The sequence below is a fragment of the Equus asinus genome, chromosome 17 (genome assembly GCF_041296235.1).
Source record: "Equus asinus isolate D_3611 breed Donkey chromosome 17, EquAss-T2T_v2, whole genome shotgun sequence".
Classification (NCBI taxonomy): Eukaryota; Metazoa; Chordata; class Mammalia; order Perissodactyla; family Equidae; genus Equus; species Equus asinus.
The window spans coordinates 37291877-37363965 of NC_091806.1; the positions used below are offsets into that span (position 1 = coordinate 37291877).

Genomic DNA, 72089 nt, shown 5'->3' on the forward strand with positions numbered 1-72089 from the left:
TGTAAAGACATCTGTTTGATACTAGTTAGTTTGGTCTGAGTAATCTCACAAATCAATAGTCAGTGTTGCTATACATTTTGTTCTTTTTTTTAACCAGCACACAAGGACTGCACTTTATGTCTTACTTCAGACAAGAAAAACTGGCCAGACTTGAGAACCCTGCCTCTTCCACTATCTATTTCCTTTCCTGGCCCTTGAGGTTTCCTGGAAAATATGAGCATTAAAGTAATTTAAACCATTCTATTCCATCTATTATATCACCCCAAACAACCATAAATCTCTAAGACATAAAATGTGTTCAACATGAACAATAAGAAATAATGTATACCAGCTTTTCATATTTGTTCTTTGTTCCTGCAGTATTGAATATTCAATAACTCTATTATTACAATGAACTCTCACAGAAGACTTCTCACAGAAAAGATGTTCAGATGCTTGAAATACCAGAAATGATTGGGCAGTGCCATCCCATTGGCTATGTGAACCAAGGGTAAAGTTTTCCAGATTTGATGGGGGAGAGAAAGAGATGTTTGAGTCCCACAATATCAGAAGCTGCTATTGGCTGTGACATGGATTTTGAATATCATCTCCAATCAGAAATCCCCACTGGACAATAGATGCAGGAAATTAACTCATCAGACTCATAAATAAATGGCAGTGAAGGGAGCCAATACTTCATTCCATTCTTTATATGATTCAAATCACCTCTTCCCTCCTTAGGCTACAACTATGGAGACTAGGATGTGACTAAAAATTTATTAGATGATTAGCATTGAAGAGACCTTAGATAGACATTAGCTGTCTCAGACTGGTCTCCCCAGGAGACACAATCAGGCCAATAGTATAGCTTTGTTTCTGTCCAAAGGCACATTGCCACTCTGTGTTCATTCCCATTCTGGTCAGAAACACAGAACAAGCATTTGCCACCATGATGTCTGGATAATGCTACATCAAAATATTTGGCAGACAAGGTTTGTACACTCCTGGGGACCTCTGTCAATTATCTCTCCTTTAAGGTCAGAAGCTTGCAATTGGACAGAGCTTAATCTCAGAAGCAAGAAGAAGCAAAACGTTTCTAAACCCTGATGCTTCACAAATACTTGCAGATAGATTAATAAATGATAAGGCCACTCCTCATGTAGAGTGAAAGTAATGAACCTCCAGGACTTAAAGATATTGTGTCTGTGTGGCATTGAGTAAGCTATTGGCTTATTTTGGCATATTATCTGGGTCAAACAAGCCTTCTTTGTCCAAAGATAGTATGAATTTTGTTATAGTGTATTAGTGTGCATATTGCTGTGGGTGAAAGTGATTCTGACAAGACAAATTGGTCAGAAATCTCATAATCTGTGACCTCAGCAATACTCTAACTTATTTTGCAACATCTTCAAGGCACCTTTGATTTCCTTGTTCCTCAGACTGTAAATCAAGGGATTCAACATGGGAATCACCACAGTGTAGAAGACTGATGTGAAACTGTCAAAGCTGGAGGAACTGCCACAACTGGAACTCAAGTAGACAAATATACCTGAGGTACACAAGAGGGTCACTGCTGTCAAGTGAGAAGCACAGGGGTTGAAACCTTTGAACTTGCCTTTAGCTAAAGTGATAATATAGCCATAGGATATCATAATAACTAAGACATTATCCCAAAGATCATTGCAAATATAGCAATCATGAGTTCTACAGCGAAAGTGTCAGAGCAGAACAGGACTAACAGTTGGGGCATGTCACAGAAGAAGTGGTTGATGACGTCAGGCCCACAGAAGTAGGATTGAAGCATGACACATAATTTGGATATAGAACCAGAGAGTCCAACCATATAGGACTATCTGAACACAGAGGGTTGGTGATATGATGGATGACTAGAGAAGTAGGTTACAAATGGCAGCATATCAGTCATAAAACATGGCTGTCATGAGACAAGACTCACTCAGTCCCATGGTTGAGACAAAGTCCTAAATAATACAACCCACAAAGGTGATACCTTTCTGCTCCTGGAAGAAATTGGAGAGCATCTTGGGGACTGTGGAGGTCACATAGCAGATATAAATGAGAGAAAGATAACTGAGGAAGAAGTTCATGGATGTGTGGATGCGGGTAATCTATCCTTGTTAAGATGAGGAGGCACGGGTTCCAAGTCAGAGTCATAATGTAGATCAACAGGAATACAACAAAGAGCACTCCTATGATTCTGGAGAAATACGAGAATCTCAAGAGGATGAAATGGGTGATATCTGTAATATTTCCTCCCCAAACCATTGGCTTCGTGCTCCTAAAATCAGAAAAGAGACAAAAGAATGGATTGCAGACGCAGGCGAAACAATAGCATTACAATGCTCATAGATGCCATTTCTTTTCGTTCATTGAGCACTGAAAAAGGGAAAACACTTTATTGTCCTGGTGGAAAGACCCCAGTTTTCTTCTCCAATTGTCAAGAAATACCTTCTCAGTGTTTCAGGTTCTCAATTACTTCATGAGGTCTCAAGAAAATTAGAAGAGATCTGGGGCTGGCCTAGTGGCATAGTGGTTAAGCTTTCACTCTCCACTTCACCGGCTCGGAGTTTCCTAGGTCAGATCTCAGGCAAGGACCTGTGCACTGCTTATTAAGCAATGCTGTGGCAGGTGTTCCACAGATAAAGTAGAGGAAGATGGCCACGGATGTTAGCACAAGGCCAATCTTTCTCAAAAATAAATAAATAAATAAATAATATTTAAAAAGTTGATAAAGAACTTTTTAAAAAGCAATAGAAATTCAGTGAATTATCTATGATAGATATCATTGACTAAAATCAATTTTTAAAAGACTTTTAATAATTAAAAATATAATTGTGGCTTTATAATAGTAAAGCATAAGTGGCATCATTCCAGAATAAACTTGTAATAGCTTTTCTTTCCCAGACAGTCATCTAGATAGATTTTTAAAAATTTCTTCTTTCACCTATAAGAAAAATTATCCTGTTTATAATAACTTTTCAAACCTTTTTACAAATATATTTAATATAGTATCTTCAAAATGGCCTGGATAATTGTATCATAATTTATAATCCTGATATTTTCTTGGTGTACAGCATGTATGCTAATAAAGTTATGAAATGTCTTCTTAGGGAAGTCTTCATAGGAGCCAGTCTTAAAAGGAGGCTAGTAAAACTCACAATTACAATCAAATATTGTCTCAAATGTAGGATATTTTTCAACTTAGGAAATAGCATAGTACTGTGGTTAGGGTTCAGACTTTAGAGTTTCTGTTCTGAGTGGCATCATCAAGATGGCAAAATAGGTCATTCCTGACTTTGGTAACCCTCATAAGAACAATTACCAACTATTCACAGACAGGACATCATTGCAAAAATCCTAAAACATGAGGATGAGGCTGAAGCACCTCCACTAGCCACAGAGAACAAGAAGAACCACATTAAAAAGGTAAAGGAGAAGCTGTACTCTGACTCCATTGCCCCTCACCCTGCTGGCACAGTGCCAAACCAAGAATACTCTCTTGTCCTATGGTTTCTTCAGCAAGCTAAACAACCTAGAAGACATAGATAAATTACAAGAAACATACAACCTAGAAAAACTGAATCAGGAAGAAACAGAAAATCTGAACAGACAAATAACAATTAAGGAGATTGAATCATTAATCAACAGCCTCCCAACAAAGAAAAACCCAGGACCAGATGGTTTTATGGTGAGTCTGTCAAATATTTAAAGAAGAATTAAGACCAGTCTTTCTCAAACTCTTCCAAAAAACTGAAGATGAAGAACCACTTCTAAATTCACTTATAAGACCAGCACTGACACCAAAGCCAGATAAGGACACTGCAAGAAAAGAAAACTACAGGCCAATATTCCTGATGAATACAGATTTCAAAATTCTCAAAAAATACTAAATGATAAAAACTCTCAATAAATTAGGTATACAAGGAACTAAATGCAACATAATTAAGGCCCTATCAACAAGCCAACATCTAACATCATACTAAATAGTGGATGATCAAAAGCATTTTTCTAAGATCAGGAAGAAGACAAAGTTGGCCATTCTCAAGATTCCTATTCAAGATAGTACTTGGTCAGAGCCAGTGCAACTGGGTCAAAAAATAATAATAAAAGTCATCAGAATTGGAAATAAAGAATTGAAATTGTGTCTATAAGCAGATGACATGATTTTACCTACAGAAAATCATAAAAACTTCACCGAAAACCTGTTAGATCTAATCCATCAATTTAGTAAAGTTGCAGGATACAAACTAAGCATTCTAGATATTAACACAAATTGTCTGAAAAAGAAATAAATAAGATAATCTCATTCACAACAGCATCAAAAAACAAAATACTTAGCAATAAATTTAACCAAGAAGGTTAAAGTTCTCTTCACTGAACACTATAAGACATTGACAAAAGAAATTGAAAAAGACACAAGTAAATGGAAAGGTATCCCATGTTCATGGATTTGAAGAATTAATATTATTAAAATATCCATACTACCCAAAGCCATCGATATATTCAATGCAGTCTCTACCAAGATTCCAGTGACATTTTTCACAGAAATAGAACATACAATCCTAAAATTTTTGTGGAAATACAAAAGGCCCTGAACAGACAAAGCAATCCTGAGAAAGAAGAATAAAGCTGTCAAAGAGGCATTACGCGTCCTGATTTCAAACTATATTACAAAGCCATAGTAATCAAAGCAGTATGGTACTAGCATAGAAACAGACACTTAGACCAATGGAACAGAATCAAGAGCCTGGAAATAAAACTGTGGGTATATGATCAACTAACATTTGAAAAGAGAGCGTGAAATACTCAATGGAAAAAATACAGTCTCTTCAATAAACGGGTTTGGGAAAATTGGATATTCACATGCACACAATGAAACTAGACACCAATCTTACACCACTCACAAAAATAAACTCAAAAAAAATTAAAGACTTAAATGTCAGACCAGTAACCATAAAACTCCTAGAAGAAAACATAGAGAAAATTCTTCTGATCATGTATTGGAAAAGACTTTTTTCAATATTACACCTAAAGCACAAGCAAAAAAATTAAAAATAATCAAGAAGGATTATATGAAAATAAAAAAACATCTGCACAGCAAAAGAAACGATAAGCTAATGAAAAGGTAATCTACAGAATGGGAGAAAATATTTGTAATCACGTATCTCATAAGGGGTTAATATCCACAATGCATAAGGAACTCATACAATTCAACAGCAAATAAATAATCCAATTAAAATTTTGGTATAGGACCTGAATAGATATTTTTATGAAGAAGACATCCAAACTAACAACAGATATGTGAAAATGTGTTCAGCATCACTAATCATCAAGGAATTGAAATCAAAACCACAATAAGATATCAACTCACATCTGTTAGAGTGGCTATCATCAAAAAAGACAAGAGATAAAACTACAGGTAAGAATGTGGAGAAAAAGGAACCATATGAACTGCTGTGAGAATGTAAACTAGTATAGTTCCTGTGGAAAATAATGTGGATTTTCCTCAAAAAATTAAAAATAAACCTATCATATGATCCGGCAATTCCATCCTGGGTATATATCCAACGGAAATGAAATCACTGTCCCAAAAAGATACCTGAACTCCCATGTTCAATGCAGTATTATCTATAATAGCCAGGACGTGGATACACTCTAAGTGTCCATCAACAGATGAATGGACAAAGAAATCATATAATAAATGTAAAAATAATATAAACAACATGTGTATGTATAATTATGTATAAGTAACATAAATAATATGTATAATAAGAGAATATTATTCAGGCATAAAAAAGAAGGAAATCCTGGCATTTGCAACAATCTGGATAGACATTGAAGGAATTGTGCTGAGATTAATCAGACAGAGAAAGACAAGTACCATATGATCTATTTGAATGTGGAGTATAAAAAAAAATAACCTCATAGAAGCAAAGATAAGATTTGTGGTTGCCAGATGCAGAGGGTAGAAAGTGGGGGAATTGAGTGAATGTGGCCTAAAGGTACATATCTCCAGTTATAAGACAAATAATTTCTGGCAATATAACATACAGCAAGATGACTTGGTTAACAATATTGTATTGTATATTTGAAAGTGCTAAGAGAATAGATGACAAAAGTTCTCATCACAGGGAAGAATACTGTGACTATGTGGGGTGATGGGTGTTTAATCTTATTGTGGTAATCATTTTACGATATTTACATATATCAAATCATTGTGTTGTACACCTTAAACTTATGCAACGTTATATATCAATTACATCTCACTAAAACTGGAAAAAAAATTTAGTTCTGATACTCTCTCACTCTATGAACTGGTCCTAGTCACTTAAACACACTAGGTATGATTTACTTTTAACAAAGTGAGGACGACAAGAGCCTCTAAACTATAAGGTTAATGGGAGGCTTTTATTAGGAAATTCGTGCCAATGTTCAGCACATAATCTGGTACACATTAATTTTTCAATAGATGTTGGCTGTTATTATCATTGACTGCTTACAGATAACCATGAATGATGGCTATATCCGTGAATAGGAATGCCAGGTGCGATAGAGTTGTACGGGTTAATTTGGGGAAATTTCTGAGACATCATCAGCTCTGTAGACAATCGGACATCATTACCTCTGGTCAGGTATAGATTCAGACCTAGTGCGCAGGCAAGCTAAACCACCTAGAGCCATGCAGACACAAACCACATAAATGATTTCTATTTAGTTTGCTTTGATTCATGTACACTTGGGTCAGTTGACAACTACCATCAAGCTATGATGAGCTTTGATGTCGAGAAAGATTTTTGTTTCATTTGCGCTATGGTTTTATGAGTGTCAAAATTTTTCTGTTTACTCTTAAATAGACTGTTGCTAATATAATTTATCAGCTATTTATCCCAGATGCATTACATTCAATGAAAACATTTTGAAAGTATAAACTCTCATGCACAACATCCCTGAAACAACAACATAATTGATCAATTTGGTGAAAATAAGTCAAACTTTTGATCAAATAATTGTACTAAAATTCTTCACTTTCTTACTAACATTCTGGTAACAAAGGCAGCCATGACTAAATGTATTCTATGTAGCTCATCATTCACAGAAAACTGTGAGGAGTTGTGGATTGTTTCACTTGTTCATGAGAAAATTGATCCTAAAAGTGTATGATTTTATAATTTGGTAAGCTAGAGGAAAAGAAAAAAAACATTCTGAATATACTCACTCTCTCTGGTTAATTTTTTGCGTGTGTTCACCATCTGCCAAGGCAGTTTGTAGAAGAAAAAATGATTGATGTAAATTTTGGTTGGAGATATTACTGTGGGGATACAGCTAACCAAAACTCCTTCTAAATATGATCTACTAAGGACATGACAATTTGCAATTTTGTGCAGGATATAAAATCAGGTTAAGAAAGCCAGGAATGTTGCTGAATGACGAACAACATAGTAAAGAAGGATAAAAGAAACAGTCCCACCAACACTACCTGTTCATCTGGTGGGTCATCTCTAATACCTGGGTCACCAGTGCTAGTGTCTCCAGACCCATAGGGTCTTCAAAGATGACAATGGATGGTTATTTGGAGTATTTCAAAAGACGAATAGAATTGTACGTGAAAACTTTGTCATATCATCATGAAATGACCAGCTTGGCTTTTGCTGCTACTCAGAAATTATGAATCAAAGTTATATACTGAAATAGAAACCAAATTAATAATTATGCAAAAGCACAATCCCCAAGGGAAAATTAAATTAAAAAGATTCATGGAATAGATAAAGTTGGGAAACAGACAAATATGTTTTACCTTAGTTAAGTCCCCTGTAATTCACAATTTAATATTTTGATTGAGTGCTCAATTATTAACTTCTGTAGTGTGTAGGCTTTATAGACATTATCTCATTGGATTCTAGATGATTCTATTGTCCCCAATTTATAAGTAACAAACAGAAATTAACAGATTTCAAGATCATATACTTAAGAATTTGAGAACTAGAACTGAACATCCACTCCTCACCAGAGTAATACCTAATATTTTTGTTTTGAAGTTATTATTTTGATTGAGGGTCAGGGAAATTGGGTAAGGAAAAAGAGAACCTGAGAAAGGGCCCGAAGTGGAGGGTGCATAAATGAAGGAGAGGGAAGAATTGGAGAATGAAAGAGACTGAGGACCATAACCCTTGCTCCACAAATGTCCTACTGGAATTATTACACGGCTATTGAAATAGCACAGAATTCACCGTTTTCTGTAAATCTTGTCCTCTCATCTTGACATAGATCCCCCAGGAAGACAGAGTTCTTGCCAAAGGGTAAAGTCACTTATTTATTATCCATAGGAATTTTCCAGGCGGACCAGATTGCATTCAAAGATGAGTGATTTGGGCCATGAAATTGGCTGTCCACTCAGAGCCAAAGAGATGCCCACCACTGGGGTTCCTCTTAATGTGTTGTTAGGTGAGAGATGAAAGGAGAAGACAATTATAGGGAGAAAACCCTCCAGATACCTGCTCTCTGGAGTTATGGTGATCACGGAGTTTTTTCTGTGCTAATTTCATGCCCCACTTTGCCATGTCCCTTCAGATTCAATTCAGCACTTCCCCATGGTCCTCTTATGGTCTCAAGATTGACGTAGCTTTTTTTTTTTTTTAACAACCTAGGAGTCATTTGAGTAGGAAAGGACATAGTGATAACATAGTCTAATATCATCAATTTCCAGGTGAGGATTTGAAGCCAATTTATCTAAAGGATTTGTCCAAGGTGACACAACTGGCTGGCAATAGAGCCTAATAATAAGTTAGGTATGTGGACACTTCCTTGTTTACAAAACTCTTTGATTTCAGATAGATACATACATACATATTCTCAAATATTTGACCTGAATCAATCATCTTAGCAGGTCCATGAGGCAGATATGGCATGATTTCCTATGCATAGGTGAGGAAATCAAGGCAATAAGGAATATGATAAAACTAATTCGTATCAGAGTCATGACTTATTGTGATTAATGCCTTGGGCACTGTTATCAGCCAATCTGGGTGGAATTCCAGGTTTCCACTTACTGGTTGAGCATATTAACCTCTCGAAGCCGCAGCATTATCACCTATTAAATGGGGCTGATCATAGTTGCTACTTCACAGAGTAGCTTTTTATAGAATCAAATTAGATAATGCTTATAAATCACTTATCAGAATGTGAAGTACACAGCATGTCTTCTATTAAGAATAGGCTTAATTTATGTGTTCTGAATTGGAATTCCTTTCAACATATTATGCTGCATTATTAAGCATTCATTAAGAATATCTATTTAAGATCATTCCCACAAACTTGTTTGTCTTTTTTTGTTTAGATGGAACTCATCTACCTTGCTGTTACTAGGGATACAGAGATGTTTTTGGAATGTCTCATTCTTTGTTTCATCTACTTCAGCTATCATTAATTCTAGAGAGAGGAGTGGGTGGGGCAATGAGTTAATTATTTAACTCTTGCTAATAGGTTAGTAGTCATATATCCCCCTGGTAAGAACTGTAATAATTTAATCTTTTAAATTGAACAGGCCCTTAAGATGGTTTTAAAAATACAACATCAAAGTGTAGAATTTGGGTGCCATGGATAAGCAATGGAGGACATCTTTATGTCACTAAGAACCATTTGTGCTCCACACATGACACTTCATGAGATTCAAGATGGATTGTTGCTACACTGAGAAGAATGTGGCAGACCACAATATGCCCAAAGGTTCTATCTGTAAAAGGGGAATAATTCCTCATCAACCAACTGCACGTGTTAATAGAAAAGAATCACTTCTATGCAATGTAACCGTATGAAGTTGAAAGTATTGTATAAATACTAATATAATACGTATGAAGATTAGTACTTAAACTCTTTCCTGAAAAAAATATTTCTTCTTAAATTTTCTTTAAGTTCTTTTGGTTGGACTCTGAGTTTCCATGGTACCCTCAAGTCTGGTGTCTCTGCTGCTCCCTGGTCAAACTTAAGGCCTGGGAATCTCTGAGAGGCTCAGAGCACTGGGACTTAGACCCTGTCGCCCACACTCACGATGAAAGCCTTCATTTCTGAGGTCTTATATGGTCTCTGGGAAGCTACCTTGGAGTATGCTCCAGGCCACCTATGCCCAGAAGTTGATGACTTTGACTTCTTTCTAGTCTCTGAGAATCTCCCCAACTCTTGACGTGAAAAGTGCCCCTTCTATCTACCATTCCTTTCTCCAATTTTTTTTCATAATTCACTTCACAAGGACACTCAAGGAGTAGGATAGAGGGAATAAGATTATTTGAGAATAAAGCTAGATTATCTTTCTCCTTCTTCTCTCCTCTCATCTCCTCTCTCTCTTTCTCTCTCTGACTTTTTCTCTCTTTCCATTTCTCTTTTTTCTGTGTCCCTCCCTCTCACACCCTCTGCCTTTGGGATGAAATTATAAAAGTATTCATTTTAAAATTACTCTTAATTTTCACATCTTTAATTTTATACGTGATTTTGTTTTATTGTAATCAAAACATAAATAAATACCTAATTAAAAATAAATAAAAGACATTTTAAGAATTGTAGAGGAAAGACCTATTTGAGTGGCTTCCTAGGTCTTCTCATTTATCTACATATAATATCAATCAGAACTTCTAATCTCGAAACACTGTTTTACCTGCCTAGGTCTAATCATGGAAAAAGACCTTTTAAACTGAATTCAATGTTGCTGACACTGCATTAGGCAGATCACTTGGTGGTGGCAGCTAAACATAATGGCATTAAGACATGAGAAGCCAAGTTTTCACTTCTTCTCTCTACCTAGCTTTCTTGTAACCTATAAAAGGTCACTTGCATATTTTTACCCTTGTCTTCCTTATGGAGGAAATAATACTTGCTCAAATATTATTCTTACTGAGATAAATATGTTGCCTTCTTTACTACCCTCATCAAGGCCTCTTTGATCTCCTTGTTCCTCAGACTATAGATAAAAGGGTTTAACATTGGGATGAGGATAACATAGAACACTGACAGAACCTTGTTCTGCTTTGTGGAGTAGCTAGAGCTAGGATGCAGGTACACAGAGAAGCCCATGCCATAGAAGATTGTCACAACAGCCTGGTGGGAGGCACAGGTATTGAAGGCCTTGGCACTACCTTTTATGGAGGATATTTTCAGGATGGAAGTTGCAATAAAACCATAGGATAAGAGGATGAAAGGAAGGAAGTGAATCCAACAAAAATAGATTCCAGAAAAAGAATCATTTGGCTCATAAAGGGATTGGAGCAAGACAAGGAAATAATCTGGGTTATGTCACAGAAGAAATTTGGAATGATATTGTGCCCACAAAAGTAGAGATGAAAACAAGAAACTGTTTGAATTAAGCTACCAAGGAAACCACTCCCATAGGCTCCAGCAACCATCTTCTGACAGAGGTCAGGATCCATGATGGCTGAGTACTGCAGAGGCCTACCAATAGCAACATATCTGTCATAGGCCATTACGGCCAACAGGCAGCACTCAGCCTGCGCCATCCAGGACCCAACAAAATACTGGGTGGCACAAGCAATGAACGAAATTGTTTTTTCATCTTTTAAGAAGTCTGAAAGCATCCTTGGGCTGATGGAAGAAGAATAGCAGATGTCTATAAATGACAGGAAACTGAGAAAAAAGTACATAGGTGTGTGCAGGTGGGAGTCCATCCTGATAAGGAGGATGAGACCAAGGTTCCAGATTATGGTCAGAAGGTAGATCCCTAGGAAGATTGGAAAGAGGATAAGTTGCAGCTCTTTTTCATCTGACAGTCCCAGGAGAACAAACATGGCCACAGAAGTATGATTTCTATCCTCTTTCATGGACCTGCTCAGTACTATCTGCTGAGAAAAAGATGAGAGAAGGAAATGTTTTCATCCTCAAAAAGCAAAAGAAGACACTATTTTTCTCCAGTGATGCTACTGAGTGTGTATACATCTTCAATCATGAATGTCAAGTTAATCTGTGTTTCATGTATAATCAAGAAACTTCACTAAAAACTTCTCTTAGTTAAATATTGTCATTCTCTTTGGGGACAAAAGACAGTAAACAGGCACCATTAGTACATTATCTACTAAAATGTCTTGATTTCATGTTTTTCTGTTCCAGATTTTAAAAATATAGGAGGGGTCAGCCCGGTGGTGCAGCGGTTAAGTTTGCACATTAAGCTTCAGTGGCCCAGGGTTCGCCAGTTCAGATCCCAGGTGTGGACACGGCAGCGTTTGGCAAAAGCCATGCTGTGGTAGGCGTCCCACGTATAAAGCGGAGGAAGATAGGCATGGATGTTAGCTCAGGGCCAGTCTTCCTCAGCAAAAAAAAGGAGGATTGGCAGTAGTTAGCTCAGGGCTAATCTTCCTCAAAAAAAATAGGAGACTTAGACATATAGTAAACCAGAAAAACACTGTCATCTCTCTATATGGTGAAACAGAACGATTCTGCCAAGGCATGGCTCTGACATTTATTCGGTGATTGAAGAAGCCACTGAATCCTGTGAGCCTCATACGTCAAATAAGGATGATGAAATACATGCTCTTTAAAATCTCCTTGAGAACTAATGTTCGATTAATCTGTAATCAGGGAGTGTGGACATTTCTATAGCTGTCTTTCTGCATTCATACAGCCTTGAAAGATATAAGAATAATGCAATGGGATGGTGGGACAAGTCACACACCAAGAAGCAGCTTGGAAATGGATGTGACTTACTCTTATTAACGATGCTAAGAAAGATACTGAGAAATTAGGTAAGAAAGATTGAAAGAGCCATTATGCTCTTTTCCTCAGAGGTGTATTTTTCTTTCCTCAGTATAGAAATACTTATGAGTTAAATTATCTAGGACAGTGATTTCTGATCTTCTTTGAGTCAGAGATATTTTTGAAACTCTTTTGGAAATTCTGGACCATCTACCAAGCAAACTGCAGCTACTTACCGCCTTTGCACATGGTTTTGTTAGATTCTCAGTCACCCTCCATTCTATTCATGGTTCCTAGGTTAAAGACTTCTCCTACAAAATAAACTGACTTTAACTCATGTAAAGGTTAGGATGCTTAGGCAGTGGATATGGGGATTAGGAAACTGAGGCAGGATTTCTGGAAGTTCTTCCTCCTTTTCTCTTTGGAGCCAGTCCAGGGAAAGTAAGCACTAAGTCCTCAGGCCAAATGGTAAATAACCAAAATAATGTTTTTGCCTTAGGTACTGAATGCCCTCTTCAAGATGCTGTAGTTGTCATCTCTCCAGATGGTCATAGAACAACTACCAACACAAACACATTTTTATTTAGATGAACTCAAACTAGAAAGAAAATAATAGAAAGCTGTGAAAGGTAGAAAATAGATGCCAAATACAGCCTAAGAGTTGTATATGGTTAAAAGTAGAAGTCTTGGAGATTTCCCTGGAAGTAGGCTGTGACATTAATGGAATAAACTGCGTTTGTGAACTACAGATATTTGTCAGCATTAGCTACCCAGAGTGTCTTTCTTTTCCCCAACTATTTCTCAGCCTCCTAATTCCAAAAATGAATGAAAAGAGAAAATACCCATAGAAGCATAAGACTATAGCCTGAGAAGTAAGGTGGACAGTTTCATTCCCCCAAATCAGAACAATCATTGCTTCATAGTCCCTTGAACATGTTTTGAAAACAGTTGATTTATGCACTGTTTTGAAAATAATTCTGAAGGAATGAAGTTATTAATTAGAGAAGAATTTAAGATTAGTAGTCAATACCGGAGGAGAAATGGTAACAGACAGATATGTGTAATTCATCCCAGACTTAGATGTGGTTATGTCCACAGTAAGACTGAATGGGGAGAGAATTTTGCGAGAACAGAGGAGACAATCACATTCTTCATTATCGTTACCATCATCATCATGACCAATAATCATGACAACAAAAAGATTTATTGAGCAACTGCAATATATACTGTTCTTCTTGCAATCACGGAGACATTCACAGCTTCCTCTAACGTTCATTCAATCAATATGGTAGCCTAAGTCTGGTGTGCTCCTACTAAACAAAGCTAATACTCTTAACATTGTCTCTAGATTTCTATTAATATTTCTATTATATGCCTCTGGAACCCCAGTTAGCTGTATCTTGAATCTTCTTGCTCTACTTTCCACATCACTGAAACATCCATTGTTTGGATTCCTCTACTGTGCTCTGTTTAATTTTTAAAGATCTCTATTCCAGTAAATTAGTTCTCTCATAAATTGTGCTTGTGGGCTGTTTAACTCCTCCATTGAATTTCAGATTTCAATCATAACATTTTGTTTTCTCTCTAAAGGTTTCACATTGTTCTTTATCCACATGGTCAGCTTGGAAAGTCTCATATTGTTTTATCTTACTTTCAATAATATCCTTTATTTAAACTTTTAAAATGTACTTATTGAAATAATTATTAGCTAATAATATAAATACATAGTTTTCCAAATTGCACTCCATAGTTTGATATTGTTTCTTACTCTTGCTCAAGTGCCTTGTTTAATTGCGTGATGAGTAATTTTTTTTATCTTAAACAATGTTCCCTTAAAATTTATCTGTGGGAAACATTGATGCTTCAGTTTAAAATGTGTTCCCTCAGAAATGATTTACATTACTTCTGTCAGATACCTTAGGGACAACACCAAGCCAGAATTCCTTTAAACAAAAATTTTGACTTGATGTTTTTTGATGTTATAATATTCACATCAAATAGACTGCATATCTACATAAGTAGATAGATAAGATTAAAAATTATCAGGGAAAGGAGTGATATCAGCATCTTAGCACTGAAAAGACATTCCTCCTTTTTCTCCTGCTTTAGTAACAATGAATTAGAAGTCATCCACAAACAAAAGTACCTTTGTGGGAGTTGTAGTATCCAGCACCAAATGCCAAGAGACCAGGAGGAATCTGCCCACCTGTGAACCAGTAACAGGCAAACAGACTTCAGTATGGGCTACAAAGCCAGCAGGATCAGTGTGAGCCTGCCCCAACCCATCTTGGTCAGGGTTGAGCAAAGGCTAGAGATGATTTGAGCGCCACCCATGAATGAGAGAGACTTTGCAGAAGGTCGCACTTCCTGAGAGAGGATTCCAGCACACAATTGGAGCTGAAGAAAAATACGAATTTGTTTACAGTGAAGACAATGAAAGGAGATTTCTCAGCACCACCTTTCCCAAGGCAACACTGCAGAAGTTAAACAATTCGTCGTGGCAAACTCTCCTGCAGGGGAAAAAGAACAGTCACTGAGTACCCAGGATACCACAGTTGTGCTAGATGCATTCAGAAACCTCTTTATCCCTAGAAGTACCTCGACTACTGAACAAGTAATCCATGACTGGAGAGAGAGAGGAGATCAGGAAAGGGATCAAAAAAACATATATCAAAGGTATTAATGAAGTATAGTTCCCTATTTCAGCAGGAAGTCCACCAAGGAGCCACTAAGAGTACCACAACAGAAGATCTCCTGACCAGATGCACGAGAAACCCCAGCCTCCCAGTCTTAAACCCACACCTCTCCCCACCCTGCCACTAGCTTCTTGTGCATATTCTTGAGAGCAGCAGTGAGAGCAAATCTCGTAAACTGAGTTCTCTCAGAAAGAGAGATCAGGGTCTCTGGGCAAGGGAGAAACCACAAACAGGAGCTCTAGAGCCACATTCTGGAAAACTAAATAGAGGTTTCCAATAGTGAGACTGGTTAGGTGGTAAGAACCAGAGAAAATACAATAGCTTAAGAATTCTACAACAAGAGGGAACGAGAAGAGTGGAACATGTGTACCCATACAAAGGCAGAGGAAAACTCACCTATAAAATCACAAAAGATGGCATACCCCATCTGAGGCAATTAGTAAAGATTTAAGGAGATGTCTGCTACTTCAAATACTAAAGCAGCAATACAAACCTACAAGAAACATGAATTATCAAGAAAATATGTCATCACCTAAAGAGAACAATAATTCTCAAAGTACAAAGCTGAAAGGCACAGAATTTTGCAACCTGGCTGATAAAGATTTTTAAAACAGCTGTTTAAAACAACCACAAGAAAACTCGGAAAAACAATTGAATGACATAAGGGAGGAAAAATGAGCAAAATGAGATATTCACCAAAGAGATAAAAATTATAAAAAGGAACCAAACAGGAATTCAGGATCTGAGGCGTTCAATGAATGAAATGAAAAATGCAATAGAGAGCATCTGCAGTAGAGTAGAGCAGATGAAAAATGAAAAAGTGAGCTACAGGACAGGGAGTTTGAAATAACCCAGTCAGTGCTGAGCAAAGAAAAAAGAATGAGAAATAACAAAGAAAGCCTACGTAATCTATGGGATTCCATCAAAACCAAATTAGAATAATAGACGTTAAAAATTAGAAAAGACAGAGAAGGTGGCAAAAATTTTATTTAAATAAATAATCCTGAGAACTTCCAAAACCTGGGAGAGATTTAAACATCTAAGTTCAGAAAGCTAACAGATAACTCCATTATCTCATGAAAAAAGAGCTTCTCCCAGACACATTATAATAATGCTATCAAAAATCAAAGATAAAGAGAGAATCCTTAAAAAAAAAAGGAGAGAGAGATTATAACCTAAATATGAATCTTCACTAAGCTATCAGCAGTTTTCAAGCACACATCCTACAGGTCAGGAGAGAGTAGAATGACACAGTCAGTACTGAAAGAAAAACTGAAAGCCAAGAATACTCTATCCCACAAAGTTACACTTCAGATACGAGTATGACTAAAGACTTTCCTAGAAACACAAAAGCTGAGGCTGTTCATCACCACTAGACCTGCCTTGGAAAAAATGCTGTAAGAAGTTTTTTCAGCTGAAACGAAAAGACATTAGTCAGTGACATTAAAACATCTGAAAGTATACAACACAGCAATAAAGGGAAATACACTATCAGGCTTAAAAAGATTCTTATTCTGTACTTGGGTGGTGTGTAAACCACTTAACTATACTTTAAAATGTTAAAAGTGAAGAGTGTTAAAATAATTGTAGCTACTATGATTTGTTAAACAATACATGTGAAAAGAAATAATGGCATACACAACATAAAAGGGGAGAATAGACAGGTACGGCTTTTGTAGACTAAGTTAAGTTACTATAAGCTAAAAATGGACTGCCCTCCCTATGAGATGTTTAAATATAAGACTTATGATAAGCACAAAGCAAAAACTTGGATTAGATTCACAAAACACAAAGAAAGAGAAAATAGAGCATACGACCCAAGAAAATCACCAATGTACTATGGTACACAGAAACAGAGGGGAAAAGAAACAACTAAAATAAAAACCAACCAGAAAACTATGAATAAGATTGCATTAGTAAGTCCTCAAATATCAATAATCACTCCAAATGTAAATGGTTTGAATTCACCAATCAACAGGCAGAGTGCTGGATGGATTAAAAAGCAAGACCCAACTATATGCTGCCTACAAGAGACTCACTACAGCTTTAAGACACACATAGGCTCACAGTGAAGGGATGGAAAAGACACTTTATGCAAGGAGAAAGCAAAATGAAGCAGAAATAGCTACATTCATATCAGACAAAAACACTTTAAGCCAAACACAGAAACAAGGACAAAAAAGATCACTATATAACAATACAGAGGTCAAGTCATCAAGATGATAAATGTAAATATATATGCATTCAAAATCAGAGCAATAAAGTATATTAATCAAATATGAACAGACCTGAAAAGAGATTTAGACACCATACAATAATTATAGGGATTTTAATACCCATCTTTTAGCAATGGGTAGTTCATCCAGACAGAAAATCAACAAAGGAAATGTTGGACTTAAAACACACATTAGATGAAATGGACCTAAGACATTTATAGAACATTCCATCCAATAGCAGCAGAATACATGCACTCCTCAAGTTCACACAGAATATTTCCAGAATACATCATATGATAGAACACAAAACATGTCTTACAAAGTTTAAGATTGAAATCATACCAAGTATCTCTTCTGACAACATTGATATGAAACTAGAAATAAAGAAGAAGAAAGCTGCAAAATGTATACATACGTGTAAACTAAACAACACACTCCTGAACAACCATTGAGTCAAATGAGAAATCAAACAGGAAATCAAAAAACATCTTGAAACTAACTGAAATGGAAACATCATACACCACAACCAATGGGATGCTACAAAAGCATTTCTGAGAGGGAATTTTATAGTGATAAATGCATATATTAAGCATATAGAAGAATCTCTAATAACAACCTAACGTTATGTCTCAGGGACTAAAAAAGAACAAACTAAGCCCAAAGTGAGTAGAAGGAAGGAAATAACAAAGGTCAGAGTGGAAGTAAATAAGTTACATACCAAAAAAACAATAGAATCAATCAATGAAGTTAAGAGCTAGTTTTCCATATGACAAAAAGAATTGACAAATCCTTAGACTAAGAAATAAAGTCAAAAGTCTCAAAATCAGAAACGAAATAGGAGACATTACAAGCAATACTGCAGAAATACGTAAGATTATAAGGAACTACTATGAACAATCATATGCCAACAAATTGAATAATCTAGAAGAAATGGAGAACTTCCTAGAAATATACAAGCTATCAAGAATGAATCAGGAAGACACAGAAAATTTGAATAGAACAAAGACAAATAAGGAGATTGAATCAGTAAACAAAAACCTCCTAACACAGAAACCCACAGAAGCAGATATCTTCCCTGGCAAATTATACCAAATATTTACAGAATAATTAGTGCCAATCCTTCTCAAACACTTTCAAAAACAGGAAGGAATACTTCTAATGGAATTTTAGGAGGTCAATATCACCCTGACACCAAAGCCAGATAAGGACACCACAGGAAAAAAAAAAAAAAAAACTATAGGCCAATATCCATCCTAAATATAGATGCAAATATAGTCAGGAAATATTAGCAAATCAAATTCAACCACACAGGAAAAGGATTATATACTATGACCAACTGGGATTTATCCATGGGATGGAAGGATAGTTCAACATGCACAAATCAATAAATGTGACACACCACATTACTAGAATGAAAGATAAAAATCACATGGTCATCTCATAGATGCAGAAAAAGCATAGGATAAAATACAACATCCTTTCATGATTAAAACCCCAAAAAACTGGAAATAGAAAGACAATACCTTAACATAACAAATGCCATCAAAAACAAACCCACAGCTAATGTTATACTCAATGTGAAAAACAAACTTTTTCCTCTAACATCAGGAACAAGACAAGGGTGCTCACTCTCACCACTCTCATTCAACATAGTACTGACAGTCTTAACCAGAACAAAAAGGCTAGATAAAGAAATATGAGAAGAGGTTAAGAATGAGAGATAACATAAACCTCATAAAACTTATGAGGACCATAAATCTTACTCCATGTTGGTCTTACTGGAAGAATCACATGGATATTGGGATAACACAGAATCCACTGTTTTCTATAAATCTTGCCCTCTCACCTTGACCTAGATCCCTCAGGATAACAAGAGTTCTTGCCAAAGTTGAAATTCCTTATTCTTTTCAAAAGAATTATTCAGGTGTGCCCTATTGCACTCCAGGATGGGCGCTTTTGGCCATGACATTGGTTGTCCACTCACAGCCAAAGAGATGCCCACAACTGGAGATCCTCTTAAATGTATTATTAAGGCAGAAGTGAGAGGAGAAAAGACAATTATAGGGAGAAAACTCTCCAGGTACCTGCCTTCTGGTGTCATGGTTGTCATCAAGATGATTTCCCTGCTAATTTCACATCCCACTTTGCCATGTCCCTTCTGACTCAATTCCCCACTTCCCCATGGTCCTATTATGACCTCGTAATTATAGCTTTTCTTTTAATGAACTTAGATTTCTTTGAGCTGGAAGGGACCGAGAGAGCACCTAGTTTAATACCATCATTTTCAAGGTGAGGATTGAAGCCAGAGGTGCTAAGACATTTACCAAAGATGACACAACTGGCTAACAATACAGCTTAAAAACAATAAATTAGATATTTGGACACTTCCCTGTTCACAAATTGATTCCATTTTAAATATGCACACTTTCTCAACTCCCTGACCTGAATCAATTATCACAGCAGCCCTGGGTGGCTGACACAGCATGATTTCCTATGCATAAGTGAGGATATAGGAGCAACAAGGAATACAATGAAACTAATTCATGACAGAGTCACAGATCATTGAGGTTAATACCATGGGCACTGGTATCAGCTAATTGGGTTGAATTCCAGCTTTCCACATCCTTGCTGTGTGTTCCTGAGCAAATTAACCTCTTCAAACCTCACTATTATCACCTTAAAAATGGGGCTTATAGTATGAGCTACTTGATGGAGCAGTTCTTCATAAAATCAAATTATACAATGCTTATGAAGCACTTATCAGAGCGTGAAGTAAACAGCATGCCTTCCCTTTAAGTAGGTGCAATTTAGGGGCTGGCATGGTGCTGCAGTGGTTAAGTTCATGTGCTCCTCTTTGGCAGCCTGGGGTTTGCAGACCCAGAACCTGGGTGCAGACACACACACAGTTTATCAAGCCATGCTGTGGCAGGCATCCCACATATAAAGTAGAGGAAGATGGACACAGATGTTAGCTCAGGGCCAATCCTCCTCAGGGAAAAAGAGGAAGATTAGAGGAGGATGTTAGCTCAGGGCTAATCTTCACCAAAAAAAAAAAAAAAAGTAGGTGAAATTTATGTGTTCTGAATTGGAGTTCTTTCCAATATATTATGCTGCATTACTAATTCTTCATTAAAAATATCTACTGGGGCTGGCCCTGTTTTGCAGCGGTTAAGTTCGCACATTCCACTTCGGCAGCCTGGGGTTCGCCAGTTCGGATCCCGGGTGTGGACATATGCACCACTTGGCAAGCCATGCTGTGGCAGGCATCCCACGTATAAAGTAGGGGAAGATGGGCATGAATTTAGTTCAGGGCCAGTCTTCCTCGGCAAAAAAGAGGAGGATAGGCAGCAGATGTTAGCTCAGGGCTAATCTTCCTCACAAAAGAAAAAAATATCTACTTAAGATCATTCCCACGATCTTTTGGTTTTAGTGTTTTGGTTTTTGGTTTTTTAATGGAGCTCATCTACCCTGCCATTACTAGGGATACAGAGATGTTTTAGAAAGGTCCCCATTCATGTTGGATCTACTTCAGCTAATCTTACTTCTAAGGAGAAAGGGATGGATGGGATAATGAGTTAATTATTTGATTTAACTCTTACCAATTGGTTAATAGTTATGTATTCACTCTGATAAAAACTGTGTTGTGAATATTTTCAACGAACAGATTCGTAAGATAGTTTTAAATATATAACACCTAAGGTATAGAAATTGGGCACCATGGCAAAGCAATAAATGACATGTTTCTGATCAGTAAAAACAATTTATGTTCCACATCTGATACTTAGTGAGCTTCAAGACGGATTCTTGCTACCCTGGGAAGAACAAGGCAGACCACAATATACCCAAAAGTTCTATCTGTAAAATGGGGATAATTTCCCACTTGCCAAGTGCACATAATAATAGAACAAAAATCACATCTATGCAATGTAACTAGTGAAGTGTAATATGTTGTGTATACACTACTGTAGTATGTATGAAGCTTAGTCTATAAACTCTTGTCTGAAAAATATCTCTTTTTAAAATTTTCTTTAAATTCTCTTGGTTAGACTTTGAGTCTCCATGGTACCCTCATACAGGCTGTCTCTACTGCTCGCTGATCATACTTAAGGACTTGGAATTCCTAGGGGGCTCACATCTCTGGGACTCAGACTGTGAGTCCCTAGACATAACATGACAGCCTTCGTTTCTGAGTCTTTCGCTGTCCCTGGGAAGCTACCATGGAGCATGCTTCAGGCCACCTGTGCCCAGAAATTGATGACTTTGACTTCTTTCTAGCCTCTGAGAATCTCCCCAACTCTTAACCTGAAAAGTGCCCCTCCTTTCTACTATTCCTTTCTCCCATCTGTTTTTCACAACTCACTTCATAAGGAGTTTCAAGGAGTAAGATGGAGGGAACAAAGTTATTGTGGAATAAAGACAGATCAATCTTTTCCCCTCTCCTCTTCTTTTGTCTCCTCTCCTCCCTTCCCCTTCCCTTCTCTCTGTTCACTTTTTCACTCTCTCTTTCTTTTCCCTCTGTGTGTGTGTCTCTCTCTCTATTTCTCTTTCTACCTATCTCTTTCTGTGTTCCTCTTTCTCACACTGACTTTCTCGCTCTGTGTTTGGAACTCAGATGATAAGGTATTCTTTTTTAAATTATTGTTAACTTATACATATGTGATTTTATAAGTAATTTTATTTCTATTTAAATATAAAAAGTGCTTAACAACCAAAAATAAATAAAGGACATTTTAAAAATTGTAGAGGAAAGAACCATGCATGACTTCCTAGGTCTTGTCATTTATCTACATATAATATCTATCAGAACCTCTGTTGTCCAAACATCAGATTTTATCTACCTGAGCCTAGTTATGTAAATAAGCCTTTTAAATGCAGTTCAATGCAGATGACACTGCCTCAGACAGATCACTTGGTGGTGGCAGCTAAACATAATGGCACCAGGAACCCAGAAGCCAGGTTGTCACATCTTCTCTCTACTTAGCTATTCTTGCGACATACAAAATGTTATTTACATATTCTTATCCCTCTTTTCCTTATAGGGAAAATAACACCTGCACAAATATTGTTCTTACTGAAGTAAATGTGTGGTCCTCTTTATCACCCTCTGGAAGGCCTCTTTGATCTCCTTGTTCCTCAGACTATAGATAAGAGGGTTTAACATGGGGATGAGGGTAACATAGAACACTGACAGCACCTTGTTCTGCTTCTTGGAGTGGGTAGAACTAGGATGCATGTACACCGAGAGGCCTGTGCCATAGAAGATTGCTTCTACTAACAGGTGAGAGGCACAGGTATTGAAGGCCTTGGCACTACCTTTGATAGAGGATATTTTCAGGATGGAAGCTGCAATGAAACCATAGGATAAGAGTATAACAAGGAAAGAACCAAATCCAACAAAAAAAGTTATGAGAAAAAGAATCATTTGACTGATGAAGGGATTGGAGCAAGACAAGGATATGATGTGGGTTATGTCACAGAAGAAATTTGGAATGATATTGGGCCCACAGTAGTAGAGATGAAAGCAAGGGATTATTTCAGCTAAGCTACTAAGGAAACCACTCCCATAGGCCCCAGCAATCATCTTCTGACAGAGGCCAGGAGCCATGACCGCTGAGTACTGCAGAGGCCTACCAATAGCAACATATCTGTCATAGGCCATGGCAGCCAAGAGACAGCACTCCATCAGACACATCCAGCACCCAACAAAATACTGGGTGGCACAAGCAATGAATGAAATCGTTTTTTCTTCTTTTAAGAAGTCTGAAAGCATCCTTGGGCTGGTGGAAGAAGAATAGCAGATGTCTATAAATGACAGGAAACTGAGAAAAAAGTACATAGGTGTGCGCAGGTGGGAGTCCATCCTGATTAGGATGATAAGACCCATGTTCCAGATGAGAGTCACAAGGTAGATCCCTAGGAAGATTGGAAAGAGGATAGGCTGCACACCTTTTTCATCTGAGAGTCCCAGGAGAGCAAACATGTTGACAGAGGTACGATTTCTATCCCCTTCCATGGACCTGCTTGGTGACAGCTGCTGAGAAAACGATGAGAGAAGGAAATGGTTTTATTCTCAAAAAACACAAAGAAATACTCTTCATTTCTTTCCAGTCATGCAGCTGACTAGATATACATCTTAAATCATCAATGTTGGGTTAATCTCTTTGTTCCATGTATAATCACCAAACTTAACTGAAAAATTTTCTTTCATAAGTACAGTCATTCTCTTTGGGGCAAAAGACAGTAATGAACATCATTGGTACATTATCTCCTAAAATGTCTTAATTTCATGTTTTACCATTTCAGGTTTTACAAATATATGAGAAGTGGAAATAGATTAAATTAGGAAAATACTGTCCTCCCTCTATATGGTAAAACAGAATGATTCTGTTCAGCCACGCCTGTGAAATTAATTCAGTGCTTGAAAAAACCCCTGAATCATGCTGGACCTCATAGTCAATTGAGGCTAGTAAAATAGATACTCTTTAAAATCCCTTTGGGAACTAATATTCAATTAATCTGCAGTCAGAGAGGGTAGACAATTCTATAACTGCATTTCTGGTTTCACAGAGCCTGGAGAGAAATAAGAATAATGCAATGGGATGGTAGGAAGAGTCATGCACCAAGAAATAGCTTGGAGCTCAACGTGACTTAAACTTAATGGCTCTATGAAGTCTCCTGAGAAGTTAGACAAGACCAGGTTGTAAAAGCCTGGTCATTATATGCCCATCCTTGCCGGTGCAGATTTTTATTACCTCAAATCAGAGATACTTATGAGTTAAACTGTCTAGAGCAATGATTCTGGATCATCTTTGAGTCAGTGATACTTTAAAAATCTGTTGGAAACTCTGGAACCTTTACACAGCAAATTACCACCACTTAACACCTTGCATATGGTTTTGTTGGATTCTCAATCATCCTCGATTTTATTACTGACTCCTAGGTTCGAGTCTTCTCCTATGAAGTAGAGTAACTTGAACTCATATAAGGGTTAGAACGCTTAGGCAATGGGCATGGGGACTAAGAAACAGAGGCAGGATTTCTGGAAGTTCTTTCTCTTTTTCTCTTTGGAGCCAGTTCAAGGAAGGCAAGAACTAAGTCTTCAGGCCAAATGGTAAATAAGCAAAACAATATTTTTGCACTAGGCTCTGTATGCCCTCTTCAAGATGAAATAGCTGTCTTCTCTCTAGATGGTCGTTAGGACATGTCCCAATGCAAACACATTTTTTATTCAGATGAACCACACTAGAAATAAAATCATGGGAGCCATGAAAGGTAGAAAATAGATGTTAAATGTAGCCCAGATTTTCCATATACGGGTAAAGGTAGAAGTCTTGGAGACTTCCCTGGAGAAAGGCTATGATATTAATGGAATAAGCTATGTGTATGAACTACAAATAAATACAGCATTAGCCGTCCAGAATGTCTTCCTCCCTCCCAGCCATTTACCAGCCTCCTAGTTGCAAAAGTGAATGGAAAGAGAAAATCACCATGGAAGCATGAGGTATAGCCTGAGAAACAATGTAAAAGTGTTCATTTCCCAAAATCAGATCAATCATTGCTTCTGGGGGCACCGTTTCGAGAAGAAATCTGAAGGAATGAAGACATTAATTAGAAAAGAAAGTCAAGATGTCTGCCATCAGTACAGAAGGAGAAATGGTAGCAGACAAACTATGCATTTACCATCTCAGACTTAGGTGTGATTCTGTGCACATGGAAACTGAATGGAAGGAGAATTTTGTGAGAACAGAGCAGAAAATTGCATTCTTCATCATCAACCTAACCAATAATCATGAAAACAAAATGATTTATTGAGCAGCTACAGCATGTACTGTTCTTCTCTTTCTACTCACAGATGTATTCACAGCTTCCTCTGATGTCCATCCGTTCAACATGGTAACCATAACCTTCATATGCTGTCTACTAAACACAGATACTCCTCTGAAAATTGCCTCTACATTTCTATTATATGTCTCTGGAACCCCAATTAGATGTACACCATTGGATCTACTTGCTCTACCTGCTACATCACTGAAACATTCATTATTTGTATTGCTCTACTCTGTTCTGTTTAATTTTTACAAATCTTTCTTCCAATAAATTCATTCTATCGTAAGTTGTGCTGATTGGCTATTTAACTCACTCATTAATTTCAAATTTCAATCGCATTTTTTTTCTCTTGAGATTTTCCATTTTGTTCTTCCCAAATGGTCAGTTTTGATAGTCTCTTGTTGTTCCTTCATACTTTCCATAGCATCCTTTATTTAAATGTATTCAACATACTTATTGAAGTTATTATCTAATAATTTAAATACATATATTTGCAAATCTGATTCCATGGTTTAAGGATATTTCTGACTCTTACTAAAGGCGCCCTGTTTATTAGTAGTCTTAGTGAATTTTTTATCTTAAGTTCATATTTCTTTAAAATTTATCTGTAGGAATCATTGATGCTTGTGTTTAAAATTTGTTTCTTCAGAAATGGTTTATATCACTTCTGTCAGATTCCAGGGGTAAAATATCAATCCAGAATCCCTTGAAACAAAAATTTTGACTTGGTGTTGTTTTTTTTTTTGAAAGATTTTTTTTTTCCTTTTATCTCCCCAAAGCCCCCCAGTACATAGTTGTATATTCTTAGTTGTGGGTCCTTCCAGCCGTGGCATGTGGGATACCACCTCAGCGTGGTTTGATGAGCAGTGCCATGTCTGCGCCCAGGATTCGAACCAACAAAACACTGGGCCGCCTGCAGCGGAGCGCGCGAACTTAACCACTCGGCCACAGGGCCAGCCCCTGACTTGGTGTTTTTTTGACAACACAATAGTGATAATATTTAGGCTGCAATCTACATAATTAGATGGATGAGAGTAAAAATTATAAAGACAAAGGCTGATAGCAGCATTACAGTGACTAAAGACGTCCCCCATTATTGTCCTGCTTTAGTAATAAAGAATTGGACATCCAACCATGAACAAAAGAGCCTGTGTGGAAGTTGTAGTAACCAGCACCAAATGCAAAGGGATCCAGGAGGAATCTCACCCACCTGTGCATCCAGTAATAAGCAGACAGACTTTGGTATGGGCTAGAGAGCCAGCAGGAGCCCACAAACCTGCCCCAAACCTTGGCCATGGTCAGGTAAGCCTGGAGAGTGCACACTTGGGCAGACAACTGTGAATGAGAGAGATTTTGTGTAAGGCAAGTCTTCTGGAGATGTGATTCCAGCACATTACTGGAGCAGAAAAAAGGTGTGAGTTTGGTCACAGTAAAGATAGGCAAAGGAGATTTCCTGGCACCACCAGCTTCAAGGCAACACTGCAGAAGATGAACTACTCAGCAGTGGCAAACTGTCCTGCCAGAGAAAAACAGCAGTGAGTTAGTGCCCAGGCTACTCCAGCAGGGCTGGACACAGCTGGAGAACCCGGTTCTCTCTAGAGGTATGTCGACTACAGGGGTGGATAGATCATGAGTGGAGGGAGAACTGACATTAGGTAAGAGAGAAGATACTAATATCAAAGGGAATTAGAGGGGCACAGGGGCTCAGAATTTCAGCAGGAAGTCTACCCATGAGCCTCAAGGGGTACCTCAGCAAAGGATCTCCCCTCCAGATCCACTGGAACCCCCAACCACCCAGTGTTACACCCATATCCCCCTACACTCTGCAACTAGCTCTTTGTGCACATTCCTGTGACAGCAAATCTGGTAAATTGAGTCATCTCAAAAAAACAGATCTGTTTTGTGGACAAGGGAGAAATCACAAACATGAGCTGGAGTGCCACCTTCTGGAAAACAAAAAAAAAGTTTCCAGTACCACCTGGTAAATGGTAACAACTAAAAACACAGTATCTTAAGAATTTGGCCACAAGAGGGAGGAAGAAGAGTGGAGCAGATGACCCCATACAAAGGCAGAGAAGACTGGAGACCCCTTACTTACACTACTCAGAAAACTTAACTTGAAATGAATTAAAGATTTAAACATCAGACCTAAAACCATAAAACACTTAGAAGAAGAAATATAGGAAAAGCTCCTTGACATCGATCTTGCAATGATTTTTTGGATTTGACACCAAAAGGACAAGCAACACAAGCAAAAATCACCAAGTGGGACTACATCAAAGTGAAAAGTTTCTACAAAGCAAAAGAAACAACTGAAAAACTGAAAGGCAACCTACAGAATGGGAGAAAACAGTTGCAATCCATATATCAGATATGAGGTTATTATTTAATACATTTAGAGAAATTTTTCAGCTCAGTAACAAATATCAAGCAACCTGATTAAAAAATAAGCAGTGGGGCTGGCCCCGTGGCCGAGTGGTTAAGTTCGAGCGCTCCGCTGCAGGCGGCCCAGTGTTTCGTCGGTTCGAATCCTGGGCGCGGACATGGCGCTGCTCGTCGGACCACGCTGAGGCGGAATCCCACATGCCACGGCTAGAGGAACCCACAACGAAGAATACACAACTATGTACCGGGGGGCTTTGGGGAGAAAAAGGAAAAATAAAATCTTTAAAAAAAAAATAAGCAGTGGAACTAAATTGACATCTTTTCTAAAGAAGACGTTCAATAGCCAAAAGGAACATATAAAGATGCTCAATATCATTAATCATCATGGAAATACAAATCAAAACCATGATGAGATATCAACTCACACCTGTTAGAATGGCTATCATCAAGAAGACAAGAGAGAACAAGTGTAGGCAAGGATGTGGAGATAAGGGAACCATCACACATTGTTGTGGGAATGTAAACTGGTTCAGCCACTGTGGAATAAAATATGGAGTTTCCTCAAAAAAATAGCAATAGAACTACCTTATGATCCAGCAATTGCACTGCTGGGTATATATAAATGAAATAAACAACAGATATCCCATGTTTATTGCAGCATTATTCAGAAAAGCCAAGATATGCAAACACCCTAAGTGTCCGTCAATGCATGAATGGATAAAGAAGATGTTACACACACACACACACACACACACACACACACAATGTAATATTACTGATTCATGAGAAAGAAGGCAACCCTGCCATTTGCAGGAACATGGAAGGAACATAAAGGCATTATCCTAAGTGAGATCAGTCAGAGAAAACTGTATGATATCACTTATGTGCGGATTTTAAAAGAGCTGAACTTGTAAAAGCAAATAGAATGGTGGTTACCAGATACTAGGGGTGGGGGAATTGGAGATACATTCTGTAAGGGTACAAACTTGTAACTACCAAATACATCCTAGAGATACAATGCACGGCCTAGTGATTATAGACAACAATACTCTGTTATAAACTTCACAGTTCCTAAGAGACTACATCTTTGTTCACTGAGGTAACATTGGCTTCTAACATATAATTTTCAAATGTACATCATTACATCTCAAAATCTGTATAAGCTAGACTTTGATTGTTCCCACCTCAAAAGAAGAAACATACTTGTGTAATGTGGTAGAGGTGTTAGCTAATGCTAGGATGGTAAGCATATTGCAATATCAAATGTATGAAATCAATCTGTTCAACAATTTAAACCTTCACAATGTTATAAGTCAATTTTATCTCAAATAAATTTTAAAAAAAAGAACCAGGGAAGACTTTTTTACATTTTCTCTCTCTCTCAAACTAAAGCTGAGAAAGGTGAGCATATCACTCTCATTTTGTGTAGTTTTTTTCTAGTTTTCCCTTGAGAATATCACCCTTTGAGAGTCCCTACTTTAAGTGGCATTATGGGGGAGGAATGTTGTCTCTGGGCCATTCTCACACATTGTCTTTTTCTCCTACCCTTCATACTTTTCTCATTAAAACTCAGGCCCGGGGATGCCAGCGATTAGAAGATCCCTCCTGGGAAAATACTGGTCTCAGCCCACCACCCTGTGAGGTGTGTGCTTTTCTTTTCTTTTCTGTACCTTGATAAATTTATTTTATCAAGGTACTGATAAAGTACTGGCTTAGCCATGAAATAAAGTGTTTTAGATTGTATCTAGCATTATTGGTTTCCTTGAACATATCATCCACCATATTACCAGAAACACCTTTACAAATAATATTTCTATGAAAGAATTGGTTAATCCAAATTATCACTTTTTTTCTAAAACCCCAAACTACTAGATTTGATTAACTTTTTCTTTGCTTCTAATATGATTGAATTTTCCTGAAAATCAAGGCATGATATATTTATTGAGTGTGTTCTGTGTTCCAGGTGCTATTCTGAATATACTTTTACGTTTTACCTTATTTTAATTTTCAACAAATTTATAAGACATTTATTATTCCAATTTTACAGTTGAGGACACCATGGGTCAGAGCATTAAATAGCTCAAGGTCACACAACCCATGACGGGCAGAACTGGGATTCAAATTCAGGCAGTATAGCTCCAGAGCCACATCTTAAATATCTCCACTGAACTGCTCACTAAAATGTGTTAATTGTTACATTAATCTTATTTCTAAACAGCTATAGAGTACAGAGCAATATAGTTGGTGTTTGGATGATGTAAATGACCCAATAAGGAGCCTATGACCAGAAAGAGAGGTGAGAAAGCCCATAGAGACATAATACAAAACAAGATATGATGTATGGCGTGAGAAAGACAGAGATAAATTCTTGTGGGTGATCACCAGCTGGATGTCGGCAAGAAGTTTCAGAGTGGGGAAGGCCTAATACATGGAAATAAGCACAGAGAAAGAGGCATAATGAGGAGACAAAGGAACGCTTTCCAAGCAAGGGAACAGGACAAAACCCCAGAAAAAGGACTAAATGAAACAGAAACAAGTGACCTACTCAACAAAGAGTTCAAACAAAATCTCATAATGATGCTCACAGATGTTGGGAGAAGACTGGATGAACACAGTGAGCTCATCAGCAAAGAACTGGAAACTATAAAAAAAGAACCAATCAGAGATGAAGAATACAATACTGGAAATGAAAAATTCACTAGAGGGACTCAGTAGCAGAATAGAGGATGCAGAAGAATGGATCAGAGAGCTAGATGGAAGACTAGAGGAAATCACCCAAGCTAAACAGAAAAAAGAAAAAAGAATTAGACAGAATGAGAACAGTCTAAGGGAACTCTGGGACAATATCAAGCATGCCAACATTCGGATTATAGGTGTCCCAGAAGGAGAAGAGAGAGACAAAGGGGCAGAAATTTTATTTGAAGAAATAATAGAGGAAAATTTTCCTAACCTAAGGAAGGAAACAGACATCCAAGTACAGGAAGCACAGAGAGATCCAAACAAGAGAAGCCCAAAGAGGTCCACACCAAGACATATTATAATTAAAATGTCCAAAATTAAAGAGAAGATCCTAAAAGCAGCAAGAGAAAGGCCACAAGTGACATACAAAGGAAAGCCCATAAGGCTGTCAGCAGACTTCTCAGCCAAGACCCTGCAGGCAAGAAGAGAATGGCACAACGTATTTATAACGTGCTAGAAGGAAAAAACCTATAGCCAAGAATACTCTATCCATCAAGGTTTTCATTCAGAATGAAAGGAGAGATGAAGAGCTTCCCAGAAAAGCAAAAATTAAAAGAGTTTATCACCAAGAAACCAGTTCTAGAAGAAATGCTGAAAGCGGCTTATTTAAGTGGGAAAGCGATGACCACAAATAGAGATACTCCTCTGAAAATTGCCTCTGTATTTCTATTATATGCCTCTGGAACCCCAATTAGAATTAGGCATATGTTGAATCTTCTTGTTTTACCTTCTACACCACTGAAGCATTAATTATTTCTTTCTCTCTACTGTGTTCTGTTTAACTTTTACAGATCTCTCTCCCAGTAAATTCATTCTACCATGTTGTGCTAATTCGCTGTTTAACTCATCCATTAATTTCAAATTTCAATCATAATATTTTGTTTTCTCTCTTTAAGTTTCACTTGGTTTTTTGATCAAATGGTCAGCTTTGACAGTCTCTTATTGTTTCATCATACTTTCAATAGTATCCTTATTTAACGTATTAAACATACTTACTGAAATTACTGCTATCTAATAATTTCAATACACGGTTTGTAAGTCTGATTTCATAGTTTAATGATATGGCTGACTCTTATTCAAAGTGCCCTCTTTATTTATGTGCTTAGTTTTTTTTAATCTTAAGTTCATGTTTCTTTAAAATTTGTGGAAATCATTGATGCTGTATTTAAAATTTGTTTCTTCAAGGTATTCTGTCAGATATCTTGTGGATAACACCAAACCAGAATCTCTTTAAAAAAAAATATGACTTGCTGTGTTTTGGTGTCACAATAGTGGTAATATTTAGGCTGCATATCCACATAAGTAGATGGATGAGACTAAAACTTATAGGAGGAAGGAGTGACATCAGCATCATAATGCGAAAAGGCGTTCTCCTTTTTCTTCCACTTTCGTAACAATGAAGTGGACATCTATGAACATAAGAGCCTTTGTGGGAGTTGCAGTATACACCACTAACTTCCAAGGGACCCAGGAGGAATCTCACCCACCTGTGCATCCAGTAATAGGCAGACAGACTTTGGTATGGGCTGCAGGACCAACAGGAGCTAAGTACTTGCCTCAATCTATCTCGGCCATAGTCAGGTAAAGCCTGGAGAGTGCTAACTAGAGCAGAAAATAGTGAATGAGACAGACTTTGTGGAAGCCCAGTTTCCTGAGAGTTGATTCCAGTGCACAATTGAAGCAGAAAAACAGGTGTGATTTGGTTGCAGTGGAAACAGTGAAAGGAGCTTCCCCATTACCACCCATTTGAAGACAACACTGCACAGGTGGAACCACTCAGTAGTGGCAAACCCTCCTGTGAAGGAAAAAGAGCAGTGAGCAAGCTCCCAGCTACCACAGCAGTGCTGGACTCAGTTGGGGAACTCCTTTCTCTAAAGAGGTATGTAGACTACTGAGGTGAATAGATCGCAAGTGGAGGGTGAAGGGAAATCAAGTAAAAGGCAGACAGGAATATCAAGGGGAGTTAAAGGAGGACAGGGGCTCGGGATTTCACAGGAAGTCCACCTGTGAGGCTCTAGGAGTACCTCATCAGAGGATCTCCCCTCAAGATCCACAGGAAATCTCAACCTCCCAGTGCTCAACCCACACTTCTCCTCACTCTGCAATTGGCTCTTTGTGCACATTCCTGAGTGTAGCAGTGAGAGCAACTCTAGTAAATGGACTGCTCTCAGAAAAACAGGACCAGTCTGTGGACACGGGAGAAACCACAAACCACACTGGAATGTCACCTTCTGGAAAACAAAAAAGAGATTTCCAGTAGCCAGCCTGGTGAGAGGTATCAACTAGAGAAGAAACAGTAGCTTAAGAATTCAGCCACAAGAGGGAGTAATAAGAGGGGAGCAGGTGGCTGAGTAGTATTCCATTGCATACGTATATATATATATATATATATATATATATACCCTATCTTCTTTATGCAATTACCAGTTGATGGGCACTTAGGTTGCTTCCATGTCTTGGCTATTGTAAATAATGCTGCAATGAACATAGGGGTGCATGGGACTTTTGGAATTGCTGACTTCAAATTCTTTGGATAGATTCCCAACAGTGGGATGTCTGGGTCATATGGTATCTCTATTTTTAAGTTTTTGAGAAATCTCCATACTGTTTTCCATAGTGGATGCACCAGTTTGCATTCCCACCAGCAGTGTATGAGGGTTTCTTTTTCTCCACAACCTCTCCAACATATTTTAGTTTGTTTTGGTTATTTTTGCCATTCTAATGGATGTAAGGTGATATCTCAGTGTAGTTTTGATTTGCACTTCCCTGATGATCGGTGATGATGAGCATCGTTTTGTGTGCCTATTGGCCATCTGTATATCTTCTTTGGAGAAATGTCTGGATCTTCAGGGAATTATGTTAAGTGAAATAAGCCAGATAGACAAAGAGAATCTCTGTATGACTCCACTTACATGTGGAAGTTAAACATGTAGACAAAGAGAACAGATTAGCGGCTATCAGGGGAAAGGGGGGGTGGGGGTGGGCACAAAGGGTGAAGTGGTCACCTACAACATGACTGACAAACAATAATGTACAACTGAAATTTCACAAGGTTGTAAACTATCATAATCTCAATAAAATTTTTTTTAAAAAAGCACCAAAAAAAAGTGGAGCAGGTGTACCCACAAAAGCAAAGAAAACTCCAGATCCCTTACTTACACTACTCACAAAACTTAACTTGAAATGACTTAAAGATTTAAACATCAGACCTAAAACTGTGGAACTCTTAGAAGAAAATTCTAGGAAAAGCTCCTTGACATTGATCTTGGGAATGATTTTTTTGGGCATGACACCAAAAGCACAAGCAGGATGAGCAAAACTCAACAAGTAAGACTACATCAAACTAAAAAGCCTCTACACAGCAAAAGAAATGATCAAAAGAATGAAAAGCAACCTGCAGAATGAAAAAAATATTTGTCATCTGTATATCGGATGAGGAGATATTATCCAATATAGTTAAAGAACTCTTACAAGTCATACAATGATGAATATAAAACTATCTGATTTAAAAATGAGCAATGGGGGGCTGGCCCCGTGGCCGAGTGGTTAAGTTCGAGTGCTCTGCTGCAGGCGGCCCAGTGTTTTGTTGGTTCGAATCTTGGGCACGGACATGGCACTGCTCATCAAACCACGCTGAGGCAGCGTCCCACATACCACAACTAGAAGAAAACACAACGAAGAATATACAACTATGTACGGGGGGCTTTGGGGAGAAAAAGGAAAAAAATACAATCTTTAAAAATGGGCAATGGAACTAAATAGACATTTTCCAAAGAAGACATTCAATGGCCAACAGGTACATAAAAAGATGCTCAATAGCACTAATCATCAGGGGAATGAAAATCAAAACCACAGTGAGATATCATCTCACACCTGTTAGAATCGCCATCATCAAGAAGACGTAAGACAACAAGTGGTTGGAGAGGATGTAGAGATAAGGGAATCCTCATACATTGTCATGGGAATGTAAACTGGTTTAGCTACTGTGGAAAAAAGTATGGAGTTTCCTGAAAAAAATTAGGAATAGAACTACCATATGATCTAGCAATTCCATCTCTGGGTATATATCCAAATGAAATGAAAAAAGGATATCAAAAAGAAATCTGTACTCCCATGTTTATTGCAGCATTATTCATAATAACCAAGATATGGAAATAACCTAAGTGTCCATCAATGCATGAATGGATAAAGAAGGTGGTATACATATTTATACACACACACACGCGCACACACACACACAGCAGAGTATTAGTCAAGAGAAAGAAGGAAATCCTGCCATTTGCAGCAACATGGATGCACGTTGAGGGAATTACACTACGTGAGATAAATCAGACAGTAAGACAAAACTGTGTTACATCACTTATATGTGGATTCTAAAGAAGCCAAACGTAAAAACAGCAAACAGAATGGTAGTTACCAGATGCTGCAGGGTGGGGGAATTGAAAACATGTTGTTAAAAGGTACAAACTTGTAACTACCAGATAAATCCTAGACATCTAATGTGCAGCATAGTGATTATAGACAACAATGCTGCATTATAAACTTCAAAGTTCCTAAGAGACTAGATCTTTTAATTTTTTTTATTGAGGTAACATTGGTTTATAACATTATATAAATTTCAGATGTACACCATTATATTTCAAATTCTATATAAGCTAGATCTCAATCTTTCCCACCAGAAAAAAAAGAAATCTACTTATGTGACATGATAGAGGTGTTAGCTAATACTAGAACAGTAAGCGTATTGCAATATGTAAATGTATCAAATCAACACATCAAACACCTTAAACTTACACAGTGTTATATGTTAATTTTACCTCAATAAAATTAAACTTCTGAAAAAGTGTTATCAGGGAAGGCATTTTTGCTTTTTCTCTTTCTCTCAAACTAAAGCTCAGAGAGGTGTGCATATCACTGTCTCATTTTGTGAAGAAGGTTTTGTTCTAGTTTGCCTTCTAAGAATGTCACTCCTTGAGAGTCACCATTTTCAGCGGCAGTGGGCAGAAGGGGTGTTATCTGTAAGGCAATCTCACACATTGTCTTTTTCTCCTGCCCCTCATACATTTGCCCACTAAAACCCAGGGTGAGGCTACCAGAGATTAGTAGATCCTCCTGGGAAAATGCTGGCCACAGCCCACTACCCTCTGAGTTTTGTGCTTTTTCTTGTCATTTCTGAACCTTGATAAACTTATTTGCTTTCTCACTGGCTCAGCCATGAAAAAAAATGTGTTTTAGGTTTTATCTAGCATTCTTGGTTTCTTGGTATATAACAGCCACCATAGTACTATAAACACCTTTATAAATAATATTTCCATGAAGGTCTTGGTTACTCCAGCTTATCGCTGGCCATTTTTTCTCTAAAATGCCTAGCTACTGGATCTGCTTATTTATTTATTTTTGCTTCTAATATGACTAAATTTTCCTGAAAACTCAAGGCATGGTATTAAGTAGCTAATATTTATTGAGTGTGTGCTATGTTCCAGGTGCTATTCTGAGTACTTTTGTTTTACCTTATTTTCATTTTCAGCAGTTTTATGAGATATGTACTCTTATTATGCCCATTTTACAAATGAGGAGACCGTGTGTCAGAGCAGTAAATAGCTCAAGGTTGCACAAGTAGGTCAAGAAGGACCTACTGATATTTGAATCCAGGTAGTCTAGCTCCAGAGTCACATCTTAAATATCTGAATTGAATCGTTCACTAAAATATGTTAATTTCTGCATTAATCTTGTTTCTGAACACTATAGAGTGCAAAGCATTATACTTGGTGTTTGGATGATGTAAATGATCCAATAAGGGCCTATAGCTCAGAAAGGGAGATGAATAATGTGCCCATAGAGACATAATACAAAGCAAGAGATGATGTGTGGCATGGGAAAGAGAGATAAATTCTAGTGAGTGATCACCAGCTGGATGTGGGCAAGAAGTTAGAGATTGGGGAAGGCCTCTGCATATTCTTTGCAAGAATTTCTCACAGAAGATCTCTAGAATGGCAGAGATCATCTCAATGCATTACTGTACAACTGAAAAGGGCAATGACAGCATAATTGAAGATGCTGTCAATAACATGATCACCACATCTTTTCACATAGATGCTCTTTCAGGAAATGAACAGAAAAGCTGTAATGCTGACTGCTTGCTAAGTAAGTGAGACTAACTCGCGGAGAATTTATCTTCTTTCAGGAGTAAGAAACAAGGAGATATTAAAATGTTTTGCAATACATGCTGATGTAACTCAGGGAAAGGGAAATCTCAGCCTATAGATGGGAACCACTGCAAAGCTTTTGCCCATAGATGCCTAAAAGACAAAATTAACCCTAATGCACAGCAAACCCTACTGTACACAGAGAACTGTTAGGCCACTGATGTTATGCTTAATCCCAGAGCACTGTCTAATTCCCACGTTATTTTTCTCCCCCGCCAAATTCTATCATTTCTAATTCAACTTTATTTTTACTTGACTCTTATTTATCAAGGACTCCTAAGCTTTATTTTTTTCTTTTGGATAAAGTTTATCTTGAAATAAGGTTTATATGGGCTCCCTTCCTTCAGTTTCTCTCACACCATTCTTGGCATCAGATATTCCCCCTCCCCATACTTACCTCCATTTGACCCTGCTTAGCAAATGAAAAAAAGAAGGAAATGGAAAGAGAACATGAAAAAGTGGCCCCTTGGACACACCTCTTTTTTAAAAGATATTTTATCAATTATCCTTCCTAATGTTTACTTAGTTGACCTTGGAAAAGTTCAGCATATTTGTAGGGCAGGAAACAAAATCTGAAGAGCTTTGTTTATCAGAAACAATGTGGACAGGATCACTCTCAGAAGATCAGGTGTTACCTTTATTCTCAACTAGTGGTCCCTCACTTCCTCGAGAACTGTCATGTTCATCAAAGTTGCATTATATCCACTCCATTTTGGAGTCTTCCATAGAATGCTGGCATTTGACTTTTTAAACACAACAAATCAAGTAGTATAGGCTCCTCAAAATTTACTCACAACTTTTCCTCTGGGCCTGTGTTTTCTCCTTTTAAACACTAATCAAAGGTCTCAGAGGTTTTCCAGATCCCCATTTTATGCCAAAGTGTATTGACACAGCCTATATATTTAGATCATCCCTCTACAGATTTGTTTTTCACACTAAATGAGCTGCCATGGAAGATGACCCTATATAAAACTTAGACCTCAAGTACAATGATATTGAGCTATTTTCAAATCTTTAAAATTCTTCCTGGGTCCTAGGCCCTCATATTGCTTAGAGCAGAGCTCCTAACGATTCACCCAAGAGTTTTGTAAAGCTTTACTCTGCTATGCTCTAACTCTTTTTTTTCTTCATGGTGTACCCAGGTATTCAATGATAGCCAACAGATATTTCAACTTCCAGCTTCTGAGAGTATCCTACTCCATCAGCACTCTGAGATGAGCTCATGGTCTTTTGTTAGTAATGTTTGGTTCACTCAGCCTCCCTCAGAAATGATCCACCTGTGGGAGAAAAGGACCTTGAAAGCTTATGAGCCTTCTCTCACATCTAGAGAGAACTTGGGAGCACAACTCCCAACAAAGAAGGAGCAGTTAAAACACTGCAAAATGTAAATAACCTCCCTCCTGGGTCATAGAAGGGAGACCAACTCTGTTAATTGGTCCTTTGTTTAGACTCCCGGATCTCCCTTCAGGGTGTTCATCTTTTGAGATATTTTTATATGAAGGTCCTTTCATTCACCCTGGAAGAATCATGGGGCTGATTTAGAGATCACTTCCATCCTTATTATCCAAAAAATACATTATGGCACAAAAGCATAGCAACAATCATCAGAGATCTCCATCTGGGAAACACACCAGGAAATAGTGAACCTCCAGCAATGCTGAGTCAGGTTCTCTGTGGTATAGGGAATCTCAACTCTCTATCTTCTTATTTTGGTCTAGTTTTTTTTTTTTTTTTTTTTTTTGCTTTTATATCGGACTGAATGGATGGGTCATGTTCATAAAGACCTTCTAGGGATTTGAAGTCGAGAAGAAGAAACATAAATAGCTCTCTGCTTGTGCCCCATGGTCCAGCTTCTTGGATTAAAGGAAAAAATAGGTAGAAGAGAAAGAATGAGAGTAGGAGAGAATAACTGTTTGAAGAAGGGCAGAGACAGTGAGGAAAAGAGGGACAACTGGGCAAAGTGTAAGAAACTTTGAAAAGATAAATAATGTTCAGTCTTCCCAAAACATACACCAAGATGGAACCCTTTCCCCTCCCTCCACTCCAGTTTGCTATCCTCTCTCTCCAAGTGTACAAAAAGAGAAGCAATTCTTTGTTTTTAAATTTATTTTGTTGAGGTCACTTTGGTTTATAACATTATATAAATTTCAAGTATACATCACTGCATTTCAACTTCTGTATAGACTGCATCACATTCACCACCAGAAGTCTAGCTCACCAGACATATGTGCCTTTTTTCCACTTTCGATCTTCCCCTCTGGTAACCACCAATCTATCCTCCAAATCTGTGTGTGTGTTTGTTTGTTCATCTTCCACATATGAGTGAAGTCAATCAGTAATTGTCTTTCTCCATTTTGCTGAGCGTAATTCCCTCAAGGTCCATCCATGTTGTTGCATATGGCACAATTTTGTCTTTTTTATGGTTGAGTAGTATTGTATTATATATATATGTGTGTGTGTGTGTATCACTTCTTCTTTATCCATTCATATGTTGATAGAAGCAATTCTTGTTTTGCAGTCCCAGACACTAAGTCCTTGTGTTTGGTCCTCAAGGTCTGACTTTTCTTTCTCTAGACACTACATGAGAAGGACATCTTAGACGGAAAAGAAGAGGCCAGGTTATGCAGAAGGCCGAACAGACAGTTACCATATATTAGAAAATAAAGTCTGCTCATTCTTCTAACATGTCTTTAATGTCTTCTTTTATCCCCATCCAACCCTCCTTTTAAATTTTTCACTTAGCTGTATGTAACAGCTAATAGAAAATATTTCAAAATGTTATCCAGCCTTTTACATAATATTTCCTTCCTCTCATCTCTGACCATTCTCTTCTTTCAAGCAGGTAAGTTGTTAGGTTCTCAAGCCTCAAAGAAGGGATATAACAGCTAAAAGAAGTTGAAACAGAGGTGATGTGGCCAAAAACATAAGTGAGTCTTCAGAATGTCTCAGAGACGGCACAACTATCAAATAAGTTTAGAGACACCAAGAACAGAGGGGCCCTAACCAAAAGATAGTTAGGGCCTGGATTGGTAGGCAGAAACTTAAGAAAACGTGGTCATAGGGGTCCAGGGAGACAGCCACTGGGCACTGAAAGCTTGAGCTCTAGAGAATTTCCTGTGCCATAGTCGAGTTTGAGAGCAACAGACCAATTCCCATTTAACCAAGAATGACTGTCAATAGCAGAGTCATCAGACCTAGCAGGTCTTGAGGATGGGGATAAATGAAATTCAGCAGCAATTCATTTGCCATCTGACAGATGGGGATCTGTTGAGGCAATAGATATTTCAGGAGATGCTGCTATAGAGAGAGGACAAGCACCAGATGCCCCCATTGTCATGGCATTATTCAGCCCTCTAGAACTTAGACACAAACCTAGGTAAAAGAGGAAAGGACTCTTGAATTGACTAAGTATTTTCCTCAGTGGAGAAATAAGGAGAGTACAAAGTAGAAACAGCATTATGGAAAGATAGTTAAAATTGTGTTTCTTGAATACCTCAATTTGTAGATTGATTGTCAAAACCTCATGTGTGCATTATAAGTACTATTTTCCTTCAAGTGTATTATAATAGACCAATTGGCTACATCTTAATGTGTTTAACCATTTTCTCCATGTAGCATATAGGTTGTTTCCAAATTTTTGATGAATGTTTTGAATATATTTACTCTGAAGCATTTTTTACATTTGAGTGTGATAGGCAGCCTCCAAGATGGTCTCTAATGACCCTGGCTTCCTGGTATCCATGGGCTTGTGTAGAACTCTCCTATGTTTAATATGGCTAACCCGTGTAACCAAGGATATTGGCCTCCTGCTCTCAGCCAGCACCAACATGACAGCTACATGAGAGATCTATTTTGGAAGTGGACCCTTTAGTCTTGGTCTAGCTTCAGAGGACTCAAGCATTGACCAACTACTTGAGTGCAACCTCATGAGAACCCCCTGAGCCAGAACCACACAGCCAAGTTACTCCTGAATAACTGACCCACAGAAACTGTACAAGGTAATAAATGTCTACTTTTGTTTGAAGCCACAAAGTTTTGTCGTAATTTGTTGCTCAACAATAGCTAATTAATATACTATGAATAGATACCACTTACTCAAGAAGAGTCAAATTTTTGTGATTCTTGGTATATATTACAAAATTATTTTCAGAATTAGGGATCTTTCATCTTTAATGACAGAAGAAAAGAACTGAAACTGGCTGAAACAATCAAGTGAATTTACTAGCTCATAAAACTGAAGTAGTCAGAGAAAATTTGATCCAGTGGCTCAAATAATGTTATAAATGTCTAGTTTCTTCCACAATGTCTTCTTTAACTGAGGGTATTAATTTTGGAGGTTTGGGTTTTTATTTTTTTTTACATATTCTAATGCTTCCTGCCTTATCTTTTTATCACCTTATTGTTTTCTTTTCTTTTTCCTCTTTGTTTATTTTAGAGCCTCTGTCTGGTGATTTTTGGCTGTCTTTTCCTTTTGCAAAGTGAGGCACTGAAAAGCAAGATTTGAAGCTTGGTGTTTATGGCCAGATATTGTCTCCTTGTGGGCTTTCTGCTAGGTCATCTGGGGAGGACTTCACAGTTGTTCTGATGAACCCTACCTGCAAGGTGTTTTCTCTTGAGCAGGTTTTTCTCCACACAGGAATTCTCCAGTCTCCTGCCCAGGAGATGCCAACCCAGCTGGGAGTGTTCTGAGAGTTGAATGAATGAATGGAGTAGGTGTGTGGTGGAGGGAGAATCTCCCTTTTCACTATGTTGATATTATCTTAATTCCTCTATGTTTAGCATTTCCCCTTAGATATGTCTGATGAGACTGAGCCGATACTTCTTGGGCCAGTTCTCCAGAGAATAAACCTCCAGTCTTCTAGTAGAGTGAGGAAGGGATAATGGGGAAGAGGAGGAGTTTCCACGATGCTAGAGGAGGGGAGGGGCTGGTCTAGGAGTCCAGTTGTTCTTGATATATTTTTCAACAAAATCTAAAGTTTTAAGCCCACCCACTATACAAGTGCCTAGTGCCTTCAGTTCTGATCCTTTTTAGGGTCTTGCAATGGGAATCAACTTGCTTTTTCTTGGTTTTTCATCATCACTTGACGGAGGACCCATAACTTCCTGATTTCTTGAGTCTGTTGATTATTCTTCAAACCTCTGCTGTCCAGGGTGCAACTATTGTTGTCATTTCTTTTGTTATCCATATCTTGGTGATTTTATAATTTGCTTGTTTTTTTTAAATTGTTATTGTCATTTTAGTTGGGCTTCAGCAAGGAATAAAGACAAACGTGTGGATTCAGCCCACGATGTCTAACAAAATATCATAACTATATTTTCAAATTCCTTAAACCGTTTTATATCTTCACCAGAAATAAGCAATTATATAACATTGTTCATTGTATTTTCCCCAACATTGAGAAAATATAATTTTTTTTGAGGAAGATTAGCCCTGAGCTAACTACTACCAGTCCTCCTCTTTTTGTTGAGGAAGCCTGGCCCTGAGCTAACATCATGCCCATCTTCCTCTACTTTATATGTGGGACGCCTACCACAGCGTGGGGTGCCAAGAGGTGCCATGTCCGCACCTGGGATCTGAACTGGCGAACCCCCGGCCGCCAAGAAGTGGAACGTGCGAACTTAACTGCTGCATCACCAGGCCGGCCCATGAAAACATAATTTTTTAATTATTCTAACTTTTTAAGTTTTTGGTAAGGAAGATTGCCCTGAGCTAATATCTGTGCCAATCTTCCTCTACTTTTTGTATGTAGGATGCTGCCACAGCATGGCTTAATAAGTGGTGTGTGGGTCTGTTCCAGGGATCCAAACCCACAAACCCTCGGCCACTGAAGCACAGCACACAGACTTAATCATTACACTACCCGGCTGGCCCATCACTTCTTTTTTTACTGATATTTCCTTAGGTAGAGAAATTGTTTGAATTTTCCTTTATTACCTTTGAAATGAAATGTTTTGTTTGTATGTTTATATATTTTTAATCAATTTCATCCTAATGTTTCACCTCTACTCATAAAAATGTAATTAGCTTACACTGTTATCTTACTAGTATCTATAACCTACTGATTACTCACAACCACATTTTTTAATGTTCCCAAAGTCTTATATCTGAGTAACAAATACATACACATACATAAATGGACATATAGTTAAGACAGAATAAAACCACATTTTTCTTTTGTTCCAAAACTATAATTAGCCTATAGTTTAAAAAATTAAATTGCAGTATATCAGAGTTGACTGAAAAGCTGAGAAATTCTGTATCCCATGAACAAAATCCAAAATAATTTTAATTATACATTTTAATTGATCTGAAAAACAATTTTGTTGAAACACAATTTGATTAATTTTACCCTAAAAGGCCAATTCTTTTTAAAACAAAAAAAGTAATGTATATTATTACAATGTAATAGAGCCGAGAAGTTAAATATTCATGATGACCGTATTTACCTCAGAAGAACTCTACTGAGAACTTACCTGTCCCACGAATTATATAATTTTTTGTTAAACACTTTCAGGAACTTTCCTGAAGCTAAGTTCCTGAATTACAGTGCTGAATAATAATTTTTTTAGTGGTTTTTTTTTTTGAGGAAGATTAGCCCTGAGCTAACTGCTGTCAATCCTCCTCTTTTTGCTGAGGAAGGCTGGCCTTGAGCTAACATCCGTGCCCATCTTCCTCTGCTTTATATGTGCGACACCAACCACAGCATGGCTTGACAAGTGGTGCCATGTCCACACCCGGGATCCAAACCAGTGAACCCCAGGCTGCCGAAGTAGAACGTGCACACTTAACTGCTGCACCACTTGGCTGGCCCCATGAATAATAATTTTGACTTAGTAAGAACCAAATATGAAGATTTTTACTAAAATACAAAAGTTAATTCATTCCACAAATATTGATTAAGCACATACAATGTGCCAGGCATTATTCAGATAGTAGAACATTGAAGGTCCTGTTAACATAAGTGATAGAAATCAAGATAACTAAGAGTATGCTGTAAAACAATCTTCCCCTCTCTCTGTGGAACCCAAAATAGACAGGCAGATAATGTCACAGAAAGATTTACTGAATTGAGACTCCTCCCCATCCTACTCTGAATCCTGCTAAAACTCTTATAAGAGGCAGGTTACCCTCTGAGGGTGGAGGAAAGATACTATCAAACTCAGCTTTATGGAAACAGGCTGAAGACATCCAAATGGTCAACAGGTACATGAAGAGATGTTAAACATCACTAATCATCAGAGAAATGCAAATCAAAACCACAATGAGATATCACCACACCTATTAGAATGGCTATCATCAAGACAAGAAGAGATAACAAGTGTTGGCATGGATGTGGAGAAAAAGGTATCCTTATATACTGTTGATGGGATTGTAAATTGGTTCAGCCACTAAGGAAAACAATATGGAGGTTCCTCAAAAATTAAAAATAGATCTACAATATGATCCATCAATCCCAATTCTGGGTATACACTAAAAGGAAATTCAAGCAGGACATCAAAGAGATATCTGCATACCCATGTTCATTGCAGCATTATTCACAATAGCCAAGATATAGAAACAATCTAAGTGTTCATCAATGCATGAATGAATAAAGAAGATGTGGTATATATATATACACAATGGATATATATATGTATATACATATGTATGTATACGATGGAATATTATTCTGCCATGAGAAAGAGGGAAGTCATGCTATTTGAGACAACATGAGTGAATCTTGAGGGCATTCTGATAAGTGAGATAAGACAGGTAGAGAAAGGCAAATACTGTATAATATCAATTATATGTGGAATCTGAAAAACCCAAACTCATAAAAACAGAGAGTAAAATGATGATTGCCACAGCATGAGGGTGGAGGAATAAGGGAGATGTTTAAGGGTACAAACTTGCAACTAGAAGTAAATAAGTCCTAGAGATCTAAAGTAAATTATAATGACTGTAGACAACGATATTGTATTATAATATTCAAACTTGCTGAAAGATAGATCTTAATTATTCCCACCACAAATAAGAAATGATAATTATGTGATGTGATAGAGGTGTTAACTATTGCTACAAAGGCAATCATGTCACAATATATAAAGGTATCAAATCAATATGTTGTACACATTAACACAATGTTATACATCAAACATATTTCACTTAAAAATATTTTCAAATTTTTTTAAAGGACACATGCTGAACACCAAAAGGAAAAAAAACAATGAGAAATTAATGATGAATTACACCTAATTATAATTTTAAAGTAAAAGTAAATCAAATTAATAAAGGAGGCTAGAGCCTTCATTAAAGGTGTTTAACTTGTTAAAACAGGAACATCTCATGCATGGTCTTCCATTGAAAAACTACCCCCAGGGATGACATGTGTGATGAAAAGTAATTCCAGAGCCTTCAGAGATCTGAAAGCCACAGATACCAAAATTGTTAGAGAAGGTATACCTGCTTGCCTTTTGGTAAAAATAGGGACCTCAAGAGAAAAAGGGACATCTAGAAACTAATACAGACAATACAGCAAATTGTAAATAGCATCTGGATAGTCAGGATACTGGACTGGTAGGTGTGTTGAGATGCAGGACTTCTCAGAACCCACTGCTTCCTCTTTAGGCTCAAGGACACCTCCCCTCTGTATCTCAGCCCCAGATAGAGTCTTATTTCCAATTGTGTCCTAGACTGAGGCTCAAGTTGAGGGGTGAGACAATCCATGCTAGGATACTTCCTTAGCTTATAGCTGTTAGAAAATGAACTGTGAGCTTCAGTGTATGTCTTATATAGGGACTTCCTCCATCTGATCCAGGTGGATCAATTTTGCTCCTTAAGGATTTCTTAAGATGAAAACAACCCCGTCTCTCTTTGCATAAGCAAGAGGTTTTATTAGAACAACAAGAATATAACATACAAAATCAACATGATACTTTACTCATGCTAGCTTTTCTATTTATGTTGACATTTAAGTCCAATTTGATATCATAGTTCTGTTTCAGAAGAACTTTGTTTTGAGAAAGACATGAAATTGCTCTTCTTCTATGAGATCTACTTGGGTCCCAGTTGCCTATTTATTTATAGTCTTGTCCCACCAAAGTGTGTGATTGTCAGTCTTGCAACTATATGGTGCCAGCCATCTAGTCTGGCAACACTAAAGGGAGTTGCTACCATATCCAGTTTATAACAGTTCCAAGCCATGACTGCAACAGCCTGCTATGGCCATCTCTTTACTTGTAGGAGGGAGAGGAACCTTATCCCTGACCAGATCCATGGTCAGCATTGCACCTAGGAGGGCTTGACCAGCATTAGAAGAGGAAAGGAAAACACGAGAAGAGTGAGGATGGAATAAAAGCCACAAAGGCAAGATATAAGCAGTTGGTTTACGTTCCCCAGTTGTTTAAGAGATGTTATAGACAATGAGACACACAAGAATTCAGGGAAGGTAGTCATGGATCAAGCTTATGGGAGAATGCTGGTATACATGGTGTATCTGCTTATTTGCAAGTCAGTCAGGCTCTCCCCACTCAATTGTAGGTCAGCAAGATCCAGGTCAGTTGTCTGGACACAGGGAAGTGAAATGCAAGTGTTTCCTTATTTGTGTGGATGTTCACAGAATAGGCAATCTCTAGGTTTGTCTGGGTTTAAGACTAGAAACATGAGATGATTAATCTTTAGAAAAAAGTTTAAAATCTCATCAGAGCCCACTTAATACATCAGTCACTAATTTATGAGTATTTGAGTGAATGAGTGAGTGTGTGTGTTTCTAATCATACATATCTAGCAAAAAAATTAGGGGAATGTATGTATTAGATATGGCCAATAACCAGGTTTCTGAAAACTCTAAAAATTAAACAACAAAATCAGATCATAATAAACAAATATGTAAAAAAGGCATTTCAGGGACAAAATATTTCTTAGACCAAAAGAAGTGAGACCTGTTAATTAATCAATCTGTAAATAATATATTGATTAGAAATGAAGATAGTCACTTAGAAGAGAAAAAAATGAATGGTTGGGGAGAAACATTGGTAGCACCTCAGCCAGTCAGGACCCTATAGCTGGACACATCAGGCACTGATACACATTATCCACTTTGCTTTGATTCCTTTCTCTCCAAATAGACTTTTGATTGTAATTTGTTCTTCCATGTGGTTTCCTCAAAAGCACAGAGATTTGTGCTATGGGCACAAGTACAAGCATGGCTGCTTTTTTCTTCACTGAAAACTAAAAATAGTATTGGGGCTTATGCAGAATTGTGAGCTTGATTAACTTCAATCCACCTGGAAAAGATTTTTGGAGGTTGCAAAGATGAGTGCCACACCCTGGATTGTGGTAATTTTACTAAACTGATTCAATCTGCAGCTGGCTAGCTCCCTTGGAGACAGATGTACCTTGTCCTGCTTCAAATAGTTATAAAATGCTGGATTCTTTCAGTGCCAAATATATTCTGTTTAATGTACGTCTGTTTGTAGTCACATAATAAATGCTCTTATTTGGGAAGTATTATTTAACATGCAGCTTATTGTAAAATGCAGATAATTTTTGGTTTATTCAAGCCTTGTGACCAATCCCCATCTTATGCACTGGATTTAATAATTATTAATGAATGAGCATTACTTTCTCCTTGGTAGTTGGACAAACTGCAAAAGTACTTTGTATCTTCTCAATGCAAATAAAAAGTTTCCATTACTGGCGAACATATATGTGGCCAAACAAGAAAGATTTTTGTAATACCTTAATATCCAGAGTCTTTGTTCAGCAAAAGAAAATTAGACACAACAGATCAGTGACAGCTCCATGTAAATCCAAAGCATGAGGTATTTTTTCCTTTGTTTATTTATTTACTTATTTATTGTTCCACTGAATTTGGTATTAGGAGAATTTAAGCTTAGCTACCAAAGGCAAATTGAGGGATAGGAGCTCAGTGAAGTGGAATACAGATAAACGTAGATGAAAAACTGGTCATAAGGATAAGAGCAGGGTGCCCAGGAAGCTGAGAGAGTCGGTACAATGGTAACATTTCCATATGTCATCACCTATATGAACTTGAGTTCTTTCTACTTCCCTAAGGACTGCTTCCTATATGCAAAAGAGGTACCAGAGGTGAGAGGTATGGGCTTGCCTTTTACTGAGACAATTATGTCCCAATTTGAGTAGACATTTCAAAGCTACTTAATTTGTCTCTTTTTAGCACATTAACCTGGATTTCTCCTGATTTATATAAAATTGACTAATTAACTAGTACTATGAGCTAACAGTTATGAAGTATTGCCATATATCAAACAATAGGCTAAGCCCTTTCATGCATATTCTCATTTAATTGTTATATCTGCTCTATGTGGTAGATACAATTATTCTTCTCATTTTACAGATGAAGAAGATAGGGTTTGTAAGTAACTTGCATAAGGCCACATATCTGCAAAATGGCAGAGATGAGATTAATAATCACAGGTTTGATGATTTAAGAATACTTAACAAACACCCTTAACTACTCCTCACTATAGTCTCTGTAGACCCACTTTCTAACACATCAAAGCCATTACAAAGATCACATTTCCTACCAAACTAAGGAAACATCTTCTACTTCTTTAGCTCAGATGGTGATAAATCATTATAGTATAATTGTAATAACAATATCACCTCATGAGCATTTTCTATACACCAGGCACTATTCTAAGTGTTTACATATACTGATCCATCTAATTCCTCACAATAAGCCTATGAGATAAGGCACACACGGCCCAAGTATCTTATCCAAGGATATACAGGTAGATACTCATTTACTCACTTATTTATGGCCTGACCAAGAGAGGCCACAGCTGAATAAATTTATTCTAGTTTTTACGGCTGGTTAAAGGACACTTAACAAGTTCTTAGAAAATGTGGAGGAGAAAAATCACTCTCTTCAATTCCTTGGCTAAATTCTTCACAAATTTATCACAAAATTGATGAAAACAGAGAACCTTTCTCACCAAATGAAAGTGTGCTCCTCTTCTGTTGATTCCTAAGAAACTTTGAGTGTTGCTTAGAAAGGTGTTACTTTAGACTGAAGTGACAATTCCCTGGTTTTCTTCAAATCATTTCAGTGACCAATTTTTGTATCATTGATTGAATTAGCCATGAGGTCAGCCCATTTGTTCAGTCATTGAGGCCCTAAACAAAAGTTTTCAATCTCTTTCCTGCCTTAATACATCCAAAGAGTCAGGACTATACCCCCACCAGTCACAGTGGCTCACGATAGTCATGATTCTCAATAGGGAAGGGTGTCTGACTTGCAGTGCTCATCTGCCCTAAAGGAAACATGTTAGAACCTCGTAAGATGGAAAGGCAATTGTTTTTAGAAAAAATGTCCCTGTCCTCAGGTTATTATGCTATATATTCCTATCCTACCTTTAGAATCGTCACCCTGAATGCTGGACTAACATTTTTTTAGTTTTCCTCCTACAGACAACAACTCTATTTTGATGTTTCAGATTGCTCAGTCTTTGTCATGGTGAAGCTTTTTCCTAAATTGAGCGTTTATAAGCTGAATCTACACAAATCCTGGTAAACAAAAATCATTGTGTCAATCAACTAGTCCAGAACTACATGAAAGTCAGCATAATTGACCCAACTCACAGCTTTATTGTAAACATTACCTCGGGGTCAGAAAAATGAGTGCTCATGAGAAAGAACATGTTTCCTTTCCATAGCTTTCCTTACAGCACTTTTAATCTCCTTATTTCTAAGACTGTAGATGATGGGATTCACCATAGGGATCACCAGAGCATAGAACACTGACACCACCTTGTCCCGGTTTAAGGAGTAGCTGGAACTAGGTCTCATGTACATGAAGAGACCAGAACCATAGAAGAGGGTCACAGCAGTCAGGTGAGAGCCACAGGTGCTGAAGGCCTTGGTCCTACCTCTTGCTGAACTGATCTTCACGACAGCAGTAACGATGTAACCATAAGAGATGAGGATCACAAGGACAGATACCATTCCAACAACAACACCCACAATGAAGTTCACCACTTGGCTGGTGAAGGTATCAGAGCATGACAGAACCAGGAGGAAGGTCACAAAAGAAGTGGTTGATTAGGTTGGGCCCACAGAAGTCATGCTGATAGACAGAGTATGTTTCAATCAAAGAACTAAGGAATCCACCCACATAGGCCCCAGCCACCATCTTTAAACAAAGTGTATGGGATATGACAGCTGTGTAGAGCAACGGGTTGCAGATTGCAGCATACCGATCATATGCCATAGCTGCCAAAAGAAAGCATTCAGTCAGCCCCATTCCACAGAAGACAAAGTACTGCGTGGCACACCCAATGAAGGAAATGGTTTTCTTCTCTGTGATGATGCCAGAGAGCATCTTGGGAGTTGTGGAGGATACATAGCAGATATCTAAGAAGGACAGGTTACTGAGAAAGAAGTACATGGGTGTGTGTAGGTGGGAGTCCATCCTGATAAGGATGATGAGGCTCATGTTCCAGGCTAGGGTCAGGAGGTAAATCCCCAGGAACAACACAAAATAGAAAATTTTCATTTGAGGATGGTCTGAAAATCCCAGGAGGATGAATTTTGTCACAATTGTGTTGTTCCTTCCTACAGCCATAGAACTGCATCCTTCATAAAGGAAAGAAGCAATCTTGTGATCAGTTAGATTTTGTTTGTCATTATTTGAATGGATGTTTTCTAGAAGGTCATATAAACAGTTAATACCAATAACGTCCTAGCCACCTGCTGGGCAAAGTCTTCTCGGAGGAAGTCGGCCTATGGTAATCTCTTGGCACTATTTAAAATCTGTATGTTATATACTTCGTTGACCAGAAAAGAATCCATCTAATAGAGCAGAGAGCAACTGGGAGTCAGTAATTTGAGTTTTGTCTGAAGCTCCATTCCTAACTCCTTGGAAACTGTGGAAAATTCACTTCATCTCTGCAGATCCTCATTGTCTCAATTGAAAATGGGAAGATTGAATCTAATGAGTCTCAATGTTCCTCTGGACTTGGGTTTCATATGGCTTTTTAGAATTCTGACTTCAAAATATAAACCCAAATTAACAATAAAGTTAGGAATTTCTTATATTTTATAAATCTTTAGTATAAGAGTCCCAAAAGGCACTAAACACAACATGCTATAAGATTTCACATATTCCATTTTGAGGGAAGCAATTCAACCCATAACAAAACATTCTATTCTTTTAAAGTAAAACTAAGAGAAATGTGTGTGTGTATATATATATATATATATATATATATATACACACATATACATGCATGTTTAGAACTAGAATTTTTTTCTAATTATATAATTTTTTTATACAAGTCACTCAATAAAATGCATGAAAAGATCAAAAGTTGGACTAACTCATCAGTACCATTATGAGATAGAAGTGCTATGGACGTATCTCCATGGGGGGAGAGGGGAAGCAACACCAAAGTTGACTGAAATTGGGTGAGCCATGTGGTCAAGAACAAGCAAAAACCAGTATCTCCTGAAGAAGAAAAGCTGAACATGGTTCATTAGATATTTAAGGATAATAATTTCAGTATAAGCAAAGGACAACTTTGATGTCATCAGGCCAACCAGATTATCATTCTGAAGACATGAGGTAAGCCCATGAACATTTTGCATTAAGAAAGACAGGTCATTGCATTAATAAAGACCTCACTAGTGTAAGATCAAATGAGGAAATATAAATGGGTGTAAAAAGGTAGAAGTGCCCTAGAGAAGACCCGATGGTAAAATCAAAGTTGTTGATATTTTATCATTTTATAGAATTTGATTACACAGCACATTTACATCAAATTGCAATTATCTGATTGTGTTATTCATTCATCATATTAAACACTGTTCTACATGAAGAGGTGTTCAACATCACTAATCATCAGGGGAATGCTAATCAAAACCACAATGAGATACCACCTCACATCCTTTAGAATGGCTGTTAAAAAGACAAAAGATAGCAAGTGTTGGCAAGGATGTAGAGAAAATGGAGCGCTTGCATGTTGGTGGGATTGCAAATTGGTACAGGCGCTATGGAAAACAGTATGGAGGTTCTTCAGAAAATTAAAAATAGAACTACCATATCATCCAGCAACTCCACTCCTGGGTATATATCCAAAGGAAATGAAATCAGTATCTCAAAGAGCTATCTGCACTTCCATGTTCATTGCAACATTATTCACAATAGCCAAGATATGGAAACAACCTAAATGTCCATCAATGGGTAAATAGATAAACAAAATATGAGATAGATAGATGATGATACATGATAGGTAGATAGATAGATAATGAAATATTGTTCCACCCTAAAAAATAAGACTGTCTTGTCATTTACAACAATGTAGATAAACCTGGAGGATATTATTCTAGTAAAATGTGCCAGACACAGAAAGACAAATTCTCCATGATCTAAAAAATCAAAATTCATAAAAGTAGAGAGTAGAATGGTAGTTTCCAGGGGAAGAGATCAGTAGGGGCAGGTGTGGGGAGAAGACAATGAGGAGATATTGGTCAAAGAGTACAAAGTTCCAGTTATTCAAGATAATTAAGTTCTGGGGATCTAATGAACAGCATGGTGACAATAGTTAACATTACTGTATTGTATACTTGAAGTTTCCTAAGAGGACAGATCTTAAATTAAATTTTATAACCACACACACAAGGGTAACTATCTAGAGGTGATGGGTAAGTCATTTAGCTTGACTGCAGTGATCTTTTCACAATGTGTGCATATATACAAAATCATCAAGTTATACACCTTAAATATAGACAATTTCTATATGTTAAAGGGATCTCAATAAAACTGTTAAAATAAATAAATAGTGCTTCTAGCTTTGTGTTTTCTAAAATTTTAAATCTTCTCATAATCAGTCGCTGATTGAGCACCCAAAACCAAGACCACTCTTCACTATGACATCAATCTGGTAATCCTACGGAAGAGGAAATGATGAGTTTGGTGTTTCTTATCTTAATAAAATCTTCCCTACCAGAATGTAAGCTACTCAAAGACAGGCAGAGAATTTTCTCTGTTGTATCTATCCTGAGTCCCTAGAACAGTGTATAGGACCCAGGTACAGAAAATATTTATATAAAAAAATGAATTTTTTTCACTGCTTATCCTGAGAGCTTAGCAGAGTGGCTTATAGTGAGTACTCAATTATAATAATATAATATAATTATATTATATATATAAGGCTTATTGAGTACCAAGTACTTATTGAGGGCTTATTGAGTACCAAGTACTGTTCTAGGGACTTGATTTATATTAACTCATTTATTCATTTCTGAAGGTGGGTAGAGTTACTCTGCCCTTTTACAGATAAAATGTGGAATAGGCTGTAAATTTATAACTGTCATGTGTTGGATGAATGAGATAGGAGGGAAGGAGTTGGACTTACTGAATTACTTTAGGAAGAAGTGTCCTGAGATCTCATGCTACAAGAGAAGAATTATTGATTGCTTTGATCCAATAACATCTTTTGCAAACTTCAGTTCATCTGCATTTCCACTGCTCTATGCGTGGTTTCTGATTCAGTCATTTTTTTATACTTTGACTTCATTCAAGTAGTAATATCTGTTTCTTGAATTCCTGCTCCTTTATTATGAAGTCTTCAACATGGCCTTTGGGAGCTCATTATTTTAATGGGCAGGTGTAGCCACACTCTTTCACCGTGTGGCTGCCTGTCACTCACTCCTGCATCCAAAGTAAAAGCCCAGTGATCATTAGAGCTAAACATTTCTGGTTGATAATTGTTCTCTGAGGTGACAAGGAAAGAGGCCAACCACCCATCACCAGAGTCTTATTTACAGTCCCCTGTCTTATTCTCTTCGGAGCTTTCCCTGATCTGGGTCCAGGAAGATTTCCTTTTGCTTTGATGGACAGCTTACCCTTCATTGGAAGTAAACTGCACACAAATAGATCAAGCCTTGTACTGACGTATAGTGTTTAAAAACACACATTTCCAACTGAAAGGGTTGAGTTCAAATTCTAGCTTTGTCCTTTTATCTACATAAACATGTATGAAGTTTTAAAATCTCTCAAATGTCAATTTCTTCACCTGAAAAACTGAGCAGAGAGCTTGTTCAAAGAAATAATATCTGAGAACTTCCCAAATCTGGGTAAGAAACTGGAATTACAAATAAATGAATCCTATAGAACCTCTAATTTCATCAATTCAAAAAGACCTTTTCCAAGGCATATAATATTAAAACTGGAAAAAGTCAATAACAAAGAAAAAATATTAAGAGCAGCAAGGCAGAGGAAAATAACCTACAAAGGAATCCCTATCAGGCTTTCAGCAGATTTCTCAACAGAAACATTGCAGGCTAGGAGAGAATAGAATGATATATTCAAAACACTGAAAGACAAAAATTTTCAGGCAAGAATACTCTATCCAGTGAAACTATCCCTCAGATACAATGGAGAAATAAAAGCTTTCCTAAATAAACAAAAGCTAAGGGAGTTCATTGCCACTAGGCCTTCCTTACAAGAAATGTTGAAAGGAGACCTCTCATCTAAAACTAAAAAGCAAAGGTTTACAAAATGTTGAGCAAGGAGAAAAATAGACAAGTAGAATCAGAAAACTGCAGCTCAATATCAAGATAGGTTAGTAAAAACTTAATTAAAACATAAAAGATAAAGGTAAGGAAAGCATCAAAAATATCTATAAACACTTCAATTTAGTCACAAATCCACAGCACAAAAAAGAATAATTTGTGACAACAATGACCAGAGGGGAAGAGGAAAGGGATGTAACCTATTTAGGCTAATGGAAACAAAAGGCTATCAGAAAATAGACTATCACATCTATGAGATCTTTAATCCTCATGGTAAGCCCTAAACAAAAATCAGAGCAGACCCACATTATAAATAAAGTGAAAACCTTCACAGGAAACCACAAAACTGAAATGGCAGTCAGAAATACAAGGAAAAAGAAACAATGGAAATATAGAACAACCAGAAAACAAGCATCAAAACGGCAAAATTAAGCCCTCATATATCAATAATCACTCTAAGAGTAAATGGATTGAGTTCACCACTCAAAAGACACAAAGTGGCTGGATGGATTAAAATAGAAGACCCAACATTACACTGCCTCCAGGAAACACATCTCAGCTCTAAAGACAAACACAGCCTCAGAGAGAAGGGATGGAATATGATACTCCAAGCAAATGGCAAACAAAAGAAAGTAGATGTTGCCATACTTATATCAGACAAATCAAACTTCAAGATAAAAAAGACAGTGAGAGACAAAGAGGAGCAGTATATAATGATAAAAGAAACATTCCATCAAGAGGACATAACACTTATGAATATGTATGCACCTAACACAGGAGCACCAAAGTAAATAAAGCTACTATTAATAGACATAAAGGGAGAAATGGGCTATAACACAATAATAGTAGGGGACCTCAAACCTCACTTACATGAATGGATAAATCATCAAGGCAGAAAGTCAACAATGAAACAGTGGCCTTAAATGAGACACTAGACCAGATGGCCTTAATAGATATATAAAGAAAATGACATTGAAAAACAGCAGAATACATATTCTTCTCAAGTGCACGTGGAATATTCTCAAGGACAGACCATATGTTGGGAAACAGGGGAAACTTCAATAAATTTAAGAATATTGAAATCATATCATGCTGATCACAATGCTATGAAATGAGAAATCAAGTACAAGAAACAGACTGGGAAATTCACATTATGTGAAGTCTAAGCAACATGCTACCGAACAACCATTGCATCAACGAAGAAATCGAAGGAGAAATTTTTTAAAAAGTACCTGGAAAATGAAACACAACATACAAGCTCTTATGAGATGCAGTAAAAGGGGTCCTAAGAGCATCCTAGGAGATAGCAATACAGGCCTACCCCAACAAATGAGAAAAATCTCAAACAAGTAATCTTAAACTACATCTAACAGAACTTGGAAAACAAGAACATACAAAGCCAAAAGTCAGCAGAATGATGGCAATAATAAAAATTAGACTAGAAATAAATGAAATAAAGACTAAAAGAAAAAAGATCAACGAAACTAAGAGTGGATCTTTGAGTAGATAAATAAAATTGACAAACTCTTAGCCAGACTCACTAAGAAAAAGAGAGAAGTCTCAAATAAATAAAATTAAAATTGAATGAGGAGATATTTTAGTGAAAACCACAGAAATACAAAGGACTATAAAAGAACACTATAAAAAAACTATATGCCAAAAGATTGGAAAACCTAGAAGTAATGGATGCATACTTAGACTCATACAACCTCCCAAAACTGAATCAAAAATAAATAGAGAATCTGAATAGACCAATCACAAGGAAAAACATCAAAATAGGAATCAAACACTTCTTAAAAAACTAAGGCCATGATCAGATGGCATCTCTGAAGAATTCTACCAAACATTCAAAGATTTAATACATATCCTTCTCAAACTATTCCAAAAAACTGAAGAAGATGCAGCACTTTCTGATTCATTCTATGAGGCTAACATTACCCTGATACCAAAACCAGATAAGGACAACACAAAGAAGGAAAATTACAGGCCAATATCACCGATGAACGCACATGTAACATTCCTCAACAAAATATTGGAAATAAAATAGAGCAATATATTAAAAGGATCATACACCATGATCAAGTGGGATTTATACCAGGGATGCAAGGATGGTTCAACATCTGCAAATCAATCAATGTGATACACCACATTAATAAAATGAGGAAGAAAAATCACATGATCATCTACATAGATGCTGAGAAAGCATTTGATAAGATCCAACATCCATTTACCATAAAAACTCAATAAAATGGGTTTAGAAAGAAACTCCCTCAACATAATAAAGGCCATATAGGACAAACCCACAGCCAACATCAAACTTAATGGTGAAAAACTGAAAGCCATTCCTCTGAGAACAGGAACAAGACAAGGGTGCCCACTCTCACCACTCCTATTCAACATAGTACTGGAGGTTTTTGCCAGAGCAATTAGGCAAGAAAAATAAATAAAACGGAGTAAAATTAAAAAGGAAGAAGCCAAATTCTAGGTGTTTGTGATCAATGTGATTCTATATATAGAAAACCCTAAAAAATCTACCAGAAAGGTATTAGACATAATCCAAAGCTACAGCAAAGTTGCAGGTACAAAATCAACTTATAAAAATCAGTTGCATGGGGGCTGGCCCCATGGCCGAGTGGTTAAGTTCGCGCGCTCCACTGCAGGCGGCCCAGTGTTTCGTTGGTTCGAATCCTGGGCGCAGACATGGCACTGCTCATCAAACCACGCTGAGGCAGCGTCCCACATGCCACAACTAGAAGGACCCACAACGAAGAATATACAACTATGTACCGGGGGGCTTTGGGGAGAAAAAGTAAAAAATAAAATCTTAAAAAAAAAAAAATCAGTTGCATGTCTATACACTAATAGTGAACTAGCAGAAATAGAACTCAAGAATACAATCACATTTACAATTGCAACAGAAGAATAAAACCTCTAAGAATAAATTTACTCAAGGAGATGAAAGACCTATAAGCTGAAAACTATAAGACATTAGTGAAAGAAACTGGAGAGAGATAAAGAAATGGAAAGATATTCCATGCTCATGGATTGGAAGAATAAACATAGTTAAAATGTCCATATTACCTAAAGCAATCTACACATTCAATGAAATCCCAATCAGAATCTCAATGACACACTTCATGAAAGTAGAACAAAGAATCCTAAAATTTATATGGAACAACAAAAGACCACAAACAACCATAGCAATTCTGAGAAAAAAGAATCAAACTGAAGGCATCACAATCCCTGACTTCAAAATATACTACAGAGCTATAGTACTCAAAACAGCATGGTACTGATACAGAAACACACACACACACACAGATGAATGGAACTGAATTGAGAGCACAGAAATAAAACCACACATCAACAGACAGCAAATCTTCAGCAAAGGAAGCAAGAACATACAATGGAGAAAGGAATGTATCTTCAAAAAATGGTGTTGGGGAAACTGGACAGCCACTTTCAAAAGTATGAAACTAAACCATTATCTTACACCATCCACAAAAATTAACTTTACATGGACTAAAAATTCGAATGTAACTCTCGAAACCATAAAACTCCTAGAAGAAAATGTAGGTAGTACACTCTTCGACATTGGTCTTAGCAGCATGTTTTCAAATATCATGTCTACTCAGGCAAGGGAAACAAAAGGAAAAATAAACAAACGTCATTATATCAGACTACAAAGCTTCTGCAAGGCAAAGGAAACCATTAATGAAATGAAAAGACAACCCACCAACTGGAAGAAAATATTTGCAAATCATATATCTGACAAGGGGTTAATTCCCAAAATATATAAAGAACTGATACAACTCAACAACAAAAACACAAACAACCTGATCAAGAAATGGGCAGAAGATTTTTTTTTTGAGGCAGATTAGCCCTGAGTTAACTACTACCAGTCCTCCTCTTTTTTGCTGAGGAAGCCTGGCCCTGAGCTAACATCGTGCCCATCTTCCTCTACTTTATATGTGGGACACCTACCACAGCATGGGGTGCCAAGCAGTGCCATGTCTGCACCCGGGATCCAAACCAGGGAACCCCGGGCCACCGAGAAGTGGAAGGTGCGAACCTAACCGCTGCGCCACTGGGCCGGCCCAAGAAATGGGCAGAAGATATGAACAGATATTTTTCCAAAGAAGATATACAGATGGGCAGCAGGCACATGATAATATATTCAACATCACTAGTTAATAGGGAAATACAAATAAAAATTACAGTGAGATATCACCTTATACCAATCACAATGGCTATAATTACCAAGACAAAAAATAACAAAGTTTGGAGAGGATGTAGGGAAAAGGGAACCCTCATATACTGCTATTGGGAATGCAAACTCCTGCAGGCACTATGGAAAACAGTAAGGAGATTTCTCAAAAAATTAAAAATAGAAATACCATGTGATCAAGTTGTCCCACTACTGGGTATTTATCCAAATAATATGAAATAAACAGTCCAAAGAGATTTATGCACCCCTATGTTCATTGCAGCATTATTCACAATAGCCAAGATTTGGAAGCAACCCAAGTGCCCATTGACTTATGAATGAATAAAGAACATGTGATGTATACATCACATTGAATACTACTCAGCCATAAAAAAGATAAAATTGTCCCATTTTCAAGAACAAGTATGGATCTTGAGGCTATTATGTTAAGCAAAATAAACCAGACAGAGTGAGACAAATACTGTATGATTTCACTCATATATGGAAGATAAACAAACACATGGACGAAGAGAACAGGTTAGTGGTTACACAGAGGGGAAGGGGGTCGGAGGTGAGTGAAAGGGGTAGAGGGGCACATATGTATGGTGACATAAAAACTAGACTATTGGTGGTGAGCATGATGCAGTCTATACAGAAATATATATAAAATAATGTATTTCTGAAATTATACAATGTAATAAACCAGTATGACGTCAACAGAATGAAAAAATAAATAAATGAAAAATAACAGTAATAACTGGGAAGCAGTTAAGAGGAGAAGTGGGAGAAAGTACTAATTCATTTTTTATTTCAAAGAGTCAATTCCGGCTGATTAAATTGAAATACGTAGTTTTTCAATAATTACTCCAAGTACTCAAAGTGAAAGATAAGATCGTCAGACTAGTTAAAAACAACAAACCCAACTATACGTTACTAATGGAACATGATTTAAATATAAGAACACAGAAAGATTGAAAACAAAAGGACAGAGGTATCACACAATTAACCCAAAAAATCTGCTGTAGCTTTCCCAATGTTACAGAGCAAACTTTAAGATAAGAAACATTACTAGAAATAAAAAGGTTATCTCAAACAGGAAGCTATAATCTCAAATTTGTATGCACTCAATAGCAGAGTTTCGAAATACAAGCAAAACTGTTAAAAAAGAATAATTAGGAAATTATAAGTACTGATTCCTAAATAAAATGAAAATATCCTTAACCATTGATATAGTGAAAATTGCAGGAAATTTTTCAAATAATTGTTTATGCAAAAAAAGCACAAAATTTTCCCTGCTTATCAAGGTATTTGAAGATACATATGAATCAACACCATCTTGAGTATGAATTTTCCAAGAAGCCTTTGAATGTTGCTCTGACTAAATGTCCATTCATCTGAATGTCTCTTGGGAACTCTCAAAGGGAGAATCTCAAAGGAAAAGAATCAGATTGTACTCGTCTGGTTTCAGAACAATGATGCCGTCTCAGAAGAGAGAGGTGATTCTGGAAAGAGCCATTTTTCTATCACTCAAATCATCCTTCAGCCCAGCCCAAAATTCATTCCTGAGTTCTGGCACAAGACGCCTCGAAAAAGAATAGTGGAAAGAAAAGGAAATGGAAAAAGAGTGTTGACTAATACTTAATGGGGCATTGAAAGTGAAAGTAGTTTGGGTGGCATCAGGTGATGATCCTCTCAGAGCAGATATCTGTGTCTTCAACGCCAGCATTTCAGCTTTGGCACTAATGTTGGTTTACATCATAGTTAGTGGTGTGGCAGGTATCCGCAGGAAACACCACCATGATCCAGACCAGGAAGGAAAGAAAATAGTAGGTAGCACAATGATAGATTGTTGTACAAACGCATGTGAGACTCTCTGCTGAAGAGTCACAGGCATAGGAATGTGAATGAATCTAGATGAGAAGAAACTCTGGAAAATTTGTTTGTTCATTGTTTTCTGATCATGTTTTAATCCCCCAGCTGATTTTAGCAGGAGCACTGGTTTTGTATAGCATTGTTGATTTAAACTCTGAGAGAAGTGGAAATGGCATAAACAAAATGTGTAGAGGGTGAAAAACAGAGGACCAGTGAGAGTGTGGGGAAGGAAAAATCCTTGAAGAAAACAATTACCTTGTCATTCTTTGCGTTCATTCTGTTCCCCCAACACACACAAACACACAAACACACACACACACACACGAGTGTGCATGGGCAAATCAAAACCACACTAAGATATCACTTCACATCTGTAAGGATGGCTATTAGTAAAAAGACAAAAGATGAAAAGCGTTGGCGAGAATGTAGAAAAAAGAGACCCCTGTGTACTGTTGCTGTGAATGTAAATTAGTGCAGCCAACATGGAAAACATTATGGAGGTTTCTCAAAAATTAAAAATAGAACTTCCATATGATCTAGCAATCTCACTTCTTGTTATATATCCAAGGAAAATGAAATCAGTGTGTTCAAGAGGTATCTGCACTTCCAAGTTCATTTCAGCATTGTTCACAATAGCCAAGATGTGAAAACAACCTAAACATCCATTGGCAGATGGGCAGATAAGAAAATATGGTATATAGAGATATAAAGACATATTATTCAGTCTTAAAAAGAAAAAAATCTTTTCATTTGCAAGAACATAGATGAACCTGGAGGACGTTATGCTAAGTGAAATAAGTCAGACACAGAAAGACAAATATTCCATGGCCTCATTCAAATGTGGAATCCAAGATAGTCAGATTCATGGAAGTTGAGAGTAGAATGGTGGTTACTAGATGCGAGGTGGAGTGAAAATGGGGAGATACCAGTCAAAGGGTAGAAAGTTTCAGTCACACAAGATGAATAAGTTCTAAAGATCTAATGCACAACATAGTGACTACAGTTAACAATACTGTATTGTATACTTCACATTTGGTAGGAGGGTAGCCCTTAAGCATTCTTATAACAAAGAAGAAAGGAAGAGAGGAAGGAGGAAAGGAAGGAAAGAAGGAAGGAAACAGAAACTATGTGAGGTAATGGATATGTTAATTAGCTTGATTGTGATCATTTCACAATGTATATCAAAATATTGCATTGTATACCTTAAATATGTAAAATTTCTGTTTGTCCATTATACCTCAATAAAGTTGAAAAAAGAATAAGTTAAGCAATGCCACAAAACAAAAGATTAATATCTAAAAAGTAAATGTATTTCTGCATACTCATAACGAGCAATTGGTAATTGAAACTTTTAAATGTATCATTTACATTCTCACCAAAAAACGACATGAAATACTTAGGTATAAATCTAACAAAGTCTGTACGAAAAAGACTACAAAACACTCATGAAAGAAATCAAATATCTAAGTATATTGAGGCATATATCATGTTTATTTATTAGAATACTCAATGTAGGAAGATATTAATTCCCGCAAATTGATCTCTAGACTCAATGCATTTCAAACCAAAATCTCAGCAGCATTTTCTGTAGACATTTTCAAGCTGATTCCAAAATTTACATGGAAAGACAAAGGAACTAGAAGAGCCAAAATAATTTTTATACAGAAGAGCAAAGTTGGATGACTCACATTAGCTGTTTTTAAGATTTATTCTAAAGCAAAGGCAATCGAGAAAGTATTGTATTGGAGAAAGGATAAATATAGTATAGATCAATGGGACAGAATAGAGAGTACAGAAATAGACTCACATGTTTATGATCAATTGGTTTCCATCAAAGATGCAAAAAACAATTCAATATAGAAAAGATATTCTTTTCCACAATGCTGGACATTTGGATATCCATGTGTCAAAATGTGAAACACAATCCATTTCTCACACCATAACTCAAAACGGATCTTACAACTAAATGTAAAATCTAAACTACAAATTTCCAGAAGAAACACAGGAGAAAGTCTTTATGACTTTGGGTTAGGCAAAAATTTCCAAGATACAATACCAAAAGCACAATCCCATCAAAGAAAAAAGTGACAAATCAGCTATCAAAAGTAATTTCTTCTGCTCTTGAACGGCATTATTAAAAGAAAGAAAGACAAGCTATGGACTGTAAGAAAATATTTGTAAATCATATATTTGGTAAAGTACTTGTCCAGAAAAAAGAATCCTCAAAACTCAATATTTCTTTTAAAAAATAACCAAATAAAAAATGGACAAAACATTTGAACATGTAGTTCAGCAAAACACATGTGTAATGAACATATGATACTCAACATCACGATTTGTCAGGAAAATGCAAGTTAAAACTGAAATGAAATCCCACATAGACCTAGTAGAACAGCAAAATAAAAAACAAAAAATTCTGGGTCTGGCCCAGTGGCACAGCAGTTAAGTGCGCCCATTCCGCTTCGGCAGCCGGGGGTTCGCCGGTTCGGATCCCGGGTGTGGACACGGCACCACTTGGCAAGTCATGCTGTGGTAGGCGTCCCACATATAAAGTAGAGGAAGATGGGCATGCATGATAGCTCAGGTCCAGTCTTCCTCACATAAGAGGAGGATTGCCAGTAGATGTTAGCTCAAGGCTAATCTTCCTCAAAGATAAATAATAAATAAATAAATAAATAAATAATTCTGACAATGCTGAAAGGTGGAAAGGATACAGAACAACTGATTCTCTCATGCATTTCTAATAAAAATGAAAAATGAGGCATCCACTTTGGAAAACATTTTGGTAGTTTCTCATCAAATTAAGCATGAAGTTACTATATGACCCAGCAATTTCACTTCTAGATATATACCCAAGTGAAATGAAAACCTGTGTTCCCAAGAAAATCTGTATCAAAATGTTAATAGCAGCTTTATTCACCATGGCCCATAAGTGAAAACCATCCAAATGTCCTTCAACTGCAGAATAATTAAACAAATTGTCTTACATTCGCACAATGGAATGCTACTTAGCAATAAAAAGGAATGGGATACTGATACACACAACAATACGAGTGAATCACGAATGCAAGATGCTAGATGAAAAAAGCCAGACTCAGACTGTATAAGTCCTGCTGCCCAATATATTAACTTTGTCCACCCTGTCTCTGGAGGTTCAGCACCACCATTTGCCTGTACAAAAAAATCAAGACATCTTCTCAATGACAGCATCTTTCACTGTCATTCTACATGCTAATTTTCACAGATGCTGGTTCTCCCCTTTCTGTTGTTCCTCCATGCCTGAATGACGGGACTTCCCTCTCAACCCTCTAGATAGACGTGGTTGGGGAGGGATTAGCATGTAGATCACACATGATAAACCTACTTTAAAATTTCTATCTCCCTAAAACATTGGATTCTTTCCTTTGTACTGAGCCACAGTCCAGAGTATGTGAATACATTTTACCCAACCTAATGCTGTAGTCTGTCTTTGTTGCTAACATATTTAGAATCCATTCTACATATGTTCCCCCAGGATTTTTCCAAAATAACTCAATATCTTTCAAGCTTGGGAAAAATAATCTCTTCTCAAAAGTCATACTTTTTACTTGTCCTTCTGGAGCATGCTGATATTTGAATCTAATTATGATCTGGCAGCAATGAAGGCTGGTTTGGTGGGGCTTAATGTGGACAGGCATCCCCTTGCAAGGCAATGCTTCACACGAGGCTAATAAATACTTATTGCAAAAAGGAAGGCTAGTCTCTTCAGACAGATTAAAAGGGACTATTCTCATGGCTAGAAAGGCTCAGGATAATTTAGGAGTTCAAGATTATCAACTTCCTTAGAGCCTACTGAAGTATCCCCAATCCAAATTTCAGGGTCTTCCTCTTTTTCAAACATGTCATAACTTTAATTTAAGAGGCTTTGCGATCTGCACAATTAAGTTTGCATCTGATTTTGTCTTATCGACCTTGAATCTACAAGAAATAAAATATTTATTTTAGAGCCTTTATAGAGGCTTTCTGGTTGTCTTGGAGGTGAGCTGAGAGTTTAAAACCCCAAGCTTGTCACTTTATTTATGAAAGCTCTTCAGTGGAGTCAGAAACATCATCCCATCTAGCCATCATATTAGTCGTTATGAAAAACATAATGGTCAAGGCAGCAGTAGCTTGGTTTTCCAAAGCTTGCCTTCAGTGACAACTTCATCGTAAGTAGCTCCATTATTATGTAAGCACCAGACAGGCAAAATTCTTATCTCATCTTCCATTCTGTGTGTCTCTGATGAGTTACACAGGGTCTGGCACAGAAGAGGCATTAATAAAGACTTATAAAATGGACGAATAAATAATATCTCCCTTATCCATGTTTTCACTGGAATTCTATTCCTTAGCCTCTCCTGGATGTCTCCCCCTCTATTTCTTTCTTTGTCTGGTTAGAAAAACTTTCTCTCTCTTAGTTGGCCATGAGCTGGAATCAATTTTCCACTATTTATTCTAGTTATTTTTAAAAGATGACAGTTCAATATTCTCAGATTAAGAAACAAGTGAATCAAACCTTTTATTTTTCTCCCCTCATCTTCAAATACATGAATTAAAGCCTTGATTTTTATGGAATGCCTGGACCCAAATTATTTTTTGTTGTATGTAGCCCTCCATAGAATAAAAATCCTACATCTTTATACTCTATCATGCTAAGTCAGAGTAAGTTTCTAAAAATTTTAGAGGAAAACTTCTGTATCTAATGTCTTTCTCCTGGAGGAAGGTAGTAGGTTTCTGTGAAAAGAGAAAGGATTATGAGTTGAGAGATACGATTGACCATATATACACATTTATGTGCAATTGAGTTCCAAAATAAATGCATGTACCATACATGCAAATGCAGGATTTCTTGTCACATAGTCCTTGGTTCAAATAGTGGCTCAATCCCTTATTAGCTATAAAATTTTGAACAGCTTACTCTTTCTCAGAATTTCAGTTTCCTCCTTGCAAGGGAGGGTTTGGAGGATTTAGTGAGTTATCACACATAAGACACCTAGTACAGTGTTTAGCACATAGTAGAAGCTCAATAAGTTTGAATTCCCATCCGCTTAAAATACTTCAGGCCAAAAAGGTTCTATGAAGGAGTGGAAAAGAGTTTGTTTGTGTGTTTGTTTGTTTGTTTACAATCTTTCTTTCTTCTGCAGAATAGGCGTCTATCTTGCCCTATGTGTCCCAATGTTATCTTGAGCTTGTTCTTTATGTACTACCAGAAGAGATCTTGAGTAGCCTTGGAGGATGAGAAAGCCATTGGGATGGAGTTTAATAAGCATCTTCTTCAGAGCACTTATATGAGCATACCACCCCAGAGATCAATTAACTACAAATCTGTGAAGTTTGGATAATACATTTCTTTCTTTTTCAAAAAGACTCTCAAGGGAAAATGTAATGAAACACCTCCAAGGAGAGAGGCAAAAAAAAAACCTCTCTCAAATTCCCCTGCAGCCCCAGCTTTGAAACACTTCAAAAATGACCCCAAATGCAGATATTAGCAGACAGCAGGAGAATTTCTTAAGATTACATCTTTCCTCTTCTGTGTATCTTTTCCCTCCACTTTTCTGCCCACACATTCTATTCACCAAGTGGATATTTTGACCTTTGATAAATAAATCAGCCTCAAGCTTGCTCTCCAACTCATTAGCACTTTGGGGATTGGAAGCAGTTACCAAAGCCTGATTAGACTCCTTCCAAAGCAGAACTCAAGACAAGTATCAGCTAAGGGTCAGACAGAACAAGAGGGAGAAGGTGGGTGCAGCCATTCATATTTTACTTTTTGTCTTCATGCTCATATTAATCTCACTTATAAAGCACCCTAGATCTACAAGGCCATATAGATGGCTAAGAAGTTCTTTGGATTTTCGTTTACCTCCATATACCTTTCAATTCTATCTGTCTTTCCTCAAATTCAGCCCAAATCTTACCTTTCTGCTCCTTTGATGGTCCTCCTGGACCATGTTTGAGCACTTGCAGCTAGAAAGAGATTTAAGAGGGAATGAAGTTTTGGAAGGGATTGCTATGTCCTTTAACACAGCCCCAATTATTAGTAAGTAGTCTGAAAAGTAATTTGGAAGGGGTGTGATTGGGACAGACTTGACATAGCAGATTTTCCAAACACTGAAGAGATCTCTAATCTCTAAAACCCGGTTTCTCTTTTCTGACTGATGGCTTGAATTTTACCATCTGAATCTTAATTCTTGAATTAATCTCTTGGTGCCTTTTGAATTCTCACCTCACATTGAGAGAGTCTCTTTCAGTTACATCAACCATTTGTGCATTTAGATGATAGACAGAGCTAGAAGAGCAAGACCTTGTGGACACCAGGTTCCTGGAGGAGTGAGAGGAGGAGGCATCATGAAGTGAAGGACACAGCTCAGATCATGAATGATGGAGAAACCATAGAAAACCCACATCACCTCCACAGTTTAGCTCAGGTTCTCTGCGTCATTGTTCCATTTTTCTCTTCCATCACCAGCTGCACCTGTTAAGCTCCGATTAGGAAGATTTGGCTATAAAACTTAACACTTTCTTGCCATTTTTGTCAAAAGATGACCTGAGTTGTAAATCCACCCTACCAGTTCTCATCAATCTCTAAGTGTCTTCTATGTGCAAGGTACTGTGCTAGGTGCTTAATTTTACTGTATTATTTTTATCTTCACTATGGTCTTGAAGGCTAGTGTTATTCACAAACATTCGCCTCCAGCGTCTATGAATCCAATGAGGTCCTGAGCCTCTCAAACTCTCCTTCTTCAGCTCTGTAAAAGAGGCCTGGTGTTGATTATACCTGTATTATAGGATCAAAGGGAGTCCAGACTCAGACCAAACTGAGCCTCCCTGAGTTTGCAGTAAGAGTGAAGGAGATTTCCTTTCTCAAGGGAAGAAGCACTACTTCATGAGTAGAGTTTGGTGACATAAAGTGCTCCATACAACTCTTAATATACCTTTCACTTAATGTTTTAGAGTAAGATTCAGAGAATCTATATGTGGGAATAAAACCCGGGATATTCTTTTCTTTTTGTTTCAATTTGTCCAGCTTCACTTTCTGTTCCTTCCAAATGTGGAAGTTCTCTGCCCTAATGGCAACACTCTAAACAGACTTTCAGTTGACCCATCAAGTCCAGATGATTAAATTCTTCAATCTCACTCCTAAACACTTTTTACAAAGCTACATGGTCTATCAGTGAACTCATTATGTCTATAAGATAAGCACACTTCAACCTGCCACATGAGAAGGAAGCATTTCCAAAATAAGGCTAATTTCCATAAATAATTCTTTATGGAATATTCACTGCTGATAGCAATAGCATTCCCAATTTATTAAGCAAACGTCCTATCTCAAGACCCATGAGGCTTTCACATATTATCTTAAACAACCCTCAAACAACTCTTAAGTAGCCACTGTTATCCCCATTTTACAAATGGAGAAATAGAAGATCAGAAAGACTAAATGAGTTGCCCAACATCCCACGGCTGGCAAGTGGTAGAAACAGGATTAGAACCAGGCTTATCCTGAAGCCTACCCAGAATCATCACCACCAACTCATCCCCCTTCCCTTTGTGCTAACCTGAGTAGGTGCCCAAATGACCTTTAATAACATCACAGACCTCAGGTCTCTACCTTGCTAAATGGCAGACCCTACACAGAATGGGTGAGGGTTCCGGTAGAGCTGTTTTCGTTTAGCTCCCAATTTCTCTGTGTGGCACTACATCTGCACTGGGTTATGTCAAACTTTGCTGGAGGCCCTTTTATTTTCTTCAAAAGGAAAGAATCCCCTCCTGATCCTGGAAATTCTACACACCTTTCACAAACAGTTGCAGAGCCTCTAAACATAATACAAATCTTAAAGCCATATTTGACAAGATTGAGATTAGTGTAAGAGATCTCTGAAACTCTGCACAAATGATGGCATGGTGATGGCTAAAAGGAGCTTCACATTCTCTCATTACCCAAATTTTAAGGTTTAGAACTGGAAAATCTGTAACAGGAGCTATTGAGTGCAAGAAGAGAGGGAGTCTATACCAAGGGCATATCTCTGTGCAATTTCCAAGAGGAAAGTAAAGATCAATGATAGCTTGACTGACTGGCAATAGGTAGATGTAGATTGACTTATGAAAAATTGGAGATAATAAAATGGCGTGGCTTTCCTAAACTGAGCCAGAAAAATTTATAGCAAATAGAGAAAGCATTACTTCCCAAATTGTGAAGTTATTGACTTGGAATAATTTCTATAATATATGTAAATTGTAGAGGGTCTTTGATACAAACAGCCATATGCATATACATATACTTGAACATGAAAGGCATACACCTAAATGTTAAGAGCTCTAATTTCAGGAGATAGATTGTCATAATTTCCAGTTTTAAGAGGAATTTTTTTGCATTGATCGGGAAGTACCCATGATTTTTAGGTTTATTATTTCACCGTTGTTTATTGATCTAATTATCTTCCAGTTCTCACATATTGCTTTAAAATTCATAAAATAACATTTCCATTTTGAAAAACAAAAGGAAATTTGTGAGATTCATCATATTTAAAGAGATAGGTAGAACAGAATGAAAATATTGTTTAAAAGATAGGTAATTTTGATGATTTCTAAATTGTTTGGGTTAAAACCTGAAGAAGGATCAAGATATATCCCACACCTATACGGGTCATTCACCATGAGCCACCAGGCCCTCTGACCACACTTTTCCTAGTGCCTTCTGCTGAGTTAGGACCTCAGGTTCAAAGACCCGCTGATGGTAAGTGTTCTTTTCTGATTTATGTGGATTGAGACTTAGTGTGGATGCAGAGGGGGTGATGGAAATTCTTATAGATGTGGATTGGGTGGAATCAAGTCCCTGATCTTGAAAGATACTTCATATACTGAAAGTTATAAGAATTTGATTGAGGTTACATTATAATTTAGATTTTTAAATAACAATAGCAATAAAAAACTCTTGTAGAGCACTTACTATGGGCCATGCATGTCTTAAAAGAGATTTAAGAAGAGAAGGAAGGAAAGAAAGAAAGAGAGAGAGAGAAGGAATTCTAATAACAAAGTACTATTATTATCCCTAATTTTACAGAGTCATAGAGAGTTCAACTAACCTGCCCAAGATCACACATATATTACATGGTAAAGCTGGGAATTAAATCCAGGCAGGCTATAGCCAGAATCCACATTCTTAACAATTAAATAGCTTAGAGAGCTCAGACTGAAGACAAATTTGAAAGTGGAACTATGTTAGTATATTCAGATCTAATATTTGACAGTTAAGAGCATTTCTATACACATCTGGCCTAATCTTTTTGATGAAATAAGCCAGATAGAGAAAGATGAACTCTGTATGACTCCACTCATAGGTGGAAGTTAAACATGTAGACAAAGAGAACTGATTGGTGGTTACCAGGGGAAAAGCGGGATGGGGGAGTGGGCACAGAGGGTGAAGTGGGGCACCTACAACAAGACTGACAATAATGTACAACTGAAATTTCACAAGGTTGTAAACTATCATAATCTTAATAAAAGTAAAAAAAATTTCATTTTACTTAGAGTCTACATAAAATGTCAAAATGGAACATAGCTGAGACTTTAAGTTTAAAAAAAATATTCTAAATGTCTGATTGGTTGTTTCACAATTACATAGCTGAATCTGGTCTCTCCCTTGGTTTCTCCATTCTAATACTGAAACTTAAATAAGTTAGATGAATAGTTATTTTCAGGGCATGAGGTAACTCATCTGGGACATACAAAAAACTGTCCAAATAATAACTTTCATCGGGGATTTACTATGTATCAGGCACTTTAAAAACTTTGCCTTATTTTAATTCTTAAAATAAATGTATGACATTGATCCTGTCATCTGTCTTAAAGAAAAAGAAATTGAAGCCTAGAGATGATATACATATCACCCAAAGTAACACAGCTGCTAATTGGTAGAGGCAGGACTTGATCACAGGAAGTCTGAATCCAAAGTTTAAGCTCATATCAACCATGCTATATTAAAAAGCAAATATTTAAGACAATGACTATAATTGCCTTCTGAGAGAAAGAGAGAGAATCTTTGCATAAAGTTGTAATCCTCTGTAATACTTTGCTCTCCCTCTCACATATTTTTTAATTATTTGTTGATACCACTGTAGTGCAGATTGTCATTATTATCCCAGATCTGCATCTTGTCATTGTGGTCCATGGGAAACACGTCCACAACTAAGGCCTGGAACAGCTCATCAGTGACCACATTCATCTTCGTGGGATTTGCAGACCATCCAGAACTCCAGGTCCTGCTCTTTGTGACCTTCCTGGGTATCTATCTTGTGACCCTCTCCTGGAACCTGGCCCTCATCTTTCTAATCAGAAGTGACACCCGTCTGCAAACACCCATGTATTTCTTCCTCAGCAAGTTGTCCTTCATTGACATCTGTTACTCTTCCACAGTGGCTCCCAAGATGCTCACTGACTTCTTCCAGGAGCAGAAGACCATATCATTCCTGGGTTGTGCTGCTCAGTTCTTTTTTTTTTGATGGCATAGGTCTAACTGAGTGCTTTCTCCTGACTGCTATGGCATATGATCGATACACAGCCATCTCCAGTCCCCTGCTCTACACTGCCATCATGTCCCAGGGTCTCTGTACACGCATGGTGATTGGGGCATATTTCAGTGGCTTCCTGAGCTCCCTGAACCAGGCCTGCTCTATATTTCAGCTCCACTTCTGTGGACCCAACATCATCAACCATTTCTTCTGTGACCTCCCACCAGTTTTAGCACTTTCTTGCTCTGACACGTTCCTCAGTCAAGTGGTGAATTTTCTTGTAGTGGTCACTATTGGGGGAACATCATTCCTCATCCTCATCATCTCCTACAGTTACATAGTTGCTGCTGTCTTGAAGATCCATTCAGTGGAAGGCCAAAGGAAAGCCTTCAACACATGTGCCTCACACCTGATGGTGGTGACTCTGCTGTTTGGGACAGCCCTTTTCATGTACCTGCGACCCAGCTCCAGCTACTCTCTTGGCAGGGACAAGGTGGTGTCTGTGTTCTATTCACTGGTGATCCCCATGCTGAACCCTCTAATCTACAGTTTAAGGAACAAAGAGATCAAAGATGCCCTGTGGAAGTTGTTGGAGAATAAGAAAGTGTTTTCCTAGTTTATGATTGAAAACATATTTCTCCAAACTGACAGAGACTTATATGACACATGACATCTACCTCCACCTCTGGCTTAGGCAAGAGGTACATTTTGTGTGCATATTTGGAAATGGAGGCTCCTCCTGCCAAATTTTTCTCACTGTTCCCCCTGGTGATCTGTCCACTGACCCCACCATGGATAGCCAAAAAGGGGAAATGATTATTGCACAAAAATAATCTCCCTGGGATTCTCACAATTAGTATTACAGCAACCACATTTTATTGGGTACTTAACATATATGAGGCACAAAAGCTATTTAATAAAATACTCATTGCGGTGCTATGATGCAAATAGTACTATCCCTATGTTACAAATGAAGAAATGAGGTCCTAGGAAGAAAAAATGACTTGCCCAGCATTATACGGAAAGTAAGGGTCAGGAATCCCATTCAGACCTAGGTCTTCCTGACTCCAGAGCCCATACCCTGCCCAAATGCTGCCTTCCGTGTTCAACAACAAACAGCCCTGAAGTTGTACATGTGTATAACTCTTATTACTAGCATATGGTAGGATCCAAAAAGATACACTATGTA

General features: G+C 37.4%; 1 protein-coding gene and 3 pseudogenes across 1 annotated transcript; 1 reads left to right on the forward strand and 3 right to left on the reverse strand.

Moving 5' to 3' along the window:
• Window positions 1–1355: 1355 nt before the first annotated feature.
• On the reverse strand, window positions 1356–2262 carry LOC139040703 (olfactory receptor 5AN1-like; annotated as a pseudogene).
• A 20405-nt stretch (window positions 2263–22667) lies between these two features.
• Window positions 22668–23579, reverse strand: LOC139040704 (olfactory receptor 5A1-like). The gene has a single exon (XM_070487456.1). It carries the CDS (start codon window positions 23577–23579, stop codon window positions 22668–22670), a length of 912 nt encoding a protein of 303 aa, XP_070343557.1.
• Window positions 23580–49387: 25808 nt separating this feature from the next.
• On the reverse strand, window positions 49388–50342 carry LOC139040705 (olfactory receptor 5A2-like; annotated as a pseudogene).
• Window positions 50343–70558: 20216 nt separating this feature from the next.
• Window positions 70559–71516, forward strand: LOC139040706 (olfactory receptor 5A1-like; annotated as a pseudogene).
• The last annotated feature ends 573 nt before the right edge of the window (window positions 71517–72089 follow it).

Coding starts and splice junctions, on each gene's coding strand:
- LOC139040704 (XM_070487456.1), bottom strand. CDS start 23,579: ATGTTTGCTCTCCTGGGACTCTCAGATGAAAAAGGTGTGCAGCCTATC.